Source organism: Saccopteryx bilineata, chromosome 6 (genome assembly GCF_036850765.1).
Source record: "Saccopteryx bilineata isolate mSacBil1 chromosome 6, mSacBil1_pri_phased_curated, whole genome shotgun sequence".
NCBI lineage: Eukaryota > Metazoa > Chordata > Mammalia > Chiroptera > Emballonuridae > Saccopteryx > Saccopteryx bilineata.
The window spans coordinates 17066693-17128486 of NC_089495.1; the positions used below are offsets into that span (position 1 = coordinate 17066693).

At 42.7% G+C, this 61794-nt stretch overlaps 2 protein-coding genes across 2 annotated transcripts in view; both read left to right on the forward strand.

The window, feature by feature from the left end:
* Nucleotides 1-6672, forward strand: part of FRG1 (FSHD region gene 1) — a 16853-nt gene extending 10181 nt beyond the window's left edge. Inside the window, exons 6-9 of the mRNA XM_066236095.1 lie at nt 1692-1796; nt 4211-4302; nt 4815-4925; nt 6584-6672. Coding sequence (XP_066092192.1) covers nt 1692-1796; nt 4211-4302; nt 4815-4925; nt 6584-6620 — 345 coding nt within the window. The 3' untranslated portion in view covers nt 6621-6672. The remainder of the gene's footprint in view (nt 1-1691; nt 1797-4210; nt 4303-4814; nt 4926-6583) is intronic.
* Nucleotides 6673-24110: 17438 nt separating this feature from the next.
* Nucleotides 24111-57963, forward strand: ASAH1 (N-acylsphingosine amidohydrolase 1). The gene is made up of 14 exons (XM_066234274.1): nt 24111-24282; nt 36316-36362; nt 41758-41848; nt 42256-42342; nt 44121-44199; nt 47830-47904; nt 49129-49174; nt 49984-50128; nt 50672-50726; nt 50856-50937; nt 53944-54075; nt 54175-54298; nt 54721-54777; nt 55868-57963. The coding sequence occupies exons 1-14, from the start codon at nt 24205-24207 to the stop codon at nt 55955-55957; spliced, it is 1188 nt and encodes a 395-aa protein (XP_066090371.1). The 5' UTR covers nt 24111-24204; the 3' UTR covers nt 55958-57963.
* Nucleotides 57964-61794: the final 3831 nt, after the last annotated feature.

Here is a 61794-nt window from a genome sequence, read left to right on the forward strand (position 1 = left end):
TACCACTCATAAAGAACTTTAGGGAAGTTCATTCCACTTGAGGAAAGTTCATGTCACTTTTATTTTGGGGAAAGACATGAAGTTTTTTCTTGTTTTTGAGAGCTAGGAGGGGAAAGAGATGAGATTCGTAGTTGCATCTCTTTAGTTGTTCATTGATTGCTTCCTCTATGTGCCTTGACGAGGGGTTGGGGGGTGCACAAGCTGATCCAGTGACCTCTTGCTCAAGCCAGCCACCTTGGGGTCATGTTGGTGACCCTGTGTTCAAGCCAGCAAGCCAACGCTCAAGCCAGGTAAGCCCGTGCTGAAGCCAGTGACCTTGGGGTTTCAACCTGGTCCTCAGCATCCCAGGCCAACACTTACCACTGTGCCACCACTGGTCAGGCAAAAGACATTAAGTTTTTAAAATTTAAATGTAAAGAGAGGCCCTGGCCAATTGGCTCAGCGATAGAGCATTGGCCTGGTGTGTGGAAGTCCTGGGTTTGGTTCCCCGCCAGGGCACACAGGAGAAGCACCCACCTGCTTCTCCACCCCTCCCCCTCTCCTTTCTCTCTGTCTCTCTCTTTCCCCACCTGCAGCCAAGGCTCCATGGGAGCAGAGTCCGGGCACTGAGGATGGCTCTATGGCCTCTGCTTCAGGTGCTAGAATGGCTCCAGTTGCAACAGAGCAATGCCCCAGATGGGCAGAGCATCGCCCCCTAGTGGGCTTGCTGGGTGCATCCCGGTTGGGCACCTGTGGAGGTCTGTCTCCCTCCTTCTCACTTTAGAAAAAAAAAAAAAAATTTTTTTAAAGACTTAAAAGTCCCTGATGTGACATTAGGTAAAACTTGATTGCAAAGTGACTGAAAGGTCAGCAGTCATGTTTAGGTCACCTTGGACTACACAGCCGTATCCAAACTCAACGAGGGTCATCCAGACCCAGCCGTTACCACCTCGAGTAAAAAAGTCAAACAGATCCATGCTGTTAGCACTTAGATGCAGTAACTGGTTATGACACAGCTTTATGAATACATTTTTATAGTTATATTTATGAATATTTTGTCTGATGTTTAAGGTATTGTTTTCCAAAAGAATCGACTACATTCAAATTATGATTAAACCTTTTATATGTAAGGAAATTGAATTAACCAAAAAAATCAATTTTTGAAGTTTTGTTTATCAGAATTAGATAAAACATTGAGTATTAAACAACTAAAAATAATGTGAATATTTCTTTCTACACACAAGTCTCTCAGACATTGATTCTTAAAGTTCTGAGCAGTAAATCCAAAGGCCAGCTTTTACACGATATACTTATATTTTCTAATTAAAGAGAAAAATTTTACTTAAAACACAATATTTAAGTAAATTATTGTGCATTATATAATTTTTTATTGTTTTTAAAGCTATTTCCTTTTTCAGACTCAACTGACTTAGCCATGTCCTCAATAGATCTTTTAGAGCAAAGGAAACAATTCTATTTCATGTAGTTAGAATTTAGTCCTACTAATAGAATATCCAGAAAATTTCATTGTTGTCTTTGAATAATTAGATTGTAGGTGATTTTAGTTTTCTATGTTTATTTTCCATGTTTTTTCTAAATTTTTTTCCTGATTACTTTTAGAGTAATGGTGGTGAGGGGAACTAATTTATTCTCAGGATTTAAGAATTCTTTTGCAGTTATTCCTATAACTATTTTTTTGTTATTTTCTTAAGGGTAAAATGGCTTTACTGGCCTCAAATAGCTGCTTTATCAGATGCAATGAAGCAGGCGATATAGAAGCAAAAAGTAAAACAGCAGGAGAAGAAGAAATGATAAAGGTATTCATGACCTTGTTCCATAGGCGAATAAATGTCACATATATGTGTCCTGCCTCTCTTTAAAATGTTGAAAATCATTTGCTATCTCTTTAAAGATTCGTTTCATAGCTTTTTATACTATACTTCCAGTAAGCCTTGTTTTACATTATAAATCCCATAACTAATGGCGTGTTTGCACCACATGGTAGAGAAGTTACTACACCTGTAAGCTCCCTTGCTATTATCTCTGTGTATTAGTGTCTTTTTTGAATACTTCCACATGTTTTTAGGACTGTCTATTTTTGTTTCCTGCATTTTAAAACTTAATTTTCTAAATAAATAATACATTCACGTAGTTGAAAATTTTTAAACTCTAAGCATGTATAAACATATACCTCCCATCCTTCTATAGCCTTGTACACTTTCTGAATAAGAATATGAATGTGTGTAATTTTCTACTTTTTTACCCTAAAGCTAGCCTACGTGACACACTCTTCTAGACTTGACTTTTTCTCCTTAACATTGTGTCTTGGAGATTCTGCTTTATTACATACAAAGTTTTCCCTCTTTCTTCTTTTTTAACAGCGGCATAATATTCTATTTTAGGGATGTACCATAATTTATTTCATCAGTTCTTCAAAATGGAAATTTAGGTTATTTCCAGCATTTCTCTATTACACACATTGCTGCAGCACATAAATTTGAATATGCGTCACTTCGTGGGTGTGCAAGTATATCCGAGGATCAATTCCCAGAAGCAGTTATGGGGTCAAGGGGCATAAACATTTGTAATTCTTTCGATACTGCCAGTTGCCCTCCGTAGGGGTTGCGCTGTCTTACACTCCCACCACATACGTGAGAAGTTACCAGGTTGTTCTGAGTTTGTTTAATACCTGAGCATCCGTGTTGCTAGTCACTATATAAAGTATAAAACGTCTTAGAACTTTCAGAGCTTCGGCCCTCAAACTCTGGATCTTTTGATGAATACGTAAAAAGGTCTTCACGTGAGGAGAAACGTGAAGCACGTCAACAAATTTTTTTTATCTGGTATCAGTCACCAAGCTGGAAGTGGAAGTTCCTTATCCCAGGCTACATTTTCTAATGCTGTCGTTCGTTTTCCTTATAAATGTTCTACAGACATCTTCACATCCAGGGAGAGTTCTAAACAAAACTGCAGACTAGACAAGTCAGGTGCTTTAGTTTATCTGAACTGAAATCGGATGAAGGCCTCACGGCTTGGCCACGACCTTCTTCTCAGTGCGTTGCTCTTCTTTCTGGCATTCCCTCTCAGTACTGCGCGTCCCCAGCGTGGGAGTCACAGGTCCCAGAGAGTCTGACCCACGTTTGTGTGTTAATGCTTTAGGGAGGGCAGAGTGGGAGGCGCGACGAAATGGGGGGGTGCCTTTTCTTAAGTGGCTGTAATCCTTATAAATGTCAAGTGTCTGTAGTGCTTGGTGTCAGATTCCATGTCATATATTTAATTTTACTTTTTAAATATTCTTGATTTTCATAATAGTTTTATCATATTGTTTTTACTTTGAAAAATATTAGCACAAAAATTAGAAATTTCTGAGTATCTTCCAAAGTTTTCTAAAATGGCATTTTTTCCACCAGAGTCTCAAATAATTTTCATCTAAAACTTAGATCCTATTGTATCTGTATCCATTAATTTGTGGCATGTGATAGTAAATACCAGTCAAAACTTAAGAGGCGATAAGGATATTGAAGAGGGGCGATTCCAGTTAGGTAAAAACTAATCGTGTTACCTTAAAAGTTTTGCCTATTCAAAGTAAAATAGCTACTATCTTAAGTTTTTATTATTATACAGTAAATATAAATATATTGCTCACAAATATTAGGGGATATTTCTAAATGAACATGAAGATAAAAAAAGAAGCATTTGATTTTTTTTTTTTTATTAAACAAGAACATCGGAAAAGCAAACAAGAAGTCAAAGAAAGTTGTTTATGTAAATGAGATGCAAAACCAACTTGTATTTCGTTGGTGAAAATGCACTGTGCAAAAGGCTGGAAGTACTGGAGTGTCTGCACCTTCCCTGGTCCCCTCATCTTTGTGAGCAGTGTACGATCTACCAGGAATAATTCAGTCTTACTATGTTTACTTTGAAGCCAAAATTAAATCATTTAAATTGTTGCCTAATTGTTCAGCAGGAACTAATCTGTAAAATGTTTTTCAAATAATTTTTTCTTTAGTGTTTCTGATACCAGGGCTCTTGAGAAACATATAAAAGCAATGATTTATATAAATTCTATTTATAAATATAAACAATACCTAGAACCTGTCTTTCTGAATCTAACTGCTCAGTTCATTGTTTTCTTCTTTTGCGTAAGAAGTCACCTAAAGTGTTCTTGTGTAATAAGTGGGAAAGGGGCAGAGAATTGTGTAACTTACTGGGTCTCATCTCCAATATCCAGATTCGATCCTGTGCTGAAAGAGAAACTAAGAAAAAAGATGATATTCCAGAAGAAGACAAAGGAAATGTTAAACAGTGTGAAATCAATTATGTGTATGTATGTTTATTTTCAGACCTGCAGATTTGAGAGTAGAGTGCTTCTCAAGGCACCTAAAATAAACTACCTGAAGGACAGGAAGAGGCAGCATCATAGAAACTCTGGGACAAAGCCCTGAGCTGAGGCTTTTCTGTTTCTCAGTACTTCAGTTTTCCTAGTTTTCTGCTAACTTTCAACGCTGAAGTCACTTGGCTTCACTTCTTCTCCATATTAATTAACGAAATGTCTGTAACCTGTCTGTCAGAACAGAGTGCCAAGCAAACACTGCTTCACAGCCAGACACGGTGGGCCCCAGCCAGCATCCCGAGTGGAAGTGAGGCTGAGTAGAGCTGCCCTCTGGGGGGTGGGGCGCTAAGAGCATCTGTAGTTGAAAAGCTGTATGTTATTCAAGAAATACAATTAGGTTCTTTTAAATAAATGAAAAACTTTAAAAATATTTTAAGTTTGTAAGTAATCATGTATAACCAAAAGTTTAAGATATTTTTCAACAAATACATTTTCTCAACAGAAAGAAATTTCAGAGCTTCCAAGACCACAAACTTAAAATAAGTAAAGAAGACAGTAAAGCTCTTAAAAAGGCCCGGAAAGATGGATTTTTGCATGAAACACTTCTGGACAGGTAGGTATATTTTTACTTATTTCCAACAATGATTAAGGACTCAGTAGAAGTGTCGTTTTTGAATTACTATACTTTGCAAGATAATTTTCTTTATTTCTAATTTGTGAACATGGTAATATTACCTAAAAAGCACTCCATAAGCCTGGAAAAGATCACCAAGAAAAACTATCTAAATATAGCCAGATTGCAAGTTCTTATATATTTTGTAAGATGTTCAGGTATCACTAAAATTACATCATAAATTTATTTGCCAACATTTTTTGTAACTGTTAAAAGCAGGCTAGATGGAGTCATTTGACTAATTTCAAAATCAGTTCTGTTAGAGTGGCATGGGTTCCTAAAAATAGTTCAGCTTAAAAATTACTAAATATAAAATTAAATAAGTGAAATTGAAGCACTTTTATTAAGTTGAATTCAGATGTGTGCAGGATATGTATCATAGCACATTATTAATATTTACTGGTCCTGGCGTTGGATCAGTGTTAGCGTCAGCCTAGCGCCATGATGGCGACCGGGTTGACCAGCACTGCAAAAGTGGGCAGTTTTTATAAAAAGGTTCACCATCACGGGCCTAGCGGATGGATGTCCCAGGTTTAATTCTTGGTCAGGGCACACAGGATAAGCAACTATCTGCTTCTCCACCCTTCCCCCTCCTCCTTCTCTCTCTCTCTGTGTCTTTTCTCCTCCCGCAGCCATGGCTCAATTGATTCAAGCACATTGGCCCTGGGCGCTAAGGATGGCTCAATGGAGCTTCCAACTCGGGTGCTAAAAATAGCTCAATTGGGAACATGATCCCAGATGGGCAGAGCATCAGCCCCAGATGGGGTTGCTGGGTGGATCCCGGTCAGGGTGCATGCAGGAGTCTATCTCCTCTCCTCTCACTTAAATATTAATTAATTAATTAATTAATTAATTAAAATATGTATGTATATATTTATTACTATTCCTACATAGGTAAGTAATGCCCTGTATTTACAACACTAAAAATGACTAGAGAGGTTTAACTTTGAGCTTAACCACTAAAATCAAAGAGACTCCAGATTAAAAGAGAATTTGCTAGTTTCCTGCCATTTATTGAAGGTCTGTGTTGCAAAATTACTCTTAAGACATTTCTTTATATTACTTGATAAAGACAGTATATTTCCTATTTGCTGTTAACTACTGTAGTTGATTGAGTTATACCTGAATTCAGTAAATGATGTAGGAACTTCTTTCCTCTGAGAAAATTAGCATCTGCTATCTAATCCTAAGAAATCAGGAATGGGATATAAAAATAATCAGGTGATGGGCTCAGAAGAAATACAGTAAGGTCTGTGTCCTATAACTTTGATCACTTATGAAAATACACATTGTTCAATAGAAGTTTAGGGCACACTTAAAATCAGAGGTGATTAAAATTGCTGTTGTGTTTGCAAAAGGCCTTAGACACATTTGTTAAAGATTAGGGAAAGACTTGCATAAGAACAGAATCCATTTAGTATGAAACATAAAATTTTAAAATAAAATTTTAATTAAAATATTTTAATATAAGTGGTGTGGTAATTTAATAACCAAAATTGATAACATAATTTCTAAGCATGAGTTTATATTTAGTAGCAGTTGCCTATACATGGAGTGTTTTACATAGATTAATTTTTACCATTTGTCTTTTTAACCAGGAGAGCCAAATTGAAAGCTGATAGATACTGCAAGTGACCCGGATTTCTGTGTCTCCTCTTCTTTTTTTCTGAATAAAATAATCAGTGGATGTGTTTTTGCAGAGTTCTTGGGTCGTTGCGGAATTAACTGCAGTGTTTCACGTGGAAATGAAATTAGAGCGCACCCTGAAAGAGCCACGGAGTATTTTTTCCTCCGGATTCCCTGTCATAAAGACGAGGTGCTGCTCTGTGAAACCCGAGGTGGTTTGCAGCTCCTGGAATCCAGCTTCCTGCTCTCCGGTCTTTACATTACTTGATATAATATGTATATGCAGTCAGTACAACCGGGCTTTGATTCTACCTCTTCGGTAATGCCCAAGTCACACACAAGCCGAATACCAGAACAGCGGTGCTGGGCAGAGAGACAGAAATCATGCAGTGCAATGGGAACAGGAAACGACCAAAAAAGCAAGTAGGCTCAGAACAGAAGGTAAGAGCAGAGTTGGGGACTCCCTGCTTAGGACAGGTTAGCCCCCGCGGAGATCTGTGGAGTGCTCTCATCCCCGTGGCGGGCTGGGAGGGGCTCCTGAGGAGAGTCAGACACTGAGCACTGCTGACTCTGCTTTGCTGAGCCAGGTGGATTCCGAGCCTGTCTGAACTCTGTCCCAGTTGTCATCTAAGGCGAGCGTTTCTGAACCCAGGTAGTGGATCCAATGCCTGGGCCTCGCTGGAAGTTCTGCTGTCTTGGGCATCTGTATGATTTCTCAGTTCCACGTTGATTCTAGGGCTCAGCTGGGATTGAGACCAGGCCCAGGGGGCCAGACCTGTCCGGTTCTCGTTCGTTTTATTTTATCCGTCACCAACTGTCAAGTGACCGGCCCGTCTTCGGGAAGTGGGCTGAGCTCCAGCATCGACCTCACAAAGGAGCTCTGGCTGTGGATTTAGCCCTAACTAGGAGCTGTAGTTCCAATAGGTGGATACCCCCCTCGTGTCCTTTCTCTGGTCCTTAGGTTGGGGGCACGCTTACAACTCTGACCCTCCACAGCAGCGGTTCTCAACCACAGGGTCCTGGCCTCCCAGAGGACATTCCACGGGGTCTGGAGATATTTTTGGTTGTCACACTTGGGAGAGGAGATGCCACTAGCAACTAGAGGGTTAGAGATGGGATGCGGCTAAACACCCTGCAGTGCACAGGACAGCAGCGCCCTCCACAGGAATCACCAGCCCCAAAGGCCAACGTGCCGGGGTTGCGACTCTGCCCTAGGATTCAGTCTCTTCACTTCGCCAGGTCTCCAGCCCCTAAAACTAAGCATTCAAATTTATATACAGAAGAATCACTTGATTTTCAACCTTTGTTTCTCACGCACTCATAAACTAATTACTAAAGAAAAAGGGGCCCTGACCTCTTCTTTAGTAACTAATTTATTTGTGCCATGAGATGAAAATGGTTGTATTTAGTTAGGGGCACTGACCTTAATAATTAGTGTGTGTTTGTGCCATGAAAAAAAAAAAGGTTGAAAATCACTGATAAGGTACCTGTAGATTTCCAAGACCCATCCTTAGCAAGTCCAAGGTTGGGCCCCCAAATTGACATTTTAATAAGCACTCCAGGTAATTCTGAAACAAGTGACCTGAACCACACTTTGAGAAACACTGCACTCAAGAAGTTGAAGTCTTGCCTCCAACAGTAGCTTGGTACCTGAGGCAGTCTGCCGCTGACCGATCGCCCTGGAACGAGCATTCTGCCTGCCGGGATTTCTGAACGTAGCACATTCCTGGGTACCTTGTCACACTGCCTGCCATCTGGGTCCCCCAGTTCCTGCCCCCAGTCCAGACAGAACTATTACGGAACTGACTCCTGCAATTAGGGAGATACAGATTTGAAATGCATTGCCTGCCTCCTGGGGTTTCTACACATTAGCAGGTGACAGGGAGTGTCTCTCCCACTTTCCATCATGCACTTCTCACAGACTGCCATGGAGCACTGAAGTCTGGGAGAGCCGCAGAGGTCAACAACGAATGCATCTAAATGCTGTCGTCTGGTCCACACTTTTCCATCTTACACACCAGGAAGTCCTGAGAAATCTTGTTTAAAGCATTATTGACGTCTGGCCAAGCATTTCCCGGATTTACCAATCTAGCAGCCTTATCTCAAAGAAGGTTGGTTTTACAGAGAAAGACAAATACCGCATGATTTCACTTATATGTGGTATCTAAAAAAACACACTCAGAGATAGAAGCAAGGTGGTTCCAGAGGGAAGTGGGAGGGAGGGGGTGAGAAGGGGGAGGGCCTGGGGAGGTCAGACGGCAGTGATAAAACAGCATAGGGAATACAGTCAATATAACTGCATATGGCAACTACACATGGCGATCATTTTCTAAAATATCGAATCACTGTTGTACAACTGAAATGAATAAAATATTGTATGTCAACTATAATAACTTTTTAAGCTTTTGTACAATAAAAGCACTAACCAAAGAAAGAGCTCCCATGCCCAATTTTGTCTGCTCCCATTTTTCAGATTAGGCAACTTCAGTTTTTCTATCTAAGTTTATGGACCTACTACCTACAAACTGCTGTTAAACCATTCTGGTGATTTTTAAATCTCAGACACTATTTTTCACTTCTGAAATCCATTTGGTCCTATTGTTAAAATTTCATTTTCTCTGCCAAAACTTCCTATCCATTAAAAGGGTTTGAGGGGGGAGAGTTATAATAGCTACCTTAAAAATCCTTATCTACTATTTCCAATATGTGGGTCATCTGGGAGTTCTCCACTGATTGCATTTTCTTTTGAATATGTTTCTTCCTGTATCTGAGACTGTATTCTGGACACTTTGAATAAATGCATTGTAGAAACTGGATTCTGTTTTATTCCTCTGAAAAATACTGTTTGTGTGTATAATAGGCAGTTAGTTTGGTTGATCTCAAGCTCCAAGTTCTGTCTCCCGCTGACCCAAGGATGTGAGGCTCAGAGATTAGTGAGAGATTTGGGCAAGATGGCTGCCCTCTTGTTCTCCTATTCAGGACTTCCTCCTCCTCACTTCCCAGATTCTTTGGTCACTCGGAACAGAGATGTGTTGTAAAATTGTGCACCTAAAACCTGTGTAATTATGTTAAATAGTGTCACCCTAATTAATGCAATTTTAAAAAAAAAACATGCTGGTTTAATACCATATTGTATTAACCAAATTATGACATGATAGTTTTCTTTACTGGGATGAAAAATCAAAAATTACTTTCTTTGCATATTTTTCTTTTATGTTACTATCCTAATCAGTAATATTAGCCTGAGGGGCTTAATGCAGGTAAGATCCATCAAATTTTTTCTGGCTCACACATACTGAAATCTATTTCATTTAATGAAAAGATTAGGGGGGAAAATAATTCCAAACCTTTATTTCCCCTCTTCTCACCCATCTATTAGTTTACAATTTTTTTAAGAGTGTATTTCATTAAGGGAACTTGATGATGTTAAGGTGGGTTTTGCTTTCTGACTTTTGTTGTGTACTAACCCCGGGGAAATTTCTGGCACTGCACAGTGTATTTCTGTTTAATTTTATGGCATGAGGACATTTGTCTTAAATCGTACTGAGGCTTAGTTTCTATAATGGGGAAACAATATGTGTTCTCTCTGTTTAGCCTTGTGTTTCAACACTGCCCTTGTGGTTTTTAAAGAGCACATTTTCTTTGCAGCGTGTACAGCGAGGACTTATAAATTAAAATCTGCAGGTGTTTTTCTCACAGCGTTTTACAAATCTAATGAGGTTTCACAATCCTGTGCTGAGCGCTGCGGGGAGAGAAGCAGGGGTGTAGTGCTTCTGGTTAAGTGTTTACTTTTCCATTGCGCAGTCTCCGAGTCCTGGCCCTCAGATACAAGTGGAATTGTAAGGAAGAACACATCTCTTTATTCCTTTTGAAAGGTGGACACTTCAGTAAGCAAGACTCCAGAGTAAGGAATCAAGTCATAGCTTCTGACCTTTGTTCCCTAACTGCCACCTGACAAATGCACAGAAAATGTATAGCTGAAGTCAGTCACACAGAAAATAGGCAATGCTTTCAGCTTCTAATGTCTAATCTGTTTTCTTTATCATTTTCTCATGCTTGCATAACAGTATTATTCCCTATTTTCTTTTTTTTTCTTTTCTTTTTTTTTTTTTTTTTTTGTATTTTTCTGAAGTTGGAAATGGGGAGGCAGTCAGACAGACTCCCACATGTGCCCGACCGGGATCCACCCAGCACGCCCACCAGGGGGCAATGCTCTGCCCATCTGGGGCACTGCTCCGTTGCAACTAGAGCCATTCTAGCACCTGAGGCAGCGGCCATGGAGCCATCTCAGCACCTGGACCAACTTTGCTCCAATGGAGCCTCAGCTGCGGGAGGGGAAGAGAGAGACAGAGAGGAAGGAGAGGGGAAGGGTGGAGAAGCAAATGGGCGCTTCTCCTGTGTGCCCTGGCCGGGAACCGAACCCGGGACTCCTGCACACCAGGTCGACACTCTACCACTGAGCCAACCAGCCAGTGTTTTATTCCTAAACCTAATCAATTACTTTTTAATACATTATATAATTTAATATACTGCTCACAAAAATCGGGATATTTTATCACTTCATATTCATTTTGAAATATCCCCCAATATTTGTGAGCAGTCTAGTTATTGGGTTCATAGAAAAGAAGGTGTCACTTTTCAATCCAATGTTAATCTTTTTCTATGCAGCAAACACATTATCCATAAGAACTTCCACGTCTTGCCATGTTCCAACTGTAATCAGGACCCTCAGTTTTTTTCTCTGTAATATTAGAAAATTGCTGATCAATCTGCCGCATGGTGCAAATAAGAAAGAAAAGATGAAAAGTCTTCTTAATGTCTGAGGACACATTTAGCCCTGCCCATTACTGCAACCCACACGCAGGAGTTGGGGGATGGTGCTGGTAGACCGTCCACTTCACTACATAGACTCACAAACTAAACACACTGATTTCTGTCCTTTCCTGGGATTTTTCCTTCCCTACAAACTCAAGGAAAGTGGGGAAGCTTCCCCTTGATTTTACAAAACCAGGGCTTCCTGGTACAGCAGATAAGATACCATGAATGGCACTCCTTACTAAAGCAACTAATACATTGGGTAAAATATTCTAAACAATCTTTTTGAACACCATTTATCTACATAAAGAGAAGAAATTACAGATACTGAACAAAGGGAAGCAGGAATCCTCAGAGGTGGAGAAGTACTAAGCTAGCTCTGAGCTGAAAGTTTTCCCCAATCCTGGACACTGTGGGCTTGGGCTTTGACAAGCACACAGGAATGGGGTGGTAAGACTCTCCCAGGAGGAAACGTATGACAACCTTAAGGGTTTCAGTGAATGAGAAGTCGTATGCACAGAGTAGAGTAATAAATTTTTGTCTTCTGCTTGCCACTGAGTGGAAGGGAAGGGAAAAGAATCCAAATTATCACAAAAAAGCTACATTTTAGGGAGGTAACAAAAGCAGAAATTAACTAAAACAAATATATAGCCTTTATCCTTATAGTAGGAAAGAAAAAATTTTAAATTAATGAGCTAAGCATCCAACTTACAAAGTTGGAAAAAAATTAAATACAAAGGAAGTAGAAGACAATAAATAGTAGAAAATACTGAAATAAGAAACAAAAAAATTTTACAGCATAAACAAAGCCAAAATTTGGTTCTTTGAGGGGACCTTAATGTAGACAAATTTCTGCTTTCTATACATTTACTAGAAATATAAACTAACAAAATGGAAACAGACTCACAGACCCAGAGAACAGACTGCCAGCTGTCAGAGGGAAGGAAGGAGGTTGGCGGCTAGGTGAGAAGATGACGGATTAGGAGAAATAAAGCCTCAGAGACACAGACAGCAGCATGGCGATTCCCAGAGGGGAGGGGTGAGGAGGCTGCAGAGGTCAGGGGGGCTGAATGGTGATGGAAGGAGACTTCACTTGGGGCGGTGAACACACAATACATACAATACACTGGGGATGTGTCCTAGGACTGTATACTTGAAACCCATGTAGTTTTATTAACCAAAATCACCCCCACAAATTCAATTAACATTTTTTAATGATATGAAAAATAAATAAACATCTCTAAAACTTTCTGTTGGAGCCTGGAGAATGGAGAGAAAGCTTATCTCAGAGGTACTCTGGGGTAACAGCCTGACCCCCAAGGTGTCTCCCCCTAAGTGATACCATAGGTGTCCCTGACCCACCCTTACAGAGCTCACAGTTCTTCTATGCCCTTTACAAACTGGAGACTTTCTGCAGAAAATCTTGAGACTGTGAATACCATTTCTGTGTGTGTGGAAAGAGCTATAGAGACAAGATGGAAGAAGTATGGTCAAGGAAAGAGGGCAGGCCAGGCTATGGAGCCCCAGTTAGAAACTGAATGCACTATCCCACAAAGCACTGCGATTTAGAGGATATGACCCTGAGCTCTTTTGGTAATCAATCAATCAATCAATCACTACGGTCAAGAAAAGAGGGCAGGCCAGGCTATGGAGCCCCAGTTAGAAACTGAATGCACTATCCCACAAAGCACTGCGATTTAGAGGATATGACCCTGAGCTCTTTCGGTAATCAATCAATCAATCAATCACTACGTATTTAGTATACAGCAACACATGGCAGGCATTGTGCTAGATATAGTGGATATAGTGATAAACAACGTACCCGTGACCCCCATCTTGATGGAAGTTTACACACATATTATTAAGAAAGGCTGACTTTAAACAAACACTAAATAATCAGATAACTATAATTGTGCCAAGTACTGCCAAGGCAAAGTGCCGGGTGTCTGAGAACTGACTCCTTACCTTGAGAAAGATGAAGGTCAGGGACGGCTTCTTGAAGGAGGAAGTAAATCAAGGTGAGTTGTGAGGGAGGCGTGGGACCTCCCCGTGCGCAGGCGTGACAGGAAGAAAATATTCCACGCACAGGGCCCAGTGAGCAGGAACAACTGGGTCAAGAGATGGTGTTTGTTTTGTTTTGTTTGTTATCTCTTCCTTCCCTTTTTATTGAATTTCTTGGGGTGATATTTGTTAACAAAATTATTAAGGTCTCAGGTGCACACACTTGTACCACACATCCTCTGTACACTGTACTGCATGTTCAACCCCCAGTCAAGTCTCTGTCCCTCCCCATTTATTCCCGCATACCCTCCTCCACCCCGGCAACCACCACCCTGTGCGCTGTGTCCAGGAGTTCTTTTCCCTTTTTGTTCAATCTCTTGACCCTCTCCCCACACAACCCCTCCCCATGCCCCGTCTGCCACTTCCCAGAGCAGTCAGCCCGCTCTCTAGCACGGGTTTGGGAAGAATGCTTTGGCTGAAAGGGGATCACGGAGGGAGAGTCATGAGCCCCGAAGGCCAGGGAGGCCGTCAGGGGCAATCCAGCCTCCGAGCGGGGCCCTGGGCCGTGCGGAGTTCGGGACCGCTGGCAGGTAATGAGAGGGAGGAGGAAGGCTGCGGAGCTAGCTCCGCTAGACGGTTCAGGAGGCTCCTGTGACCCACCCTGTGGAGCCATTGGGTTCCCAATGGGGCAGAGAGGTCACAGAGTGAGATGGCCTTGGCCTACGGAGGAGAGGAGGATGAGCAGCCACAACAGGGACCTACGGACCCCCACACCAGTGTGGTCTGGTACAGAGGAGCTGGAAAAAGACAGAGGAAAGGGGCTCAAGGGAGGATTCGGAAAACCGGCAGAACGTAGTATAATATAAACTCGAGGGGGAGCTTTGTAAGATCAAGGGAGAGGTCAGCTTTTTGGAACACACTGAAATATGCAGGAAAATGAAACTTGCATTACAGAGCGCACCGGGCACTTGAGTAAGAGCATTCTTGGTAGAGTGATGGGTTTGCCACCCAGGTTAGGAAGTGTTGGTGGGCGAGTGAGAGCAAAGGAGAGAGAGACATTCAGTGGCTGGCACACTTCTTAATTTAAAGAAACAGTAAGGAATGCAAAAGATTTTTGTATTATTTAGACAGGATTAGCAAGGTTTTATTTTACTAAACAGAATTTTTTTTTTAACTCTACCAACTAGCACCATAGTTTTATTAAAAAGCACATTTCAAGCCCTGACTGGTTGGCTCAGTGGTAAAGCGTCAGCCTGGCGTGTGGGAATCCTAGCCAGGGCACACAGGAGAAGCGCCCATCTGCTTCTCCACCCCTCCCCCTCTCCTTCCTCTCTGTCTCTCTCTTCCCCTCCTGCAGCCAAGGCTCCATTGGAGCAAAGATGGCCCGGGCGCTGAGGATGGCTCTGTGGCCTCTGCCTCAGGCTCTAGAATGGCTCTGGTTGCAACAGAGCGATGCCCCTGATGGGCAGAGCATCACCCCCTGGTGGGCATGCCGGGTGGGTCCTGGTCAGGCGCATGTGGGAGTCTGTCTGACTGCCTCCCCGTTTCCAACTTCGGAAAAAATACAAAAAAAAAAAAAAAAAGAAAAGAAAAAAGAAACATTCAAACGATATAACATCAAAATAAATGGCAGTCCTCAGCAGAAGACAATTGGTAACCCTAACCTGACATGTAGTATATCTTGAACTTGCTAAATGGGTAGACATGGACAATATTAACTTGTTTCTCATTTTACCACAGATGCATACACATCTCCTGATGATCTGATACTAGTTCCTGGATTACTTTGCGGGAATTTCCAGTGTAGAACTCTTTTTTTTTTTTTTTGTAGAACTCTTTTGAGGACTGATAAGCGAGGTTAACAGCAGGACCCAAGGGGAAATTTTTCCCTTAACATGGAAGAGGCTTGAATATGCTTATGTGCTAGTGTCAAGAAGCCCACAGGAATGAGGAAGTTGAAATGTAAGAGAGAGAAGGCATAATTTATGACATGGTATTCCTGAAAAGGAAGTAGAAATGAGAATCCAGAACACAAGTGGAGAAAATGGACTTAATAGAAGGAACAACACTCCGTTGTAGGGAAGCAGGACTCATGAGTCTATCTGGTGGCAGAGAACTGAGGTAGTTCCCTTCTAAAACTTATATATTTTGTTCCATGAAGACAATAAGTTAATCGAAGAGTAATGGAAGAAACTGTAGATGATCAAGGTTTTGAGAAGAGGGATTGAAAGAGTTGTTAAGGGGGACAGTGCATGAGTCACAGATTTGCTCCACAGTATTGAGAGGCCAGTACATTTTGTGTTTTGGTTTACAAGGATATTTAATCTTGTAAGCCTACGGCAGGTGTGCAGAAGATATAAATAAATGTGTTCGTCCATGTTTGGGATTGTACAGACTGGGCAGTGAAAGGCCATCTAATATACTGTCAAGAGAGTGGCTGAAATAATGGAGCATGGACTCTAAGCTGGAGAGGGGCGGACAGCACGGAAATAGGGAACTGATGGGTACGAAGAAAGCCGATGGGCTGATGAAAGCAGAAAGACCCACCAAGGAGCAGGCATAATTGAGTGAACAATCGGAAAGGCTGGAAGGTCAATCTACACTCACAAATAGAGCTGTTTGTGGCCCTGGCCGGTTGGCTCAGCGGTAGAGTGTTGGCCCCACATATGGAAGTCCTGGGTTTCGATTCCCGACCAGGGCACACAGGAGAAGCGCCCATCTGCTTCTCCATCCTTCCCCCAATCCTTTCTCTCTATCTCTCTCTCCCCCTCCCACAGCCAAGGCTCCATTGGAGCAAAGTTGGCCCAGGTGCTGAGGATGGCTCCATGGCCTCCACCTCAGGCACTAGAATGGCTTGGATTACAGCAGAGCAATGCCCCAGAGGGGCAGAGCATTGCCTGCTGGTAGGCATGCTGGGTGGATCTTGGTCGGCTGCATGCGGGAGTCTGTCTGTCTGCCTCCCCCCTGCTTCTCACTTTGGAAAAATACAAAAAAAACAAAAACAAAAAAACAAACATAGCTGCTCGTGTATAAGACAGGCGTCCTTCACTGTAGTCCTTCCTTTCTATAGAATACTTTACATCAGAACTCTATGATTTACAGAGGTTTTGTGGTCTGGCCTGGGAATTCAGGGTCGTGGTGAGGTGTATATACTTTGGAATCAGAAACCAAAGTATATTTACTTAACCTAAGCCTCAGATTCCTCAACCAGGAGATGGGGAAATAACAGCACTTACATCATATTTATATGGAAAATGCATACTGATTTCCAAACACCTGACTTAAAAACTTTGGGGAAACAACCCACTTGTAATTTGGTAACATATTATTTTAAACACCATTTAGCACATGATGTCAATGCAATTCCATTAGGTATTTTATTTGTTATCAAGTGCTATTATGTGCCAGACACTGTTGTTCTAGGTGCTGAGGATAAGCAGTAAACAAAACTAAATCCCTGCCCTCGGGACGTTACATTCTGGTCAGAAGAGGACAGAGACTAAACAAATGCAAGAGTAAATATGTAAACGCCAGGTGGTGATGAGGTCTGGAGTCCAGTCAAGTGGGGAAAGGGGGTAAGGAGCACCTGAGGAGTCTTACACGACACAGGACGCTGCAGGAAGGCCTCTTTAATGAGGGGCTGTTTGAGCATTTGTGTAAACCACATAGCTATATCTGGGAAAGAACATTCCAGAAAGAGAGAACAGTAAGCAAGCACGAAGTTTCCCAGGTGGAAGACCCTTGACATGTCTGAACTCCAGTGTGGAAGGCCAATGTGGCTGGAGCATCACGGAGAAGGAGAGGCTGGCAGGATGCAGCCAGAGAAGTAGCAGGAGGCCAGCCAGGTCTGTGGAGGCAGTGGTAAGATCGCTGGCTTCCATTCACTGGGGAGTTTTGAGGACAGAAGTGGCATGATCTGATTTATGTGGAGATTGGGTGGATGATGGGGAAAAGCAAGGAAACCAAGTACAAGCTTATTGCAATGACCAGATGGAATAACTTGGACCAAGGCAGAAGCAGAAGTGGTGAGAAGTGGTAGGACCTTGCGTAGGTAGAGACAATAGGATTTGCTGGTGTGTGGTAAAAAGGTGTGCAATGAGGAAGAGAAGTCAAAAGTAACTGTAAGATCTGTGATCCTAGCAAACTGGAAAATGGAGTGGAGAAGCTAGAGAAACAAACAGTGTGGATTGGCACAGAGAGAAAAGAGTTCATTTTTAGACAGGATAAGTTTAAGACGCCTATTAGATATCCAAAGTAGATGATGTCAAGAAGACAGCTAGATAGAAAAGTTTGAGTTCAGGGAACAGATCTGTGCTAGTGACACAAATTTGAGAGTCACCAATATTAAAAAGGGCATTAAAGTCATCATATTGGATGATATCACATAAGAGGTGAATATAGGAAAGGAAAAAAAAAAGACATCTGAAGACTGAGGCCCTGGGGCACCCCTGCATACAGACGTCAACTGATGAGGAGAAACCAACAAAGGGTATTCAAGGCAGCCAGCGAGGAAGAATCAAAGAGGGTGGTGTTCCAAAGAACAATGAAGTGAGGGCTCCCAAATCTAAGACACAATCGTGGAGTTGGGTATTTGAGTAAAACAGAGGCCAAGAAACCAGACTACTGGAAGGACTGTCTTAGTGGATATTTAATCACCAAGAACGTTGACAGAAATCATACTAGAAGTAGTAATCATCAGATGTGAATAATCTTCAAAGGACAAGGAGAAGCAGAACCCCCAGAGGTCTACAGTGTGATGGTGGCGACTTCCACGTCAAGTGAAATATTTTTTTTGTGACAGAGACAGAGAGACAGAGAGAGGGACAGATAGGTTCAGAGAGACAGGACTGGAGAAAGATGAGAAGCATCAATTCTTCATTGTGGCACCTTAGTTGTTCATTGATTGCTTTCTTATATGTGCCTTGACTGGGGGCTTCAGCAGAGTGAGTGACCCCTTTTTCAAGCCAGTGACCTTGGGCTTCAATCCAGTGACCTTGGGCTCAAGCCAGCGACCATGGGGTTATGTCTATGATCCCATGCTCAAGCCAGCAACCCCGCGCTCAAGCTGATGAGTCCGCGCTCAAGTCGGCGACCTTAGGGTTTTGAACCTGGGTCCTCCACATCCCAGTCTGACACTACCCACTGCACCACTGCCTAGTCAGGATCAAGTGAAATTATTGTGAATGTTCTGGATGTTGGTAATATTAGGTTGGCCATGGGAAAGTGTTGATATTCAACTACTTTTAACCTAAAAAAATGGCCATTTCATATGGGTCAACCTAATATAGCTGAATATAAATAGCACTAACATACATATATATATAATATGTATGTTAGTGTATGTATAACATACATATATATATAATATGTATGTTAGTGTGATTTTCTTTTTCAGTTGTACACTCCCAGAGATCAGGAATGCGCATTTTATCGCATGTGTATCTTTCATAGCACCTACTAATTGGCTTGGTACGTGTCGCTAGCCGTACGGCCCTTTCCTACGTACGTTATTACTCTAATTCCCATTGCTGACTTCTGCTGTCACTTCAGGGTGAGAATTTCTCTCCTTACCACTCCAAGTTGGGGAACAACTGAAAAATACACATAGGCATCAGACGGGGATCAATCACAGCTTTCCTGTTCGTCCAGCTGAAAGACAGAGAATAGCTGGGATGGACTGAGGCCAAGATGGAAACCCAACTCTTGCTCTTTTGGAATGAATGTAGACACTCAGTCACTTGACAAATGCAAACTGCTTTCCAGGGCACAGCCAGGTTCGAGCATGGAGTGGAATACGCCGAGGGCAGGGCGGGCTGCGCTGGGGGCGGCAGGCCCGGGTCCTGGCAGGGGTTCGGGTCTCCGTTCTCCACGGCCTTCTCTCCACCGCTCCCAGCAGCAGCCGAGCCTGACGCTTGCTTCTGCATGGTCACAGCCACCATGTTAACCTAGTGTTTTTCAGGTTTGCTGGGGAGGTGCCAATTCTGGAACACGGTACCAAAGGTGGCACCCCCACCACTCCTGTCGCCCAGGGCTTCCTGCTGTGAGCTTAGCACTGTGGGCAGGAGGGTCTGCATGAGAGAGCCGGACAGGCCAGGTCACCCACATCACCCTTGTTGCTACTTACCAATTAGGCAAGTCACTCCTCCCCCAGAGAGACAGAGAGACAGAAATTGATGGGATTGGAGAGAAAGGTGGAAGGTTTTTTTCCCCCAAAATGTCCAATGGTAGATCCAGGTTTGGACGGACCTGAAGCTTATACAATTTGGATGGGCCTCTCTCAAAACAACAAAAAAGAATTGCGAGTGTAGAATTAGGTGGAAGGCTTTGGAGAGGCTTGCACAAGGAAGGTCCTGAAACTCAAGTGTCATGGCCTTACAATACTCCTCTGCTCTTGAGAAGACAGAAATACCTATTCCAGTGTGCACATCTGTTAGGATACTGTCAGATACAGCAATTCAACTTTCCAGCAATCAGACCTGGCCTAGCTTAACCAATAGAGAAGTGCAGTGGCTCACGCTAATGAAGAGTCCAGTTGTTGGACAGGCTCCGTGATTGGTTGTTCTAGCAGCCTTCCGATGTCCTAGTGACCCAGTTTCTTTCCCTCTCTCCTCTGCACTGGCTGCAGTGTCTGTTCAGCCTTAGGTGGCTCCTTCAAGTTTTCAGCATGAAAGGCAGCAGCAGTGGGGGTTGCCAGCTTCTTCTCTTTCGGTAGAAGGGACAGGAACGTGCCTCAATCATAGGACAAAAGCCTGAGCCCCATACCCTGGGCTGTTGAATTCAGGGGTCCAAATGATTAAGGCTGAAGTCAAGTTCTGGGGCAAAAGGGTTAGAGTGAGCCTAAACGTCCAGCAAACCAGGGCCCACCCCGAAGATAAGACTAAGGATGTGGCTCCTCCGAGTCACGTGGCTGCTGCATATAGGAGGAGTGGAACTGAGGTTGGCAAAGCATCCACAGTATTAATCCGGAGGGTAGAGTGTGGAATAAAATTAGAATAATAAGCTAAAGGTATTGCAAGTTTTCCAGATATTTGTCTGATTTACATTTCCCCTCAATCTTCGTTCTCCTCTACCATGAGACTGATAGCCAGGAGGGCTGGGGTCATTTGTTCGCGAGTGTACCCAGCGCCTGAGCTAAGTGCTCAGAATTTATGAGAGAATATATGGATTTGCCACAAACTTATGAGGAGCAGCTGATTGGAGCATTAAATAGGTAACAGGAATGGTTTATGTAGAAATGAAAGAATGCAAGAATATAAAAAAGTCAAAACAACAGAAAAGACATAGAGATGAGTGGTTTTGAGCTGAATTGATTGACAAATCAAGGCAGAATGCATGTCTTGGCCCTGGTTGGGTGGCTCAGTGGATAAAGCATTGATACGAAAAGCAGTCAATGAATGCACAATTAAATAGAACAACTAGTTGGAACAATGAGATGATGCTTCTCTCTCTCCCTTCCTCTCTCTCTCAAATCAATGGGAAAAAAATTATTTTAAAAAGAACCATGTTGTAGCAAACAAGGTACAAATAGGATAAATGTCTCTTTAAACTCTAATACATCTGAGGTGTCAGAGACTCAATAAGACAGCAAAAATGTTTCACAAAGAAACACAAAGCTAAGTTAAAAGTGAAAGATAATAAGACAACTATACTGCTCACAAAAATTAAAGGATATTTTATTGCTTCATATTCGTTTTGAAATATTCTCTAATTTTTGTGAGCATTATATGGGAAGGACAATTAGATAAAGTGTGAGCACGAAATTTGTAGGTATGTAATGGAATACTTTGAACTGAAGGTAATGACTTACCATATTTTTCTATAGAAAAGTAAAAAAAAAACATGTACTCTTTCTTAGTGTAATAAAGCTATTGTAGAGAAAGAGTCATGTGACAATTGTGCATGACTTCTTTTCTGTTTTTTACATCTTTTATTCTCCTGAAAAGATGGACACAAATGTAAGCTTTGAATCTCAGATTATACTTAAATATAGATACTAAGTTTTCTTTTCTTTAAATAAACAATGCATTGGTAATTACCCTGGTAAATGTTTATTTTTACAACTGAAATATCAGTTCCATATTTCCTGATTTTCTAGGACAAATTTTTGAATATTCAGTTTTATAAATCAAGTCATACCTGTTCTGGGTAAGGTGGTGTGATGTATGGTATATTTCATTTAGGGTGGGGTGGTTAGATGGCAATGATTTTAAATCAAGGCTCCACTCAAGAACCTAGGAATGTTAGGAAGGAGATTAGAAAAGGTTCACAGCTTGCCAAGAACTTCAGCTATTCTGACAAACAATTTGATTACGGATGTTGACTCCTGCATGCTAAACAGGTTACCCAAGTCTTACACTTGATGCTCACTGTGAAGGTAGTATTTGAACCACCCTTCCCACTGATATATTCTTTCATTTGTCCATTATATATAATTTTCTATTAATATGTCAGGATGCCTCAAACCATGGCAAAGTTTCCTATAGCCACACCTTGCCTTGCTTTCTTGCTTCAACATTTCTAGTGTTGAAGAAGTAGATTAAAAAAAAAAAAGCATGTATGTGTAAGAAAAAAATTCATAAAATCATATAATTTTAGGAAGTAGATTAAATTCTTAATTTGTCTGAAAATAGAATTAATAGCATACAAAAGGCCTTTGAAAGTTAAATGCAAAATTATATGAAAATTGTGCCTAAGAATATTATGACAACTAACATGTTTTCTGCATAAAGAATCTGATTTGCCACACTATCTAACCACCAATTAATATCCTCTCATAGGGAAAAAAATATATTTGTTGACATGCTGAAATGCTCAGTAGTATTTAAGGTGAATGATTGTCGAACCAAATAGCCACATATGAACTACAAGATAAGGGTGCTCTAGGTCCAAGATAATTCAACCTACCTACTTAAAAATGACACATTTGTCCAGAGGGAAGCCAGGGGCTATACAATGGCTCCTGATGGCCAGTATAATCTGCTCTACCCCACCAGCCTCATAGACTTATCAACTACTTCCCCTTCTCCCTCTGTCCCACCCACACTGACCTGAGCACCATGCCAGGCACATTCTCATACATGAGCCTTTACACCTGCTGCTTCCTCCGCCTGGAACACTGTTCCCCAGGCATCCAGAAGTCTACCTCTCTCAGCGCCTTCAACCCTCTGCCAGACATCACTGTCCCAATACTGCCCGTGCTGTCCCTCTTCTTTAACGCTGTGACTCTCCCCACTCTTCAGCCCCCTTACTCTGCCTTCTCTGCATGACATGTATCACCTATTAACATCCTGTGTGTGTGTGTCTGTACACATACACAACATATAATGCTTATTGTCCATTTCTCATCTAGACTTAAAACCTCAAGAGGGAAGAATTCTTTGTCTCTTTTTGTTCCCTGCTTACCCTCAGTATCTGGAGAAATGCAAGGCACATTGTAGGTCACTGGGAGAGATTTATTATTTTTTAATTACTTAACATTTCTATGATCTGCTTGTTTATTGCTGAATCAGAAACCGCTTTGATCAAGTGGCATGCTGCAGAAGAAAAACCTCCTCCTCAAAGAGGAACGTTTATCTACAAAAATAGATAGATAAATAAATAAATAAAAGTCTAAGGAGGGGGGGAACAGAAACATCAAATTCTCATTTCCAAATCTCCAACAAAAAAGATTGTTTTTCTAAGGAAATAATACAAATGGGTGAAACTACAATTTCATACACACACACACGAAAAAAATAAATATATGAAGACGTTAGATGATAGTATTCAGGATTTTACAGAAACAAAAAAATGCTAGCTGAAATGTGAAAGACTCAATCAGAAACTGGACCCCAGAGAGGACTGATTTCCTGCCGGACTTTTAAGTAACTCATCTTACCAGGGTGATACCGTCTGCAGAAAGCACGAATGCCAGGCAAAGACACCTGCAAATCGGCTTCATTCTCAGGCGCAGGCGACCGTCCCTCCAGGTTTAGCGCAGCTCTGCCCACCTGGAGCCCTTCAGGGTTGGCTGAGAACACACAGCCGCTGAAGGGCTGAATCCATCAGTGATGGAGGGTTCGCGGCTCTACCTGCTCATTGCACCTGTGTCTATGCGCACTTCTGTGAGCCGTCACTCTGCCGTGAGAGCCTAAATGGGTAATTCACAGCCTGAGGTCTGCGTGGGTGCCCTCCCTCCCGGCCCCTGACACCTGAGCCTGTCCGGTGACCCCAGGGTCAGGATGAGTAGCCTCACTCACTTCGGGACTGCCCTCCAAGGGCAAGGGTGGGTCGGGTCGCCTATAGGCCGCCTTTTGCGACTCTCTTGAGTTGGGTCCGTTTCGTGAGCGTTTGGCACCGAGTGGCCTGAGCACAGACTTTACCCTGGACCATCCAGGGACGTTGCACGGGTGGCAGCGGGCTCAGGGCGGTCCGCGGAGCACGGTCCGGGCAGCCGCGCCCGTCGGGGCGGGGCCCCGGCTCGGCCCGGCCCGGCCCGGCCCAACCACCGCCCGCCGGAGGGGGGTCCGGCCAGCCGCGCGGTCCCCGCGCGGGCTCTGACAGCATCCCGGGGGCCGTCCGCGCCCAGAGGCCCCTGCTCCTGCCGCCCTTCCCGCGACGCGGCGAGGCCCCGTCCCCTCCGGGCCTCCCGCCCCGTCCCCCCACTGCCGGCCCCTCCCGCTCGCGTGGTGCGGTCCCCGCGCAGGTCACATGGTGGCGAGGGCGCGGCCTGCTCGGAGCCCTGGCGCTGCCCGTCGCGGCCTCTGCGAGCGTCTCGACAGCGTTGGCGCCTGGAGCGATGCTGGGCCCGCGCCGCCCGACCTTCGTCCTCCTGACCGTGGCCGTCACCTGCGCGGTGGCGCAGCACGTGCCGCCGGTGGGTGAGCTCGGGCCGGGGGCGTGGGGGGCTCGCGGGGGGCACCTGGCCGGGCTGCAGGCCCCCTGGCGTCCGCGGTCCCCGCGCGGGGGTGGGTGAGCCCCACGCGGGACCGATTGGGCACAGCTGGGGCAAGAAAGCCTCGTAGGGAAACCCTGTCTCTGCAGCACGGGGGCTGTGATTTCCACACCCCAGCACTTCAGGGGTGCACTTGTTCCGCCAGTGCCGTGCATGCTGAACTGCTGAGAGAAAAGTTCCACTCGACTCGTGTGCATAACTCACTTAAGCGAGGGACTGCTCGATGACTCGGGCATTCTCTGCCCCGTGACGGGGTGCGGGAGAAGTGGCCGCTGAGGATCCGCAGCGCCCTGGGAAAGGCCGACGCGTCCCCAGTCAGGGGAAGTGGGAGCAGCCCAGGCAGGCCCCGTGTGGCTGCGGCGCCTGCACCCTGAGTCATGTGAACGCCTGTCCCGTGGCCCTTTCCCCACAGCAGAGTCCCGGGGACACAGGCTGATGGCTGCGAGAGGCAGCGAGGCTGCAGCCTGACTCTTAGTTTACAGAGGAGGAAGTCGGCTGAGTGATAAAATGTCTAGCCAGAGGTCACACTTTTGTTGACTGAAGCATGCCTAACCTCCAGCCTCTCGACAGCTAGGCTGGTGCTCTTTCATAATTCTCCGCTTTAAAAGCAGCAAGACTGCATCTTTCCTTGCCAGCTGATCAGATAAACAGGACTTGGGTGCCTCCGATCAGAGACTAGGCGAGGACGATCTTGAATAGCTTAGATAGGATATCGACAGTTGGAGCAAGGATGTGTACAGTCAGTCTCTTGTTCTTTCATTGCTGGAAGGAGACATGCTTAATGAATAAAATCGTGGTGGAGTACTTATTCAGCCATTAAAAGTTACTATCATGTCAAGCAAGCAAAAGCAGAATAGAAAATAGTGTATGTACAGTGATTTCAGTAAGAGAAAAATGCACAGTGTATATGTGTGGACAAGGTTTGGAAGAGTGTAGGAAAAATAAAATTGGTATGCTTCCGTGTGAATAGGGAATTAACTTGCTTTGAAGTGGTTGAAATTATGGGAATTTTACAAGAATTTATTACTTTGATACTATCCATGCCCTTTAGCCACCCCCACCCCCACCCCCAGAAAACACACCTGTACTTGAACAATCTTTTACTCTCTGTGTTGAGGGAGAATGCACAGCATGGACAACAGTGGGGTCCCTCAGTAAAGGGAGTTAGGAAAAAACCTATTTCCTCATTTAGGGTTTGGTTATGTGATTTGGAGGTAGGTCTGAGAAATCAAGGGTTTGGTATACACTGAATGCGTTTAGAAAGTGGGGCAGTTCCCTGATTGGGTAAAGAAGAAACAGTCATTCATTTAGCAAGAGAAGGGTATTTTGTGAGTTGCCTAGTACCCTTGGTTTCGTCTGTGCTGAGACGGAATCGTGAGCGGCCTTGCTGCCAGCTCTTATCTTGTAGACTTAGCTGAGGTCAGTATTCTGTGAGATTGGTTATATCCAGTAAGAGAACAGAAATGGCCTGGCCATGAGCATCAAACTAGCTCGTGGTGATATTGAGGTCTAGTTGTGAACCGCAGAGAAGTTTCAGATATCTGAAGCTGCTTTTTTATTTTCTTTCTCAATACTGTACTTTTTCAAGCAAAAGTATTTTAAAGGCTGTTTTTAAAACAAGAAGAACCAGCCATCTCCACAAATTTAACAGTTCTTACCTAGAACAGTGGTTGTCAAAAGCTAGTCCCAGCTGCTGGTGTCAGTTTGTGAAGCCATTTTCGGAAGTCTTGAATGACATCAGAAAAATGAGGGCATACACTGAGACTATTAAGTCAGAATGTTAGCTTTTATTCTGATTTCATGGCATTCCAATTTGTATTGTTAAAATGTTTTATGTGTGTGGGTTTGGTTTTGTTTAGTTGTTTAGTTTAACATCTCTTAGGAGGATAAAAATTTGAACTTCCTTGTGCCGGATCCCTCTTAATTATTTTTCTGATCTGGGAGTTTCTGGGAACCACTGGCTGAGAAGTCTTCGGAACCTCACAGAAGTATAGCGACTTCATTCTCTGACAAGAGGAAGCGGTTTTACACTTTAAATTCTTTTATGTGATAAACTATAGCCACATAGGAAGAAAAGATATTTCAAAACTACTTCTGACAAATGTGAATAATGAGGACCCACTTTAAATTACAAACCACAACAAAGAATCATTAGATTCGGAATGTCTGTGGGCTTTGTTTCTTCTGGTTTTAGGGTCTTTTCAGAACCATTTTAAGGTCCTCTGAGTCATTCTTCACTATTGATTCCATTAGGAGACCTATTAAGAGATGGGGATAACAGGAGTGGAGCAGAGAAGTCTGGAGAGAGGTGGAGACAGAGTCATCAGGGTTCTTCGACCTTTTTTTTTTTTTTTCTTCGACCTTTTTACAGATTTCAAAATCTATACTAAAAACACTGGGAACTGGATAGTTGTTTTTTGGGGAGGGGGTGTTATATGTTCATTTTCATTTGTTTCACTGGGTAGGTTTAAATGAGACATGACAAGATAAAATTTCCACTTTAGAAAGATCACTTTGGATTGGAAGGCACCGGGCAGATGTGAGGGTACTAGTTGAGGGGAGAAAATGGGGTGCCTTACAGGATGGGGGTGCCAGTTTAGAGGAAGAGAAGTGGATGGTTCTAGAGATCATTAGGAGGTAGAAGGATCCGAGCGAAGGATGGATCACATCTGGATGTGGATGAGGGACAAGCAGCTTTCGGAGGTGGCATCACTACCAGGAAACTCGGGGACGGAAACAGTTTTGGGTGGAAGAAGAAATATCATTTTCATTCTGGTGATGTGACTTTCTGATGGCACTGAGGTATCGAGCAGGCCTTTGCGACTGGAGCTCGGGAGAGAGAATTGGATGTCATAGGCGTATTACTGGAAGCCATTGGAACACATGGACAATGAGCAGATAGAGGATATATAGAGAGAGGAAGAGACGGCCAGGCACATGCCAGGTCGAGAAGAATGGACAGTTAGAGCAGCAGCCAGAGGGGAGCGTGAGTGTTGCGGAAGCTGAGAGAGAGGGACAGGTTGCCTATGTCGAATGCCATTGAGATGGCATGTGTTTGTTGTGCTTGGCAACTGGAGGCCATTGGTCACGTTGGCCAGTGCGGTGTTGGGAGCAGATAACAGATTACAGTGGGCTAAACAGTGATCAAAAGGAAAGGAATCGGAGTGGAGGAGATGACTGTTCTCAGTCATAAATCTGAACAGATTCCTAAAATGTGTGAGAAAGAAACATAATGGCTCAATAATTAATTGCAGAATTGATCTTATTCTTATGCAGCAGCTTCTCATCTGACTGTTAACATGGTTGACACGAGCTACTGAGTCAGGTTTTAGCAGTGATTTGCACGAAGTGCCCAGAAGTCACGGAATCCCCATCTGGCCTGAGCAGTGTCCCTGTGAGTGCACCTGCCTTTCCCCGGGTACTGCAAAGGGCGGAGACAGGTGTGATCTGCTCACTGAGTCAGCAGATACTGCGTGCCGACTGTGCCCGATGGTTCCAGGTGCTGGGAGCAGGTCAGGGCACAAGATAAAAGGTCCCTGCGCTCATGAAGGGTTTATTCATATTTCTTTTACCTAAATAGCTCTAGCTGAGTAGGGTGCCATCCGTGAAAAATCAGAGAACAAAGGAAAAACTTGACATGCTCATCAGAATTTGTTACATGTGCAAGGAACATGTCTTTTCTTATTCAGTCGGTGTGTAGCTGCTCTGTTATACACAGAGAACATTTTAAGAAAAATCTTACTTAGGAAATAGTTGTCCTAACAATGTGGGGAGGGGTTTGGGAGAAGGGGGAGGTGGAAGAGGGGACAGAGGGAAATAAATTATGGTGGAAGGCGGCTTGACTTGGGGTGGCGAACATTCACTTCGGTGTACAGATGATGTGTTGTGGAATTGTGCACCTGAAACCTGTATAATTTTGTTAACCAGTGTCACCCCAATAAATTCAATAAAAAGGAAAAATAAATACATTAAAAAAAATAAAAATATTAAGAGTATTACCATTTAGCTCATACCTTAACAAATATGATTACATCTTTTTTAAAAAGAAAACTGTTGTTGAATTAAAGAATTGAATTAAAATTGCCTTGCTAGAATTGTTGAATGTCTTTTCTGATGGTCTGAACACTGATGTGAGCCACATAATTTCTTTAAATTACCTTTCATTGCCTTTTATTTAAGTATGTGAATAAGACAGCAACATGAGGCCTTTATGAACTTTTTTTTGTACAGCCTTCTCATTGAGGTTCTCACTAATTCTCAAGACTCCAGTATTTTAAGGAGCTGGACAAGTTATGTCAGTTCTTTTAGGTGTGGAGTATTCAAGTCGCTAATGGAGAAAATTTCTCTGTATATACTATGTTCCTAAATGTAGTATCTCCGGTAGCTTTGTAATTAGTTTTTCTTAATGAGTGGGGAGGACATAAAGACTAATTAATTTCAAAGCGGGTACAAGTTTCTATCAAATAGCCAGAATAATTAGAGCCTTCACTGACCCAGAAAGCATTTACAAAATGTTTTAGAGAGGTTTCTCTCTTCCTCTGGCCTCAGGAAGCAACAATGAGAAAGGGCCTGGGAAAGAGAGTGATTGAGATTCTAAGTTGGCTGTGTTTCCCCCTGTGACAGAGCAGCACAGTATACCAAGCGGACTACATAGTATTCCTAACCCATTCCCTGTAATCTTTACCTCTCATCTATTTAAACTTGTACTCACCTAATAAGTTTATCTACTCTTAAATCCATATGTAGTTAAATTTGGAGACACTAAAAATACTTTAAATAACAAATGAGCTCATTGTAATTCTATTTAAGTCTATACATAGATTTTGAAGGCATCTTTCCTTGTGGAAGTCTCCCTTTTGGGTGAGGATGGAGCTGCCCCCACCTGACCCCCCAAATATAATCTGTTTAAAATGACTTTTTTACCTTTTACTCTTACAGCCAGATTCTGTTCAGGTTTCAAAGTCTGTATTACAATTTCATGTTTACCTATTGCCATTGGAATTATCATGGTGAAATATCAACCTCAACCTCAGACTCCTACATGGGTGATGGCGAGTTACTCTCCTATCTCTGGGCAGGTTAATGTCTCTCCTGAGACTCGACAGGGCACTTTTCACTTCCCTCACATTTGTCTCATAAGAGATAAACCTTGTAGCTTGATTTTTATAGATTTTTTTTAATAGATTTTGTAGATTGGCTTTGAAACCCACATCTCACAAATACAATTATTAGAGAGAGGTGAACATCATTACATTTCGTTTACTTGCTGAGTGATTCCAGTGATCATTAAAACCCCAAAGGAAGTGCAGATTGCTCCCTATCAGGAATTAAACTGCGGCACTGGCTTTATTGTTATCTCCATGAGAAGCTGTGTGGAGCAGGGAAAACTGGCCCTGGGACTTTAGACACTAGTTGTATGGCCAGCAGTCGAGGCGGTGGCGGCCATGCACGTGCAGGTTCACATTAGATTCTGACAGACGGTAAAGAAACAGTGGAGCCAAAAAACGGTGCGCCATTCCTTTATTAGGGTATCACATCGGCCGATGAGCGAACACACAGGGAAAACACTTTCCTCTCACTCAGGGCTCCCAAAGCCCTGACGCATTCTCCGGCTCCACAACCAGGAGAATCTTCTCTGGTTCCTCCTAGAATCAAAGGCCCCACCAGTCTCAGCGGAGCTCCCAAAGCCCCTCAGCTCTGGTTCCCTATCTACACACCTTCTCCTCTCTGCCATCATGGCTTCTTGGCTTAGTCATCAGCACTGCATTCTTTTTTTTTTTTAATAAATTTTTATTAACGTTAATGGATGACATTAATAAATCAGGGTACATATATTCAAAGAAAACATGTCTAGGTTATCTTGTCATTAAATTATGTTGCATACCCCTCGCCCATAGTCAGATTGTCCTCCGTCACCCTCTATCTAGTTCTCTGTGCCCCTCCCCCTCCCCCTAACTGTCTCCCTCCCTCCCTCCTATGTTCTCCCTCCCCCCACCCCTGGTAACCACCACACTCTTGTCCATGTCTCTTAGTCTCGTTTTTATGTTCCACCAATGTATGGAATCATGTAGTTCTTGTTTTTTTCTGATTTACTTATTTTACTCCGTATAATGTTATCAAGATCCCACCATTTTGCTGTAAATGATCTGATGTCATCATTTCTTATGGCTGAGTAGTATTCCATAGTGTATATGTGCCACATCTTCTTTATCCAGTCTTCTATTGAAGGGCTTTTTGGTTGTTTCCATGTCTTGACCACTGTGAACAGCAGCACTGCATTCTTTCTGCTCTCTCCTTCTCTTTTAAAAACTTTCTGGCTCGAAAACCTCTCCGCCAGCAAACATTAGCAAGACAATAGGCCTTACCAAGCAGGAAGGTAATTTGCAATTTCACAGACCACATATTCCTGCCTGGCGCTGCCCAGCGCCATTTTTTTTGTTTGTTTGTTTTTGTTTTTGTTTTATTTTTCTGAAGCTGGAAACGGGAAGAGACAGTCAGACAGACTCCGGCATGCGCCCGGCTGGGATCCACCCGGCACGCCCACCAGGGGCTACGCTCTGCCCACCAGGGGGCGATGCTCTGCCGTGACCGGAGCCATTCTAGCGCCTGGGGCAGAGGCCAAGAAGGAGCCATCCCCAGTGCCCGGGCCATCTTTGCTCCAATGAAGCCTTGGCTGCGGGAGGGGAAGAGAGAGACAGAGAGGAAGGAGGGGGGGGTGGAGAAGCAAATGGGCACTTCTCCTATGTGCCCTGGCCGGGAATCGAACCCGGGTCCCCCGCACGCCAGGCCGACGCTCTACTGCTGAGCCAACCGGCCAGGGCCCCTAGCGCCATTTTGTAACAATAAAAGTGAGCAAACTCAAAAATCATACTTGACAAACTCATTTGCTCAACACTAGTACAGTCACCAGCTTTGTAACCTTCTAATCACTAATGGCTGGGCCTTGCATCCAGAACGTGGCACATCACTTGTGTCAATCAAACTCAAAAAAGTCTAAAGGTTTTAGGTAGAAATACATGATAAAGAATTATTCGCCTGACCAGGTGGTGGCGCAGTGGATAGAGCGTCGGACTGGGATGCGGAAGGACCCAGGTTCGAGACCCCGAGGTCGCCAGCTTGAGCGCGGGCTCATCTGGCTTGAGCAAAGAGCTCACCAGCTTGGACCCAAGGTCGCTGGCTCCAGCAGGGGGTTACTCGGTCTGCTGAAGGCCCACGGTCAAGGCACATGTGAGAAAGCAATCAATGAACAACTAAGAAGTCGCAACGCGCACAACGAGAAACTGATGATTGATGCTTCTCATCTCTCTCCGTTCCTGTCTGTCTGTCCCTGTCTATCTCTGCCTCTGTAAAAAAAAAAAAAAAAAAAAAAAAAAGAATTATTCATAGGTTTTGGGGTTTGCAAACTGTAACCATTAGGCAGGACCCAGTGTGTGTTCCAATGACGACAGAGAAGCTGAGAGTTGTTACCATGGAAAGTGTGTACATTCTCGAAAAGGTGCAGTCCCGCCTTCTTAGCCTTTGGACTGGTGGGAGATGGTCATGCTCGAAATGACCCGTGGTCTGAACACATGACCCTGTTTTCCTTAGCCATTCAGGGGGTGATCGGAGGGTTTTCTGAAGTGGTACGAGTAGACATCCTTGACCCCTTTACCTTTTTCTCCGTCTTTTTCTTCCATTCTACATATTTTTCCTCTGCTTAGTAACTGTTGATAGCATACTTGTAACTGTAAGATTTGTAAATACTGGTGTATTGCTCGGAATACTATGATTACACTTCTTTTTCTGTAATTCTAAAGCCAAAATTCCAAAGGCACTAAAAGGATATATTCTGCACCAAACATTCTTTAATACCACAGTTCAGTTTGCTTCATATCTACATCGTGCCTTTCGTATAGAGACTGCTTCCGTTGGAGTTTCTAAGAGCTTTCTCTTCTTTTTCCCCAGCAACAACAGGGTGCACACCTAGGCCATCATCTCTGTGTCCTGCATTTTTCCTGCTTCTGACTTACTCTCTCATGTGTCTTTCATCCATTCTTCTTGAAACCTACTCAATTCCTGTTCTAGTTGGAACCATTGTTTTTTTGTGGGGGGGACATACTTTTGTGTGTGTGTGTGTGTGTGTCTGTGTGTGTGAGCATGCGAGTGTACGTATGTGACAGAGACAGAGAGGAATAGATAGGGACGGACAAGCAGGAAGGGAGAGAGATGGGAAGTATCAATTCTTCGTTGTGGCTCCTTAGTTGTTCATTGATTGCTTTCTCATATGTGCCTTGACCAGGGGGGGTACAGCAGAGCAAGTGACCCTTTGCTCAAGTCATCGACCTTGGGCTTCAAGCCAGCGACCTTTGGGCTCAAGCAGGCAACCACGGTGTCATGTCTGTGATCCCACACTCAAGCCAGCGATCGGGCGCTCAAGCTGGTGAGCCTGTGCTCAAGCCAGCGACCTCAGGTTTTCGAACTTGAGTCCTCTGCGTCCCAGTCCGACGCTCTATCCGCTGTGCCACTGCTGGGTCAGGCCCATACTTTTCTAATACTAGAGTTTCTGGTTGTTTTTCTTTTGTTCTTATGGTCAGTTATTTTGGAGAGTAAGAGTAGTAAGTGAGGAGGTAAGGAGAGTTGGGGGCCGTAAAGAGAAGGGAGCCCCGCCCAGCCTCTGCAGTCGGAACTGCGCATGGCACTGTGGGTGGCACGGGTACACACAGTCTCCGTCTCTCTCTCCAGTCGTGTTCCCCACCGCAAGGGGCTCTCCTCCGTGGAGTCAGAGCAGCTCGTCCTGCGAGACCGAGCACAGTGGGTGTGGGCGTTGGCGCCCTGGCACAGTGGCTGGCAGGCGCTAGCTGTTCTTATAAGGCCTGTGAGCTAAGGACGGTTTTTAGGTGTTTTTTTTTTCAAAGTTGGGGGGATCAAAAGAAGATTAATGTTTAGTGACAGGTAAAAATTACACGAAAGTCACGTCAGTGTCCATACACTTGGGAACACAGCCTCCCCCCCCCTATGTGCTTCCTGCCTGTGGCTCCCCAGCCCCACGGCCCGGTGCCACGCGCCTGGATTTTCACAGCTGCGCGGCCACTTCAGATGACAGTTATAGCACAGCAGCTCTTTAAGTGCCACCTGTATCCATATGCCAGTTTTTTTATCTTAAAAAAGAAAAATTACCAGCTGCCACCTGATAGCTCGGTTGGTTGGAGCATTGTTCTGGAGCGCAGAGGGGGCTGGTTCGATTCCCCGGTCGGGGCACAGACAGGAGCGGCTGGATATTCCTGTCTTTCTCGCTCTCTCTGCCTCTCTCTCAAAAAAAAAAGAAAGAAAGAAAGAAAGAAAGAGAGAGAGAGAGAGAGAGAGAGAGAGAGAAAGAGAGAAAGAAAGAAAGAAAGAAAGAAAGAAAGAAAGAAAGAAAGAAAGAAAGAAAGAAGGAAAGAAAGAAAGAAAGAAAATTAGGAGAGCAAACCTATCATCAAAATGAGAAAAGAAGTGAAAATGTCTCTTGGGGCAAAGTGGAGTATGGCTTATCTTGTTACAAACTAGGTGGCAAAGCCTTGTGTGTGTTATGCAGTGACACTAGAAGTGTGATAAAAGAATACAATATATGTGACATTAGAAGGTGAAGCAGTCTTCACAATATTCCCAACTCTTAGGGGTAAAAATGATCAGGAACGTAAGAACATTTAAAGCAGCATCTCATCACAGCAGAATTTATGTATAAATTTTAAAAAGTAAAATGAGGCTGCAACCAAAGTAAGTCTCCACTAGCTCATTGGTTAGCAGAGCAAGGAAAGCCATTTACCAGTGGTGACTTAAGTCACATTTGGTTGCGGCAGTATGCGAAATGTGTCCCAAGAAAATCTGTCACACTGTCAGCCCCCAGATAAGAACAGTTGCTCAAGCCTTTGACAACATCATCAATATCAATTGAAGAACTAGGTGAATGACTCCCAGCTGTTTTTCTTTAGCTCTTGAATGACTGACACTGATCAGTTACAGATACTTATTATAGCATCAATGCCAACCTTGAGACTACAGAATTAGTCTCTGTGAATAGTCCATATGAAACAACTACAGGCAAGGTTACTTTCATAGAAATTGAGAAGTTAGTCATGCAGTATGACCTGAACTGGAATTCTCCTGTGATGTGTGACAACTGACAGTGATAAAAATATGTGTGGAGAAGGAAAAAGGCCTAGTTGGACGAATGAACACATCTTGTGAAAATGGTCTTTAAAGGTTGTGGTTATTAATTACATTATCAATTGGCAAAGACTTATGGAAAATTCGTACTGGAATCTGTCATATGTTATTGAACGAGTAATGTCATGACCTTTCTTTGCTCTCTGGCTTAACTATCATCATTTCTGTGAATTTGTGTAAGAAATAGATCCTGACTTCCCTACCACACAACAGTTAGACCGGTTAGCAGCAGTAAAGTTTCCCCGTGATTTTTAAGCTCAGGGCTGAGACTGAAAGTTTTCTAAGCAAGAAGAACCTCCTTCAACCACTATTATCAAACATTGAGTGGCTTTTGTTAAGTTGATAAGGGATTATCAAATTGATATTTAGTATCTAATATTTTTATAATTTAATAATTTAGAAATGGAATTTAAATTTTAATGATTGAATTAGCTTTTGATAATTTGATACTTGATACTGTTTCTTACTAAAAGTCAGCCTCACATTACAAGGCAAAGCAGCACTCATATGGGAAACGTACACTGTGATAGTTGTTTGAACAATGGCTGTTCGAATCACAGGTAATGTCAGGCAACATTGTATACTTCCCATACTATGAAAGGTGAAAACCAGAGGTAAGAGCTTCATTCTCACACAGATTTACTGCAGGTGTATTTTGTGAGCCTAAACTATAGATCCAGTAGTTTCCTTCCCTACTTTACCTCCCACTTATTGTGAATTTATCTTTATTTCTAAAAATTATACTGCTCACAAAAATTAGGGGATATTTTATTGCTTCATATTTGTTTTTAAATATCTGCTAATTTTTGTGAGCAGTATATTTTGCTTTTACAACATGGGGTCTCCAGAGGAAAGAATAACACACTTGTTCTCTTGAACTAGTGGTTGTAAAGGAATCATGCATCCACGTGGATTTTTTGGTTCATGCTATGTGAAGCGCAGATTCTGTTTTGCTCCTGAGCCTGAACAGCTCGTTCATTCATTGCTTCCGCTGTGGCCTTCGTGCTGGGGCCGTCCACACCTCTCAGAGCACAGAGTTTGGGAGTGAAGAGAGACACAAACATTATAATGCAATGCTAAAATATGGTGATGGGGTTGTGTGCACATGCTGTGGGAGTATGGGGAGGGGCGACTGTATTTTCATATGGAAAGTAGATGAAGACATCACCCCCCCCCAAAAAAAAGGAGTATTTATTTGAACTGGATCTTAGAAATGAAAGGCAGAAGTTCACCAGGTGGAGCATAAGCGTTCTAGGCCGAGGCAGCTGCATATGCGCAGGCGTGGAAGGACGAGAGATGGTACGATGTGGTTGCCCCCGTGGCAATGCATAGCCGGGGGCGTGGCTGGATAGTAAGTTATGACCAGGTTATGAAGGGCCTTGGACAGTGTGCCCTGAAAATCTGGTTTGGGATGCAGATCTCTATTGCAATAGAGTTGGCTCATAAATTCAGGTAACATCACAGCCCATCAAGTAATTCAGTGATAAGTCAGCCTGTTTGACACTCTTTCCATTGACTTACACTTGCCCTTGCCTCCGTATATTTGCAGTGTCACAGCCAGATTACCAGCCTAGACTCATGCAGATTGAACTGAGACAGAAAATGCACTTGTGCTTGAGATTTTAGAAGATTTTGTAGGAGGATAAACTTTTAAGAGTGACCTAAAAGGGCAAATCACGTTCGCTTTTGTCTCCACCAGCTCTAGCTGTTCTGCAAACTGCTTATTCAGTGTGTTAGTTTCTGAAACTTGACATTTTCTTTGTTTCTTAGTGGACAGAAGACTGCAGAAAATCAACTTACCCCCCATCTGGACCAACGTGAGTAAATATCAGATGATCAAAAGTCACATTTCCCTATGTACTGATCTTGTAAGAATAATAGCAGTGGATAAAAATTTAAATCATGTCCTCTTTCCTGGAAAAGACAAAACATTTTCCCCCTCAGGTTTATGTATTATGCATTTGACTAAGACCCTGGACATATAGAAAATAGCCCATAATTAAAATATCCATTTTTAGTCTATCAAAGTCATTGGGGGGAAAAAAAGATTTATATTCTCCACTAAATTCTTCTATCTAGTGCTGGGCATCTTACTCCTGAGAAATGCAAAGCTGACCTGGGATTTTTGAGTATAAAACACCAGTTTATATTGGAACAAAAAAGTGTAGGTTCTTATGTGTAAACAGTCAAGAAATAACCCCTGGCGTGATCATCAAAGCTATCACGGGAAAGACAGGATTGGAAAAGGTAAGGGCAGGGCCAGTATTGTGCTTTAAGGTAATTCACGTTAATATTTTTTAGTGTTGGTATATGACAGCCTTTTCAGACCCTTTGTGACTACATGGGTCTGTGAGGAGGCTTAGCAGCTCACCAGCCAGAGGGTGCCAGGCTGGGGGAGAGAAGGGGAAGGTCTAGGCCCGGTCGGTCATCTCGTTCGCCCTGTTCTTCCCACTGGGTGCAGGTAGCCTGCTGGGGACAGAGTGCAGCTCGAGCCAGTAAAATCAAGAGGCCTTTTTTTTTTTTTTTTTTTTTTTTTTACAGAGACAGAGAGAGAGAGTCAGATAAGGACAGACAGACAGGAACAGAGAGAGATGAGAAGCATCAGTCATTAGTTTTTCGTTGCGACACCTTAGTTGTTCATTGATTGCTTTCTCATATGTACCTTGACTGTGGGCCTTCAGCAGACCGAGTGACCCCTTGCTCGAGTCAGCGACCTTGGGTCCAAGCTGGTGAGCTTTGCTCAAACCAGATGAGCCTGCACTTAAGCTGGCGACCTCGGGGTTTTGAACCTGGGTCCTCTGCATCCCAGTCCGACGCTCTATCCACCGCACCATCGCCTAGTCAGGCTCAAGAGGCCTTTTTTGGTTTTCGTAGCACACGGGTTATATCTTTTGCACTTGCCTAAATTATGTATCCTAACTAACCTCTGTTCCAAATGAAACAATGAAACTGTAGTAAACGAAATTCTTTTGATTTCCTCAACCTTTCTGTAGAAAGAGGCAAATATTTGGGCAGGAAGTAACTCGGAAGTCCTCAGTTTCTGTTGTTCTAAAGCCAGTGCCTGGTCCAGCCCTCGCTGAGGGCTTGCTCTGTCTGGGGCCTCCTCTCTGCCATCCCTGACAGCACTAGCATCTTCCAGGCCTTATTAATGGGTGTGTCACTCGGCTGGCCTCGCTGCCCAAGTCATCGATCATTTAATGAGTACGTTTCACATCCAGAGCTTTGATTCTGCTCCCTTTGCTGCACACCTGTGTGTGTCCATGAACTGATTGCCCAGCAAACCTTCCCTGCTTTTAATGAGTTCCAGATTGCCGAGTGTGTGAGTGTGTGTACGTGTGCACGCGCACATATACAGATGAGCACCGTTTTCTTTATTTCTACATCTCCGTGATGGAAATCGATTTCCCGGGTGCTTCTGCTGGATTCCGCCCTGCCCCACCTGCCTGCCCCGCTCTGACCCTGCTCTTCTCTGAACTGTAACTGGGTCTGTGACCCGGAAGAGAAGTACCTTTCCCCTCACAGCCTCAGGTCACCACTTCAGTCAGTAGATTCCAGAGAGATGAGTGGGCAGCTGTGAGGAGGAAAGAAAACCCCTGTTTATCCGGCCTGACCAGCCCCTTCCTGCTGGTGGTCAGGGGACAGCAGGCCACAGCACCCCGAGTCCTTCCAAACCCCTCAGCACCCCGAGTCCTTCCGAACCCCTCAGCACCCCGAGTCCTTCCGAATCCCTCAGCACCCCGAGTCCTTCCGAACCCCTCAGCACCCCGAGTCCTTCCAAACCCCTCAGCACCCCGAGTCCTTCCGAGCCCCTCAGCACCCCGAGTCCTTCCGAGCCCCTCAGCACCCCGAGTCCTTCCGAACCCCTCAGCACCCCGAGTCCTTCCGAACCCCTCAGTACCCTGAGTCCTTCTGAATCCCTCAGCACCCAGAGTCCTTCTGAATCCCTCAGCACCCCAAGTCCTTCCGAACCCCTCAGTGCTGCTCCTCTTGTGTGTGCCAAAGCACCCCGAATCTTTCCGAACCCCTCAACGCTGCCTCTCTGGTGTGCCAGAGCACCCCGAGTCCTTCCGAGCCCCTCAGCGCCCCGAGTCCTTCCGAGCCCCTCAGCGCCCCGAGTCCTTCCGAACCCCTCAGCGCCCCGAGTCCTTCCGAGCCCCTCAGCCCCCGAGTCCTTCCGAACCCCTCAGCGCCCCGAGTCCTTCCGAGCCCCTCAGCGCCCCGAGTCCTTCCGAACCCCTCAGCGCCCCGAGTCCTTCCGAACCCCTCAGCGCCCCGAGTCCTTTTGAACCCCTCAGCGCCCCGAGTCCTTCCGAGCCCCTCAGCGCCCCGAGTCCTTCCGAGCCCCTCAGCGCCCCGAGTCCTTCCGAACCCCTCAGCGCCCCGAGTCCTTCCGAGCCCCTCAGCGCCCCGAGTCCTTCCGAGCCCCTCAGCGCCCCGAGTCCTTCCGAGCCCCTCAGCACCCCGAGTCCTTCCGAGCCCCTCAGCGCCCCGAGTCCTTCCGAGCCCCTCAGCGCCCCGAGTCCTTCCGAGCCCCTCAGCGCCCCGAGTCCTTCCGAGCCCCTCAGCGCCCCGAGTCCTTCCGAGCCCCTCAGCGCCCCGAGTCCTTCCGAGCCCCTCAGCACCCCGAGTCCTTCTGAGCCCCTCAGCACCCCGAGTCCTTCCGAACCCCTCAGCACCCCGAGTCCTTCCGAGCCCCTCAGCACTGCTCATCTGGTGTGTGTTATATCCGCGTGGGCTCGTTTACAAACCACGTGGGCACCAGGAGGGATCAGCCAATGCTTAACATTGATTATACTGACCTAAACACAGCAGATGCTAAGTCACCAAAACTATTTCACATTTATTGTTTGTAGCGGAGGAAAATATTCTAGAGTCATCACTACTGATCAAATAGTGACGCTGCTGAGTATTCTCTGCATGTTTCATGTAATCCTCACTGCCCTCAGAAGGCAGAAACTTGGTATTTCTCTGGGGGAAATTGAAGTGGGGCCGTTCAATGCTGAGATATTGTAGGAAAATGTTTATGGGAAGTAAAATAGGGGATTATGGCTAAACTCTACTTATTAAGCTAGTGTTGTTAGTCAGATTGAACTGTTCTTTCACAGAACGCTGATTAAGGGAGGTTTTATTGTAGAGTGGTCTCCGGGGTCTTCCTATTCCCATTAATTTAGTCCGCTGCTGGGGCGAGTTTATTTCCTGTGTGCTTTCCCTTGGGAACCCAGAGTCTGTCTAAGGCTCTAGGCTGGAAGGAGTCAGGAGCTGAGGGCAGATACAGGGACACGGTTGGGACTGGGTTGGGTCAGTGAGGGAGTCGGTGTGAGCTGACTGGAGTCCGCAGGTGAACACACACCGCATGACAGTGTCACCGGTGTGCACAGCTCCGGGGGGCCACCATGTTAACAACTGCTGCTAGACACTGATATACTGGTGTGTGCCCTCAGGGGGGCGGGGCTTGGGGCACCTGCCTGTAATAGGGTGAAAGGAATCATTTTATTGAAATATATGAAATTATGGCCAGTCAGAAATGTATTTAATTTGTCTTTATATAAAGCTTTTTTTTTTTTCTAGGAATTAAGTTTTATAGTAGTGAATACAGGTATCAGCCACTAAGGAAATGGGATTTTGAAAATGCGTTCCAAAGAACAAAATTTATTCATTGTGATTTGGTTTAAATGTATGTTTTTTAGAATCAGGTATGCTTTCCTTTTCTAATCTGAATCCCAACAGCAGCTGCTGCTGGTCAGTAGTCTCATAAAGCCTTGTGCGTGTGCCCAGGCCCCAAGCTCAGCAGCAGAGTATAAACGGGATCACAAGTCATGACTTTTAGGAACTGACCCATCTCTGCTGTAGATAAAAGACTGGATCACATTTAATTTTGCAGCCTAGTAACATTGTTGTTTAGAGGGTGCCTTGTGCTTTTCTGGTGCGGAGCAGTAATGGGGCAAGTGACGGCTATTTGTAGACAGTTTTTTTGTTTGTTTTTTGTTTTTTTTTCTGTATTTTTCTGAAGCTGGAAACGGGGAGAGACAGTCAGACAGACTCCCGCATGCGCCCGACCGGGATCCACCCAGCACGCCCACCAGGGGAGACGCTCTGCTCACCAGGGGGCGATGCTCTGCCCCTCTGGGGCGTCGCTCTGCTGCGACCAGAGCCACTCTAGCGCCTGGGGCAGAGGCCAAGGAGCCATCCCCAGCGCCTGGGCCATCTTTGCTCCAATGGAGCCTTGGCTGCGGGAGGGGAAGAGAGAGACAGAGAGGAAGGAGTGGGGGTGGAGAAGCAAATGGGCGCTTCTCCTATGTGCCCTGGCCGGGAATCGAACCCGGGTCCCCCGCACGCCAGGCCGACGCTCTACCGCTGAGCTAACCGGCCAGGGCCGACAGTTTTAAGCTGATAAAATTAATGAATGACACACCCTTAGAGGCTATTTCAGTTTGGTAACAAGTGCCAGGAGATGATGAGATAATGTTTCCATAGCAACAGAGAATAGTTGCTGAGTTCATCTACCAGAAAGATTCACGGTCCAGGTCCATTGAGAGGGGAGGGAAGGGCATGGACGTGGCTGTGTCCTCAGCAGAAGCTGCTGTGTGAAATTAATGGGCAGGGAGTTGGGAATGGGTGTGACCCCACAGTGCTTGGGCTTGGATTGACTATGAAGGAATGAGAAGAGAGAGGGCAGTAGAAAGAAGAAGGGGGCTGAGCGAATAGCAAAGGTTCTTGAAGCCCGATCTAATACCTGTTGCCACTCCGGGGCAACTTAAAAGGTGACCTTCCCGGAGCTAGCAATGATTTGACAATGGTGTTAGATTGTCTAAAAAGACATTCTGACTGGGAACCAGTTAGAGACGTTCCCAAGCTTGGACTAAACCTTTGCAGAGATTTGGGAGGAAGGGGCAGATGTCTTTTAGTAACGATATTCAGGTTACAGTACCTCTGGTACTGTAAGAACCAAGGTACTGGGCTCCAGAGGTACTGTATTCTCTATCATATCGCCCGGTCACAGTCACGTTCCAGAGTGTATAGCTCTGTTGTAGGATTTCTGAAGCTACTTGTGATTATATATAACATAGGACAGAAGCACCGGAAAATGAACTTTTGCAAATTTTTGTTTGGGACCAAACCTCTGTGTTGCTATTAACACATCCATATAAATAAACTATCTAACCCCCATCAAAAACTGCTTTTAATGTTTCAAGATGACACCTCTCATTACAGCTATCGGGGTCCCGTCCCGTGGTACACCATAAATCTCGATCTGCCGCCCTACAAGAGATGGCACGAACTGATCACTGACAAGGCACCTTCGGTAGGCTGCGATTCTTAAGTCCTCTGCTCCTGACCTTACTGAATATAGTTGCACTTATAAACGAACGCTTCATGAAATCACACGCCACGTATTTTAAGAAGGAGCTTTGGATACTCTTGTGCTGTTGACAGTCCATGATAGCAGAGGAAACGAAGGCATGCCTCTGCAGCTTCTTGCTTTGACTAGCTTTGTCTTTGAGTTTTTTTCTCTGTGTCATTTACCTTCATCTGAGAACTTAATCATATGCCATGTTAAAGGTGTATTTATACATTAAGTGGAAATATCACCCTATTTTATTTATCGACATGAATAAATCAGAAAGTCTATACATATCTGTTTTCATATACCAATAGTAATCTTAAATGTCAATGCTTATGTTTCTTATTAATTAATTAATTATTTTTCAGCTAAAGATTATCGTGAATTCCCTGAAGGCTATGGTAAATGCATTTGTTCCAAGTGGAAAAATTATGCAGATAGTGGATCAAAAGTTGGTAAGAAATATTATCTTCTGCAATAAATTTCAGTCATATACACACACACGCAGAGTTCTGAAAAGGCTCTGGTATTTATTTAAAGGCATAATTGTACAATCTCTTCTAAGGAGCTTGGACATGTTTGCTTTTATTCTAGAACACTGTCAGAACCTCAAGGTACTGAAAATTCTGGTGTTTAGTATCGTTAGAGTCACAGCACATTAAAAGCATGGCAAATTTTGGCAGTTAACTGCTCTTCAATGCTTTTTGAAAGTCTTGACAATTTTACAGGGCAAAATATACATATTTTATCAGGGAGAATAGCGTCTCTTTCCCCTTACGTGTATGATTGGGTTTACAAGTTCCTTATTGACAATTTGGGTTTTTTCTTTTCAGTATTTTGGTAGCGAGGCTCTGGGGCAGATGTGTTAACCTGACGCCATCTGGGATTGGATGACATTTGGTTGTGGGGGCAGTCTGCACCCCAGGATGTGGCACAGCGTCCCTGGCCTCTGCCCGCTGGTTGTCAGTGGTACCCCATCAGTAGTAACAACTGAAAACGTCTCTAGATGTCACCAAATCTCCCCAGGGGTGAAACCACCCCTGGTTGAGAACCACTGTGCTAGAGGCCGATGCCATGGGTTTCTCGTTTCTATGACCCTTGCTCCTGCCAAGCACCAAACTTGCCACCCCTCCTTTGAGTAAGGCTCCGGCGTGTGGTCACACTCATCACAATACACATATTGGCAGCAGTGGCAGAAGAGGCCCTCACGTACCCCCCACGCGCCCCTTCTCTGCGTGTCCGCAGGTGGGCAGCACGCAAAGGGGCCCAGGCTTTGTAATCAGACAGCAGTGGGGGTTTTGTTCTTTAAACAGTGGATATTAAGGTTGCATCAGTCAAATACTAGCTGTGTGTCCTTGGATGAGTTTTTAACCTATAAGACGTTAGCTTTCTCATCAGGGAGAATTTATTGATACATATTATATATGGTGGTTGTGAGGCGTGTCATTTAATATATATATATATATAAAGCACAATGCCTGGATGTAAGAAATAGTTAATAAATGTTTAATAAGTCATTTTTGATTGGTAATTTGGAGGGGATATTCCACTTGTGCACTGCGTGTTAGGTCACATTACGTATAAATAACAAGCTGGTAAAAAATGAGACGTGTCCATTTTAAACACACTATCTTAGCCAGAGGCCGTTGTGAGCTTAGATTTTGATCTCATTGCTAGTGAATAGCTGCAGTGGAGGATGAAAGAATGATGTCCACCATCGACTTTGCTCACATGTCCCTTGTTTGGTAACGGAATGCATAAAGAATATTAGCCCAAGATCGTGTATTAACCAGGATAGACGTTTTCGTGAATGGCTAGAATACAGACTTCTGCTATGTGTGGGAAGGAAAGAGTAATGAAGGTGTGATGCTGTTGGCTGAAGGAGTTTGAATAGAGAGATAAGAATGCCTCTTGTGATGTTTCTGTGTGTGGGTCACGTAAGGTCACCTAAGCAGAATTGTGCCAGTTCCCCATCTCTCTGGCGGGTGAGACAGAAACAGTCTGAGAGTCACAGGTCTCTGGGTCATACCTGAAGACAGATGCACTGACGGGTACAAAGCAAGAGGGGTAGTGAAGGTTACAGAGATCTGTTAGAAAATGCACGATGTAAAAGTGTCTTTCAAAATAAGATCACTTATTGTGGCAGCAGTATCAGGAACAAATTATACATAAAAGAACCAAATCTGAAACCAAGCCCTTAGGTTGAATGATTGTTAATTTATTTGGTTTTCAGCCTGGTCTACTTGGCAACTTCCCTGGCCCTTATGAGGAGGAGATGAAGGGGATCGCAGATATTACTGGCATTCCTTTAGGTAAAGTTCATTTCTCAGCTTTTAAACAATTTAATAAAGAACCTAAAACTTTTTTCTATTGAGGTATAGTATACATAGAGTTCACAGACCCTATGTATACAGCTCAGTAGAATTTTAAAAATACTTACATGCATGTAATCGCAACTCAGATCACCATAGAGAAAGTTCCAGCCATCCAGAATGCTCCATCACACCTCCTCTTAGACAGGACCCCCCCCCCCAGGGGACTACTGTTCTGACTTCACCATAGATTAGTTCGCCTCTTGAACTGCTTTTCAATAGAACCAAACAGTATGAACTATTGTGTCTAGTTTCTCATACTTATTGTATGAATAAGATATTGGGTTATTTCCAGATACTGAATATTAAGAACAAACACTTTGAACATTCTTGTACATGTCTTCTGATGGGCATATACTCATTTCTCTTGGATAGATACTAGGTGATAGGGTAGCTGCACGTTTAGCCTCGTCGATTCTGCGTATCAGTTTTCCAAAGTGATTGTATCCATCGACAGGCAGTAATGTAAGAACTTTAGTTTTCTCCACTTGATAATGCTCTGTGTGATCATCTTTTTCTATTTGAGCAATTTTATTGTGTGTGTTATAGTATCCCCTTATTGTTTAATATGCATTTCTCTGATGACTAATGAGAATAAACAGTTTATTGACTTTTCCTTCTTTGTGCTTGTTAAAGTTTCATGCCCACTCTTTTTTATTGGTCTGAAGGAATTCTTTATATCTTCTGAATGAAAGTCCTTTGTTAGCTATGTGTTCCAAATACCTTCTCCCAGTCTGTAGTGTGCTTTTTTACTGTCTTATTGGTGTCTTTTGATGAACAGAAATTTTTAATTTAATTTTATTATTATTCCCCCCCCCCTTTTTTTCCTTCTGTATTTTCTGAAGTTGGAAACAGGGAGGCTGTCAGACAGACTCCCACATGCGCCCAACCGGGATCCACCCGGCATGCCCACCAGCAGGCGATGCTCTGCCCATCTGGGGCATTGCTCTGCTGCGACCAGAGCCATTCTAGCGCCTGAGGCAGAGGCCATGGAGCGGTCCACAGCGCCCAGGCCAACTTTGCTCCAATGGAGCCTCGGCTGCAGGAGGGGAAGAGAGAGGCAGAGAGGAAGGAGTGGAGGAGTGGTGGAGAAGCAGATGGGCACTTCACCTGTGTGCCCTGGCCAGGAATCGAACCCGGACTCCTGCACGCCAGGCCGACGCTCTACCACTGAGCCCATTGACCAGGGCCAGAAATTTTTAATTTTAATGAAGTCCAATACCCATAAAAAATGGATAGTACTTTTTAGGTCCGTTTAAGATATCTTTGCATACGCCAAGGTCATGAAAATATTCTTCTATTCTTTTTTCTACAAGTTTTATATTTACTTTTACATCATCTATCTTGAATTCACTTTTGTATACGGTATGAATTAAGGTCAAGTTTTAGTTTTTTCTCAGATGGAATATCCAGTTGACAAAACACCATTTCATAGGAAGACAGTCCTTCCCTCAGTAAATGTTAGTGGTGCCCTTGATATAAATCAGAGGATTGTATACATGTGATTTTGCTTGGGGCCTTTCTGTTAAGTTTCATTTATCTGTCTTTCCGTATACCATTACCATGCTACTGTAATCACTAGAGCTCTATAGTAAGTCTTAAAAGTATGGAATGTAAGTTTTCCAACTTATTTTTCAAAATTCTCTTAACCATCCTAGACCCTTTGAATTTCCATATAAATTTTAGAATCAGCCTGTCAGCGTTGACAAGACAAAAGAGCCTGCTGTTATTTTGAGTGGGACTGTACGACTGAGTTTTCCAATCCATGACCGTGGGATATGAAATTTCAATATTTATTTAGGTTATTGGTTTCTCTGAGCTGCACTTTTTATTTTTAGAGAGTTCTCGCATACCATGCATTCATCATATCCCCCATCATGACATTTACCATATACTTCATATTCATAATATTCTTAGGTATTGATGTTTTTGGAAGCCATTTTTAAAATTTTGGTTTCAATTAATTTCATTTAATGAGACTTTTTCTACCATCCCAAAAGATTTATTTTATTTATTTTTAAAGATTTGGGCCCTGGCTGGTTGGCTCAGTGGTAGAGCGTAAGCCTGGCGTGCAGGAGTCCCGGGTTTGATTCCCGGCCAGGGCACACAGGAGAAGCACCCATCTGCTTCTCCACCCCTCCCCCTCTCCTTCTTCTCTGTCTCTCTCTTCCCCTCCCGCAGCCGAGGCTCCATTGGAGCAAAGTTGGCCCGGGCACTGAGGATGGCTCCATGGCCTCTGCCTCAGGCACTAGAATGGCTCTGGTTGCAACAGAGCAACGCCCCAGATGGGCGGAGCATCACCCCCTGGTGGGCATGCCAGGTGGATCCCGGTTGGGCGCATGCGGGAGTCTGTCTGACTGCCTCCCGTTTCCAACTTCAGAAAAATACAAAAAAAAAAAAAAAAGATTTTATTCATTGATTTTAGAGAGAGGATAGAGAGAAAGAAAGGCAGGAGGAGTAAACAGCAGGAAGCATCAACTCATAGTTGTTGCTTCTCATATGTGCCTTGACCGGGCAAGCCTGGGGTTTTGAACAGGCAACCTCAGCATTCCAGGTCAATGCTTTATCCACTGTACCACCACAGGTCAGGCCCAAAAGTTTTATTTTTAAGCTACCAAACAATAAAATTATTTTAAGTGGCTTATATATCTTGGTTTTACAAGAGAGATGATTGAAACTTTCTGAAAATCAATAGTATTTATCAATAAAAAATAGGGTTTTTTTTTGTTTTTGCTTCTTTAAACACAAATTAAAGATAATTAGCATATAGGAAATATATCTTGCTGCCTATATGAGAAGATTTTCATTTATTATATAAAGAACTCTAGCAAATGAATACCACATAAATATCTCAAGAGAACAATAGAGTGAGATTAACAGATAATTCATAGTAAAAGAAAATATGAGTGGAATTTCACTAAGATAGAAATTAAATGTAAATAAAACATTAAATTGAGGTGAGCAAAACATGTTAAGCCTCACATGTTAACATTAAATAAGACAGAGAAAGCATGTTTTATATCATTAAATTAAATGCCAAGTGGTATTATTATTATTCTAGAGTTTTGGAAGAATGTTCAGAAATACAAATGTTTTACAATGGATTTTCTTGGTAAGCTTTGCACTGAGCTTATTATTCCTGCATTTCTTTTCTTAAATTCAAATATTAGTCATACTCTAAAAATATAGGCAAAATACTTTTCAGTATACAGACAAGAGCCAGATGTAGTCAATTATCATGTTTGAGTCACCCAAGAAAACCAAAATGAAGCATATTGATGAAAGCGTGAGGACATTCTGGTGTACTGGAATTCCAGCGCGCCCAGGGGTCTCACTTGCCCAAGTGTTCCCTCTTTGCGGACTTTGTCCCTTGTCCGCAGAGTGTGCAGGCTGGTGAGACACCATCACCTGGCCTGCCGTTGAGGCTCTCTCAGGCTGGTGGGCAGACACCTGGGTGTGCCGACGCCAAAAACTCGCAGTGGTGCCAGTTCAACCCTTTCTTAAGAAAGAATTTTCTAAGAATGTCATGGTTCTGTATATTAACCAAAAATTTCCTGTATTTTCTTGTAGGAGAGATTATTTCATTCAATATTTTCTATGAATTTTTTACCATCTGTACGTCAATAATAGCAGAGGACAAAAAAGGTAAGTGCACTGAGGGCAGGCGGGCGGCGCTGCGAAGTGCAGGGCAAGAGAAAAGGTGGCAAATACTGGGATTAGAACTTGTAAGGTCGAGGCTTGCTCTGCAGATTCTCAGGATGTTGCACACAGTTTGATGGATCGTTAAATTTTTAAAAATATTTATTTATTTTTTACAGAGACAGAGAGTGAGTCAGAGAGAGGGATAGACAGGGACAGACAGACAGTAACAGAGAGAGATGAGAAGCATCAATCATTAGTTTTTCATTGCGCGGTGCAACACCTTAGTTGTTCATTGATTGCTTTCTCACATGTGCCTTGACCGCGGGCCTTCAGCAGGCTGAGCAACCCCTTGCTGGAGCCAGCGACCTTGGGTCCAAGCTGGTGAGCCTCGCTCAAACCAGATGAGCCCGCACTCAAGCTGGCGACCTCGGGGTCTCGAACCTGGGTCCTTCCGCATCCCAGTCCGACGCTCTATCCACTACGCCACCACCAGGTCAGGCTTAAAAGGCAACTGAAAACTATCCTTATTTTAAGACTACTGTAATACTTACTAAAGTTGAATTCAGAAACGCAAAGAAGTGTTTCGGGACTAGAGCCGTGCTTGCCTCTCCTCACAGTCTGCTCACACCCGTCCTCAGGATTTGCTATAAGCACTCACAGGGCGCTTCATTATCGTCATATGCATAAGGATCCCGGCCTGGAAGCCCAGGACAAATCTCCATCATTTCTCAGCCAAGGGACCCCCCGCCCCATAGAGCATCCTCACTGTCCCATGTTTTCCGGGCAGATCCCGAGAGTACAGGACACAGGATGATGTACCCTGACTCACTCTTGTTTTTGACCTGTGCTTCGGTATAGGCTGCCTGTGCCTATCCTTCAGGTGCCCATCTGTAGATGACAATGCCTGAAGCATGTTGGCAAGGCACATTAAGTGAGGCTAGAATAGCTATGTCCAGCTAGGACCATGTCATAGCGGACCAAAGAATGACCACTGGTCCGTTTCCCATGTGCTAATCTTTCCTGGAACCCTGTGTCCTCGGGGATTGTGGGGGCATCTGGCTGATGTAACAGAGACAACAGTTTGATTTTAAGACTTACAGTATCAGGATGCTGCTTAACTCTTATTGGATTTAACAGTTGGGAATCTCAGTTAACCAAAATTAAGTGTCCAGCTTGATGTAAGGTCATAACAGCTCCTACCTCTCTCTTTCACTTACTTTCAATTAGGTCATTTAATACATGGGCGGAACATGGATTTTGGAATATTTCTTGGGTAAGTAAAAAAAATGGTGTGCATCAGTCCTTCAGAAGAGTAGATTGTATTACACCGATGAGAAGTCCCAAGTCATGCAGCAGGTGTGACCGGAGTGAAGAGAGTGGATTCCTTAGTTTTGAGACAAGAGGGGGGCACTCGCTCACTCAGGTTTCTGCAAGTCTGTGACTGCGTTGCATGTGGTGAACGGAAATCTGGAGCATGCCTGGAGGCCCCAGATGCATATCTAGTTTATTGCTCCAAAGGAAGAACAGTGTTCTATTTTATGTCTTCTTGATCTTTCTGAAAAAACTTGAACCTGCAGTTTGCTATTTATTGGCTGTTAAATTGGAAGAACTACTTACCTTCCATGAGCTTCAGTTTTGTCAGGTGAAGAACTGAGGATAAAACCACCCGTATAGCAAGGTTCTTTTTCTTATTGAATTTATCGGTGTGACATTGGTTAATAATAGTACACAGGTTTCAAGTGTATAATTCAATGATACGTTATCTGTATATTGTGCTGTGCGGTCACCACCCCACGTCAAGTCTCCCTCCATCACCATCTGTCCCCCTTGGTCCTCTTCTGCATCCTCCCATCCCCTTTCTCTCTGGTAACCCCCACACTGTTGTCTGTATCGGATTTATTTTTGCTTAATCCCCTCACCTTATTCACCCAGGCCTCCCAACCCCCTCCCCCTCTCACACAAAGTTCTTGTTAGCATTGATCCTTAGGGATTAAATAAAGTACCTAGTACAATGCCTGGCCATCATCATATTCATCATTATTGTCACTGTTTCTAAATGTCACTAAAGTTTGTCTTTTGCAGGTGGAATATAAATAATAACACCTGGGTCGTAACTGAGGAGCTAAAACCTTTAACAGTCAACTTGGACTTCCAAAGGAACAATAAAACCGTCTTCAAGGCCTCCAGCTTCGCTGGCTACGTGGGCGTGTTAACAGGATTCAAACCAGTAAGGGTTCTACTGCTCTGAAATTGTACAGGTACTCTGTGTCCTGCGCTCGCTCTGTGAGAAGGGTGGATCTAAGGAAGTGAGGACCTAGAAAGAATGGGACGCCCTTGTTCATCCTTTGTGCTTCTTGTCACCTTCATCGGTGTGAGCTCACACGGCAGAGTACAGAGGAAATGAAGGTTTCTGAGCCCTTTCTGGGGGGGAAAAGCCCGTGGCTGGATGCCAAGAGCTGAGAATATCAATCTGGAATCTGGTCTCGGGTCTGCACCTCAGACACGTTGGGCATGAAATCTCTGCACTGCTGTTCGTTGTTAGAAACATAGGGCTAATAACACCTGTCCTACTCATCTCACACACTGGGTGTGAAGGTGCTTTGAATTTCTAAAAAAGCTCTGTTAACAGGTGATATTGTTGTGGTTTTGATTTATCTTTGCATTCCCCATTTACCCGAGCCAGGTCTTGGTGTACCATATAAAGTACAGTGAGAGGAACTCAGACAGGACGGTCTCAGTTTCTGACTTCACTCCTTCGTTTTTTTCTCAGGGACTCTTTAGTCTTACACTGAATGAGCGTTTCAGCACAAATGGTGGTTATATGGGTAAGTAGACAGTTGTTAAATGAAACGGGTACTTCGTAGATGTTTTAAGAGGAGAGCTAGACGCTACATTCTGGGTAATAGTCTCACCCCTTCGAGGTCCTGAGACGCTGTGTGTTTGGTCTCTTCCAGGTGTCATAGAATGGATTTTGGGAAAGAAAGATGCAATGTGGATAGGGTTTCTTACCAGAGCAGTTCTGGAAAACAGCACAAGGTAATCTGTTGGGTTGTTTTATTTTAAAATTTTATATTTTATTTTAAAATATTTTTACTGATATAATTGATATATAACATTAGTTTAAGCTATACAAAATATTTTGACATTTGTAAATATTGCAGAATGATCACAATAAATCTAGGTAACATTCACCACCACAGTTATAAAATTTTCTTTCCTTGTGAGAACTTCTAACATTTATTTTTAGCAACTTTCAAATATACACTACAGTATTAACTATAGTAACCCTGCTGTGTATTACACCCCCAGGATTTAGTTATTTTATAACTCAACGTTTTTCCTTGACCCCCTTCACCCATTTCACCAACCCCATCCCACCTCGGACTGTCTCTGGCAACTGCTAATCTGTTCTCTAGATCTATGAGTTTAGTTTGTTATTTTGTTTTTACTACATATAATTTAGGTCCTATGGTATTTGTCTTTTGCTGTCTGGTTTATTTCACTTAATGCCCTTAAGGTCTGTCTACATGGTCACAAATGTCAAGATATCCTTTTTTTACGGCCGAATAATATTCCATTGTGTGTGTATGCACACATTTTCTTTATCCATTCCTCCATTGAAAGAAACTGAGTTTATTTCCCTGTTTTGGCTATTGTAAATATGCTGCAGTGAACATGGAGGTGCATATATCTTTTTGAATTATTTCATTTTCTTCAGCTACGTACTCCCAAAGTTGGTGAATCATATAGTAGTTTTTTTTTTAATTTTTTTATAAAGATTTTATTTATTCATTATAGACAGGGGGGAGAGAGAGAGAGAAGGGGGAGGAGCAGAAAGCATCAACTCCCATACGTGCCTTGACCAGGCAAGCCCAGGGTTTTGAACCGGCAACCTCAGCGTTTCCAGGTTGACACTTTATCCACTGTGCCACCACAGGTCAGGCCATATAGTAGTTTTATTTTCAGATTTTAAGGAACCTTCATACCAGTTTCCATAGTGGTTGCACCAGTTCAGATTCCAGCCAACAGTGCTCAAGCGTTCCCCTTTATCCACATCCTCACCATCACTTGTTCTGTCTTGTCGTTTTGATAAAAGCCATTCTAACAGGTGTGAGGTATATCCCACTAGGGTTTTGATTTGCGTGTCCCTGATTCAGCACCTTTTCATGTACGTTGTGGCTATCTGTATGTCTTCTTTGGAAAAATGTCTAATCAGAACCTCTGCCCACTTTTTAATAAGATTGTTTGGGTTTTTTGCTATTGAGTTGCATGAGTTCTTTATATATTTTGGATAGTAACCCCTTATCAGACACATAATTTGCAAGTGTTTCTTCCATTTAGGTTTCCTTTTCATTTTGTTTATGAGTTTTTTTGTTTGTTTTTGCTGTGCAGAAGCTTTTGAGTTTGATGTAGTTACACTTGCTTATTTTTTATTTTTGGTGTCAAATCCAAAAAAATCATAGTCATGATCAATGTCAGAGAGCTTACTGCTTCTGTATTCTTCTGGAATTTTATGCTTTCAGGTCTTATATTTAAGTCTTTAATCCATTTTGAGTTGATTTTTTTATATGGTGTAAGGTAGTGGTCCACATTTCCTCTTTTTGCAAGTGGCTGTCCAGTTTTCCCAGTATCATTTTTGAAGAGACTGTCCTTTCCCCATTGGGCATTCTTGGTTCTTTGTTGTAAATTAATTGACTATATATTTCATGGGTTTATTTTGGGGTTCTCTAGTCTGTTCCATTGAGCTGTGTGTTTGTTTTCTGCCAGTTATCATACTGTTTTACTATAGCTTTGTAATATACCATATTTCCCCATGTTTAAGATGCACCCGTTTTTGAAAATTTTGGTTCTAAAAACTGGGTGCGTCTTATACAGTGGCTGTAGATTTTTTTTCTTGCATTTCTCTCTTTCTTGCACTTGTTTTTGCACTCATTGTTGAAGACCGTGGTTCGTCATCAGACACAGATGAGGACAAGCTAATGGATGGGAGTTTTGACCGTGATGAGGAGTTGTATGAATTTTATGATGAATAAAACTTAAGTTCAATAACTTCATGTAATACATTTTTTTTTTCAAAATTCGGGCCCCAAAATTAAGGTGCGTCTCATACATGGGGAAATATGGTAATTTGAAATCAGGAAGTGTGATGTCTCCAGTTTTGTTCTTTCTCAAGATTGCATTTGCTATTCAAGGTTTTTCATGGCTCCATATAAACTTTAGAATTGTTTTGTTTTTCTTTTGTGAAAAAATGCCATTGGCATTTTGACAGGGATTGCATTGACTGTAGGTTGCTTTGGGGTAGTGTGAACATTTTAACAATATTTATTTCCTAATCTGTGACCATGGAATATCTTTCCATTTCTTTCATCAATGTCTTATTGTTTTCAGTGTACAGGTCTTTCACTTCTTGGGTTAATTTACTCCTTGGTAGTTTTTTATGCAATTGTTAACTTCTCATTCTTACTGTTCATTATCAGTACATAGCTACTGATTTTTATACTTTGATTTTATCCTGCAACTTTACTGTATCTATTCTAATAGTTGTGTGTATGTGTGTGTATGAAGTCTTTAGGATTTTCTTATGTTATCTGCAAATAGCAACAGTTTTACTGCTTCCGTTCTGATTTGTGTGCCTTTTATTTCTTGCATAATTGCTCTGGCTAATACTGCAATACTATATTGCATAAAAGTGTTGAGTGGGCATCTTTGTCTTGGTCCTAATCTTAGAGAAAAAGCACTCAGTGTTTCACCATTGAATACGATGTTAGGTGTGGGCTTGTCGTGTGTGGTCTTTATTCTGTTGAGCTATATTCCATCTGTACCCATATTGTGGAGAGTTTTTCTTTTTTTATCATAAATGTCTATTGAATTTTGTCAAGTGCTTTTTCTGCATCTATTGAGATTATCACACAATTTTTATCCATTTTGTTAATGGGATTTGTGGTTCCTCAGATATTTGTTTTTGCTTAGTTTCGAAGTTTAAAAAATTTCCATTCCAAGACAACTAAAAATGTTTTCCTTTTAAAAAATGTTTGTATGTAGTTATGAAGAAGCTAAGAATATACTGATCAAAACGAAGATACTGGCCCCGGCATATTTTATCTTGGGAGGCAACAAATCTGGGGAAGGCTGTGTGATTACACGAGAAAGGAAAAAATCTTTGGATGTATATGAGTAAGTATGTTTGTTAAAGCGAAGAAGAAATAAAGCATAGACTGACGTATGTGCAGGTTTAAGGCATGAAGCCTGAGAGGAATCTCTTTTTGTATCTAGACTCAACCCCAAGCAGGGTAAATGGTATGTGGTAGAAACTAATTATGACCGTTGGAAAAATCCCTTATTCCTTGATGACCGCAGAACAGCTGCAAAGTTGTGTCTAAACCAGACAAGCCAAGAGGTAAGTAACATTCACAGTGTCACATATAGAAAGAAATGGCGACCATTAAAGATATTAGTTCTGGCATTTTTCTTTGGCTTTCATAGAATTTAGAAACCTCATATTATCCAGTATCAATGGGCAGTCCCTACTGAGTTTTTGTTTTGTTTTTAATTTAAAGAGCAAGATTTTGCTCTACTTCCTTTATTCTAATTCTGGACACTATACGGTGAAGTTAAATGACAAGCAGGGAAGAATTAAAAGGGGAGGAAGAATTTGAAAAAGTGATACATTTTACCTGTTTCTAACAGCAACCCCAAGGGAAATCGTTTAGGGGTTTGGGGAGCGAAGTGAAGAATGTCTTCATTTTAATGACCCATTTGTGTAGATAGGGCTGTTGTTGTCTGTATTTCATATACTGAACAAACTGTTTTTTGTTTCAGAATATCTCATTAACCACCATATATGATATCCTGTCAACAAAACCTGTCCTCAACAAGGTATTTTAAATATATGTATTTGCTTTTAGGGAAGGAGTTCAGTCCTGTGTTTTATCTTATCCTGTTGCCTTGGAGAAATCACAGCTAGAATCCCAAATCATGTTCCACTTAAGGCTGATTTTTAAAAATGTTTTTGTGTGAGTGACTAAAATAGTAACTGTTAGGATGTGACAAAGAAACTGCTCTCTGCTGCTTGGATGTCCAATTTGATCAGCCTTGTTTCCAAATTTTATTTACATGGCCCTAAACTAAGTGTAGCATTTTAGTCTTGACGTCTCCCTGTCATTACATACTATGCTAACACCTAAAACTCGACCGAAGTCTGAAGTCCATCTTAAGATAGAGCTTTCTGTCTTGGTGGACCACAGTTTCTCCTAAACTTTGTAATTTTTATTTTTATCTTTTCCCCACACGATAGCTAAAAAATGGAAAATGTTTCCTAATCTTCCAATTCGCCTATAGTCCCCCCTTGAGTATCCTCGATATACACATCCAGACTTTCCTATTTGTTCTCTTCTTTGGTACTTTCCCTATCCCTCCCTAAAACCAGCATGCCTCCATTACCGCTGCCGGAACAGACTCCTCCCACCAGGGGCACGGCTGAGACCTGGCTCCCGTGGGAAGCCTCCCTGCAGCCCTCACCATGCCTTCAGAGTCCCTGTGCCTCCCTCTGTCTGTTGCCTGTGACCTGCAGGGCCGCATCACGGCCCCACCATATATGCTTTAAGGATAAGGAGAGCCACAGCCTCCCAGTACCCCACGAGGCTCTGCGGGCCCCCGGATTCTAGGTGGAAGGTTAAGTACGTCTTTCCGCATTGGTGCTGAGCAGACCTTGTAAAGAACTGAAGATTCCCTCCCACGCCTGTTTATAGTCACAGCCTGCAAGAACAGTCTACTGAAGTCAGTTTTTATTACTAACTTATTAGATGGATATTTATATGTTCACTTTTATATAGTGTAATATTTAATATTAACCCTTTAATATTAAGTAACTAACTTCGTAGAGCAGTTCAAGTAAAGAATAGCTAATGTGAATCAGGACACCTCAGAATCGTAAACATCCTTAAAGTATAAATAACTTTCCTTTCAGCTGACTGTATTCACAACCTTGATGGACGTTGTCAAAGGTCAATTTGAAACCTACCTGCGGGATTGCCCAGACCCTTGTATCGGCTGGTGAGCACACACCCGGCCGACCAGAGTGCACTACGACATCGAGATGGGAGCTCACAGGTGGCCGACTCAAGTGCAGCGGCTGATCTCTGACCGAAAACTAAGACTCAGGCCAGGTGGTCTGTGAGACATGAGCTTGTCCGGCTTGGTATGTTTACAATTCACAGACTCTTTGCGCCGTAACAATTGGTTGTTCTTACTTGCAGATAATTTAAGTGAAGTACACAGTCATTTAGAATTTGCTGAGTGTCATTTCACCTGACATTTGAGGATGAGGATGGACACTTGAGTGGGACCACATCCATAGACGAAGCCGGAGTCTCTGTGGGCACTGAATTCAGGCCACCTGTGTAACAAGTTACAGCAAATCGTCCCCAGTATTGTATTTCACCTTGATCCACGTATTTGTATGTTTTTCTGTATTGCAGTCTTTTCCTCCAGGTACTAAGTGCTATTTAAGTTAATATACCATTGTTTTTTGCTGTTTGTGACAGCAGTATTATTTCATTAACTTTGATTAGAGGGAGATGAGACATTCAATTGTATATTTCTTAATGGGCAATACCTGGGCCTTTGACTCTGAAGAGAAGTCCTTTTTGGGGTTCATGAAGTAATCAGTATGCGAGGCAGTCTTGTATACACAGAATGATTGTGTTTCCTTTTTCAGAGTTACCCTACCTCCCAGAAACCCCAGAAAGTTAGCTTCAGAAACCAAGTCCCAGGTTCTGTGAATCTGTAGTAAACAAACAGGTCAGACTTGTGGAAAATGGGTGGTGAACCCATTTTAAACTTTCCTAGGTATCATCCACTTAAGAGATTTTGAGTTTTTCCTCCTAATTAGTATGTATTTTTTAAAAATTAAGTATAATGTATAAAAATGTTTTTCAGAAATCAGTATTTTTGAAAAATGCTAATCAAACTTGTTAACTTTTCAAACTTTCATGATTAACTGTGAACTGCGTGCCAGTTGGGCATGTCTGTATCCACTTCATTTCCATATCAGTTGTATTCATGACATTCAGTAGTCATGGGAAGTAGTGTCAGCCAGTCTTGTATGCTAATTGTTACCTACATGTTGGTTTGAGGGTGGGGGTTATTATGGAAAAATCAAAGCTGAATTTGTCTGCATTAAATCACAAGAGTTATGTAAGTGGGTGACTCAGCTTGTCTAAATGGTTACAATTTTACATGACTAATCCTTACCACTTGTTTACATTATCGGCCCATGTGCGTGTTCAAGAGCTTTTCCTCCCAGACCGGAGGGTATTTCTGTTCCCTCAAATATGTAGTGATGCCAATATCTTACTGAAGCGAGAAGAATTACAAGACGATTTGTGTCAAAATAGGATTTGATTAATTTTTAAAAATTTACTTAGGATTTTGTCCTTCTTACAAAAATGAAGGTAAACTTTTGTATTATTTTTCTAAAGTAGCTTTTGATGTACACAATAGAGTAAGGTACTAATTGTTTTAAAATCCTCAGGACTAAAAGCATTTGGAGAAAATAACTGGTATTAAAATTTGAGGTAGCACTGTTTAGTGGTAACAAGTTTATAGAATTATATCATATAAGCCTATTTACATAATACTTTATATATGTTTATGCCTAACTAGGTATCTATTTAGAGTATAGAAAGATGACTAGGGGGATGTTTATAGAGATGTTGACAATGGGTCCCCTGGATAATGTTACTATTTCAATTTGGAGAGGGCATTAATGAGAGTGCATTTTAGAAATAATGGATAATAAGCCAGGACAGGTCAGATCTGAACCATGGGCTATAATTTCCCCGCCTAGTTTTAGGGAGTTTGATTTAAAATGGACAGCTGAGTCAGACCTATATTCCTTCCTTCACACAAGAGCTCTAGCATAACTAATTATAGAGAACTTATTATCAGGCGTTGTGACACATGCTTCACATAAATCATCTTATTTCACCTTCTCAATTAACCTGTTATACTTGTAATCCTACTTTCTCAAAATCAAATAAACAGAAGGGGTTCAAGCCAAGATTCCATCCAGGTGTTTTTAGGGGTGGAGGGGATTAGTATTCTCTGGTGTGCCTTTTTACAAGTCCAACAACCTAGCTTGTTTAGTGGAGCACTTAGTCTACTGTACATTTACCAGAATCACTTGTCAGTATCTACTTCTTAGATCTGTTCCCACTGCCTTCTAATTATCCTGTCTTTTTTGAATTATCTTCTTCCCTGGACATATATTTTTAAACTTTATTTTTATTTATTGATTTTAGCCAGAGAGGAAAGGAGGGGGGAGAGAGAGAGAGAACAATATTGAACGATTCCTGTATATTCCCTGACCGGCTATCAAACCGGCAACCTCTGCACTTCGGGGTCAACATTAACCAACTGAGGTATCTGGCTAGCGCTGAGGACATATTTTTAAATTCTATTTTTTCCTCCATAAGTATGGAAGAAACACCGTATCTGTATTTATAGTGGTTACCCTATTAGTTGGACCATGTCTGTTTATATTAAAGGTTAAATACCTGTGTATTTACAAAAGTATACAAAAGGTTTGAGTACTTGAACTCAATTTACTCACTGCCTAACTTACCTTGTTCTATTTGTATTTTCTCGATTCCCAAAAAGACACTGTTGCACATAGAGAATGATGGTTTAGACTTGTATACGTTTTTATATTAATAGTTCATTTTCCTTCTCACCTTTCCACCTGGCATCATTTTCCTTTTGCTGAATGAAGATTTTAGTCTACTGACAAGAACAATATTCAGACTGTTTGAAATGTCTTTACTTTGAAGGAAATTTCTGCTGAGTGTAGAATTGTAGATTAAACTGTTAATTCTGAGTATCACTATTGAGAAGCAAGTTGTTGATCCAATATTCATTTGAAGGTACTGTCTTTTCATTGCTTTTAGGATGTTTTTTCTTTGTAATTCTTAAGTTTCAATGTATTTCTGAATATTAACTTTTAAAGTATTTTTCTTCTTTAGAACCTGTTGGATTTGTTGATCAGTGGATGGCTATTTCTCATTATTCTGGAAATTCTGAGCCACCATCTCTTTGGTATCACTTCTGCCCGATCTTTCTTTTCCTTCTGGAACTCCAGTTCCATGCACGTTAAACCTGCTTGTCTGTTTTCTAAGATAGAACCTATCTTCTTCTCATATCTGTAGCGTTCATTCTGTAAAATTTCTTTACATCTGTCTTTCAGTTAAGTAACCAATTCTGTTGTGACAAATCTATTAGAGCTTTTGTTTCGAATTCGTTTTTTTTTTTTATACACTGAATACTTGGCTCTTTTACAAATCTAGGTAAATTTAGTATAAATTATTGGTCTTTACTCATTTAAAATAATTTTATTTCTTTGAACTTATTAAAAAATTTATATTCTGGGCTTCATAGTGCAATCTGAAACCTCTGCAGATCTGATAGCACCGTGTCTGCTAGTTCACGTTTGCTGCCTTCTTTCCTTGTGTTTGTTTCTTATTTGTGACAGCAGCACATACTTCCACGGGGTATTTTCTGTGGAAATCCTCTTGAGGACTGGGTTGAAGGTGGGTTCTTTCAGAGAGGATTTAATTTACTTCTGCCAGGGCCCGAGGACACGACGACCACTGTAAATTAAATTCTTGTGGGTTTTGTAGACCCTAGTGAATTCAGTACCTAGATCTACACGTACATGGCCAATTCATTTCCACAAAGGGGTAAGATGATTTAACAGAGCATGATGAGTTTTTCAACAAGCAGTGTCAATGGATGTCTATCTGGGGAGAAAATAAACCTAGATCCTTACTTCACACCATACAAACTACCCCTACCCCCAACTGCTGATATATTTAAATGGAAAAGCTGTAAGTATAAAACATCTAGAACAAAACAGGAAGAAAACCTCAATGACTTCGGTATAGGCAAATGTAACTTCTTAGGACATAAAGTACATTTTTAAAAAGATATTATCATAATTACATCTTTTTTGGAAAGATAAATGAAAATGCAAAGCACAGTCTGGAGAAAATATATGCAATAAATGTTTGACAAAGGATTAACCAGAATATAAAAAGTCATATTAAGTTCAAGAAACCAACTGGACATTCAAAAGAACCCAAGTTTGAGGGGTAAGGGAGGTTGTATTAAAACTTGGAAGTAGACAGATTATAAATATTTCAAGTTATAAGATCACCAAGGTTACAAAAGTGTAACTGAAAGATCAACAGATTACGTCTTGGGGAGTGCCAACATTTAAATATGATCAGACTATCAATATATTTCCACATGAATGTCTTGAATCTCACCAGACAGAAATTCTAGAATTTCTAGGTTGGAAGACTAATTTAAAACATCATCTGAAGTTAGGCATGGGGCTATCAAACATCCGACTTAAGATTTTAGAAAGCTAGAGCAGTGATTTTCAACCTTTATCATCTCGTGGCACACCTAATTACCAAAATTCTGTGGCACACCAAAAAGTATATTTTTTGCCAACCTGACCAAAAAATAGGTATAATTTACAAAAAAATAATAAATTACATTTTTTGCTCCAAAGTGGCTTTTTAAAAAACCAGGTGCCCGCCTATTCTTGTACATAAGATTTCTGGCACCAAAAATTAATCAATTAGACAAACTTATTTTTTTAAAATGGTGATTCTCTAATTCCATTATTTTTTTAAAGATTTATTTATTGATCTTACAAAGGAGGGGAGAACAAGGAAGTATCAATTCATTGTTGCCTCACTTTAGGTGTTCATTGCTTGCTTCTTGCTTGTTGTATGTGCCTGGACCGGGCAAGCCTGGGTTTCAAACCAGCGACTTCTGCATTCCAGGTCAATGCCCTATCTACTGCAACACCACAGGCCAGGCAGATGCAAACTTATTATGTGACATGACCAATAAGATGCAATTCTTATCATATACCCTATAAATGTATGGTTCCAGACAGGGCATTCATATACCACATGGCTATTTAAGCTGTTGTCATTTTTTTTCTTGACTACTGAAAGGAAAAGAGGTCAGTGACCCTAACTAAATAGTCAGGCATTGCATGTTTTAAAAATTCTTAGTGACACCTGACAGGTGCTGGCACAGTGATAGAGCATCGACTTGGGATACTTGAGGTCCCAGGTTCAAAACCCCGAGGTCAGTGGCTTGAGCGCAGGGGTGCCAACCTGAATGCAGAATTTTATCAATGCGTTCCCAGGGATGCTGGCTCGAGCTAAGCCCCCCCACCCCACCCTCTCCCTGTCAAGGCAAAACAATCAATGAACAACTAAAGTTATGCAACTACAAGTTGATGCTTCTCTCTCTCCACCCTCTCCCTCCCCCACCCTCCCTGTCTCTTTCTCAGAAGAAAAATCTTGGCAGCCCTAGAGGGCATAGGAAGGAAATGTTACTCCACAGTAGCACCCTTCTTCCACGCGATGCAGTCTGGTTTGAAGAACATGCCCCAGTAAGACAGCTCTTAAGTAACAACTCTATACTTTTTAGGCTGTGCCACCATACCAAGGGAATGGGCCAGACCCTTGTAAATCGTGAAATGATTGACAAAAGTTGAGGTCACATGGATCCTTGTAACTGAATCCCAAATTTGTTATGAAATAAAGAGACACTAGGTTTTCAATACTTCCTTGTTCAGTGACTTTAATAAATGTAATTATTTGTACAATTGCTTACATATTTCCATTTTAAATTCTTTTCATAAATCTTCCTTTGAAAGATATAACTAGTAACCATTTGATAATATAAATACTAAAACCATCCTTGGATCCAGGCCAATTCTTTTGTTTTGCAAGTAGGAAGATGAGGAATACAGGGGGTTAAACAGCATCAGCATGTTTTGTGCATCATATTTCTAAATGTCATAGTAAT

Bases quoted from the DNA above. Each gene is read 5' to 3' on its own strand.
- ASAH1 (XM_066234274.1), top strand. From the start codon at position 24,205: ATGCTGGGCCCGCGCCGCCCGACCTTCGTCCTCCTGACCGTGGCCGTC. The intron at 50,129-50,671 runs GTAAGGGTTCTA...TTTTTTTCTCAG, and splicing joins TGTTAACAGGATTCAAACCA to GGACTCTTTAGTCTTACACT. The intron at 54,076-54,174 runs GTAAGTATGTTT...TTTTGTATCTAG, and splicing joins AAATCTTTGGATGTATATGA to ACTCAACCCCAAGCAGGGTA.